The sequence below is a fragment of the Podarcis filfolensis genome (genome assembly GCF_964270895.1).
Source record: "Podarcis filfolensis genome assembly, chromosome: 13".
Taxonomy (NCBI): Eukaryota; Metazoa; Chordata; class Lepidosauria; order Squamata; family Lacertidae; genus Podarcis; species Podarcis filfolensis.
The window spans coordinates 46302412-46374500 of record NC_139615.1 but is presented as its reverse complement, the minus strand read 5'-3'; the positions used below and the strand labels follow the sequence as shown (position 1 = coordinate 46374500).

Genomic DNA, 72089 nt, shown 5'->3' with positions numbered 1-72089 from the left:
GTGATCCTGCAGTCGCCAGCCTCCAGATTCATGTACCAGTGAATCACCTGTGGAGAGTAATCAGACGGAGGAACAAGGAAACTATTATTTTTTGTTGCTGTTGTTTTTGGAAAATACGATTAAGAGAGAGGGGGGGAACCAGCTACACGCATTGTTTCATGAGCAGCAGTCTTTAAAATAAATACACAGCCCAAGGGGAAATGGAGTTCAAAGCACCATATGTAGGCAGCAGAAGAATCATCTTATGCCATTGAACAGCCGTAGTTTGTCTCTCTTGTGTTGCCTTCGCTGTCAGCCTTCCCTTTTAATTTTTCAGAAATGTAATCCCAACAGTTTGGCCTTAGTAGTTAAGTCAATGTCTCCCGCAGTGGGAGAAAAATCATTTTAAAAAATAACCCAAGCACATCTTGTTAAGAGGACAGATCAGTAGGGTATATGGCAGAGAGCCTGGAGAGCCTTGATGCATTGCAGCTCCACGGATGGCAAAAATAATAATGAAAAGCAAAATCCTGAGGGTTCATTGCCTCCAGCCAAATAGGATTAGACTGGGAGCACGCTTTTGGCGAGGTCATGGCCTTGACACCAGAAGAAAGCTCCTGCAGCTCACCATTATTGTAAAGGTCCTGGAACAGAGAAGCAAAATGAAGAGTGAATCCAGAAGCAGCAGGAGGTTTCATTTTAAGCCGCACGCGGCGATACTTTGAATGCCACAACTGCACAGAATCGTAGAGTTGGAAGGGAAACCAATGGTCATCCAGTCCAGCCCCCTCCAATGCAGGGATCTCAGCCAAAGCATCCATGGCAGGTGGCCATCCAACCTCTGCTTAAAAAATTTGAAAGGAAGGAGAGTCCACCACCTCCTGAGGGAGACCATTCCACCGTCAAACAGCTCTTACCTTCAGAACGTTCTTCCTGATGTTTAGTCAGAATCTTCTTTCGTATAACTTGAAGCCATATTTACCAGAAATAACTTCCAGGGGTTCCTGTTGCATGTGTAGATCTGGCCAAACACAAGGTATCCCAAGCTCAAAATCATCATAACGAATTTATTTATATGCCACTTCTCAAAATTATTCTCAACTATGTTCACAATAAGAGTAAATAATATATAGTAATTCAACACAATGCTAATGTATCCTACATGAATATATTTATATCTATGTCATACATAAATATATTTATATCTACATTTGCAAGCTAACAAAAAAGCAATTAAAATATCCCTGAACATGTGAAAAACCTTCCTTTTGTGTGTGTGTATAAAAAAATCCAAATTCAGCTATCAAAGCCTTCACTAAGATCTCAGTAGGGAAACCACAAACGTCCTTATCAAAATGAATGTTACCATTTAGATCAACGAGATTTAGCAGCATAATAATAAGGCAGGAGGAAACAGGTACATAGATCTCAATAAAAGCAATGGGGGTGGAGGGCTGTTCACAGTTTCAATCCCAACTACTCACAAAGGAAGTTCTCACAAACAACGGTTGGGCTCCCCATCTTTCCCATAGGTCACCACAACCGTTATGGTGGTTATAACCAACCCAGTGCCTGTGAAGGCCTTCCTTGGTGCCCATGGGATGCATTCCTCTCTCAGCTAATAGTAGATTGTCAGCCGATGGCATGACTGATTTATGAAGGCTCCCCGTTACCAGAACTATGTGTGCAGTTGCTCTGCTCTGGATTCAAAGAACCATGCATGTAGTTCCATGCATTCAGGTGGGCTTCAGACCACATGTTTCTGAAACAGGAGCTCCCCACCTCCATCCCCAATTAAGAGGTTCAGCAGTGGCCATGCATTGTTGTGGATCTTGTGCAAAATCCATTTGGTGGGAGCTTCCCAACTGGGTTTCACTTTGGAGAGCTTAAAGTAACAAGCCAAAGGTGCACACTGGAAGTAGGAGAACCTTTACATAACTGTTCCATTCTTAAATGTACACAGCAATGGGAGAAAGAGAAAGAGAGAGAGAGAGAGAGAGAGAGAGAGAGAGAGAGAGAGAGAGAGAGAGAGAGAGAAACAATCATCACTCACACACCAATTCCAATTTCAGGCATATCTGATTGCTTGTGGTAGTCTTGTCATAAATAAATAAATAAAAACAGAACAAAATTGTCACACAGTCCCTGTGTACAAAAAAGAAAAGAAAAAAAGATTTATGTGCATGAGAAGATTTATGGATTTAACAGGCCCTTTAAAGCCTATCTCCTGCCAACCTAGCAGTTCGAAAACATGCAGTGCAACTAGATAAATAGGTACTGCTCCAGCGGGAAGGTAAATGGCGTTTCTGTGCGCTGCTCTGGTTCGCCAGAAGCAGCTTAGTCATGCTGGCCACATGACCTGGAAGCTGTACGCTGGCTCCCTCGGCCAGTAAAGGAAGATGAGTGCTGCAACCCCAGAGTCGTCTGTGCCTGGACCTAAATGATCAGGGGTTCCTTTACCTTTACCTTTAAAGCCTATGGGTCATCATACACGTGACAGCTGGCAAACTCTATGTGGCCACCACTGCAAAGGGTGAGAGCACATACTGGGAGCCCTGCAAATCAGACACTTTCTACCTTGTGGTCCAGGTCATCTGGTTGAGGTCCAGTTGACTGCAGGCAGTTGTAGCTGCCAGGTTCTCCAGATTGCCAATAATCCTTACAGCATCTTGGGAAACACTCTCAATATCAGTGCTAAAAGCATGTATAAGGACCATTGGGCCTGCACATTTCCTCCATCTTCACAACTCGATGCTGGTCATATGGTTCTGTCTCTAGACTAGGGGCAACCCATCCTGTGTCATCGCCTGAGGCGAAACCATAAGGTGCTACTCCACTGCGGTACCCATGAAGTGGTGCTGCTGACAGCAGGTTCCGGCAAGAACTTGAACGATTTCGGCAAGATCTCACAATGCCAGGGACAGGGCAGATGAAGAGGAGTGGTGGAGACCACATTCCCGGGAGCCTTCCAGAGAGGAGGAAGGGGCAGATAGCATAGATCTACAGGACTGGTTCGACACAGGGCACACTCCAGAGGAAGGAGAAGAGGGAAGAAGTTGGGAGATAATGGGAGATGAGGAGCCAGGTAGGTAGCTTTGAGCAGGCAGAACCCGAGCAGCAGCTGACTGACAGGCTGTCGCTGGTGAGTCTTCCAGAACGCGTTCCCTTCACTGAGAAGAGAGGAGAGGGCTCGAAGGCAGGTGGCCCTTAACAGCAACCATAGGAGAGGCGACTGATGAACAGGGAAGTACAGAGCCATGTTAGATACTGAAAGGTGCTAGATTGCCTTGTCTTGGCATCCAGAATAATAATAACAAAAAGGACTAAGAAGCCTGCGTTTTCTCTGTCTCTCTGCTTCCCTGGGCAATCAGCCAGGAACCGTCAACAGCACCCTGACACACAAGAAGTATCAGAGCACACAAGATCTGGCAATATTTCAGTGAGCTCTTGCTGGAAGCTGCTGCTTCTTCTCCACCAATGGGAGAAGTGGCGGGGCACCCAGACGAATGCCACTTCTTGGGGTTCCACCACCCAGTGGCGTAGCGTGGGGGGTGCAGGGGGGGCCGGCCGCACCGGGCGCAACATCTGGGGTTAGGGCAAATCCATGGGTTAGGGGGCGCAAATCCACGGGTTAGGGGGCGCAAATTACTTGCCTTGCCCCGGGTGCTGACAACCCACGCTACGCCACTGCCACCGCCCAAGGCCTCTGCCTGTTTCTGAGCTTTCTAATGCCAAGAAGCTTGCCTGCCCAAGTACAGCTACGTATCTCCATGCTTTGTAGTAGTTTTTGAAGCGGAGATCTTTTGAAAACAAGTTTGTAGTGTGGCACGAGAGTGTTATTCTGTTCCAGGTCCACAATTCCACCAGGTGCACATAAACCCTTGAATAGGCCTAAAGTATCTCTTTGGATCCTGGTTTAAATAGGATACATTCTTTTCCTCAGCAGATTCCTTAATCACATCTCAAAATTCAACAGTGTAGCCTTCCTTTGACCTTTAGAAGTGATACCCAAAACTGAACTTTGGTGCCTAGCATTTAAAAATCAGCACTTAGAGATTTACCTCTGAAACTTTAATTTTATTAGAAGATGATTAGTTGTAGTTTTCCTACCAACTATAGGTTGGCATAGAAACACAACTCTTGTTGCATCAAGGGCAATATTAATGGTTCACCAGGTACCCAAATTCAACAAGGAGCTCAAGAAGAACATCTGCTAGTTTATTTATCTTTAGTTTCATTAAGATAACTCCACCAAAGCAGTTCAACAACTTATCGTTCAAAAGATATACGTGTGTGTGCATGTGTGTGTGTGAGAGAGAGAGTCTATATAATCTTTAATACATTTCAGAAGTATTTAAATGAAATTATAAAAATATAGTGACTGAATCTCAGAGAGAGAGAAACAAAGAATGTGCTCAAGGCAATGTCTTTTTCATTAGCCAAAATACTTTATCTGTTAGTTGTGGGTAAAATTCCCTTTGTTGTTAAGCTGCTATGGTAAGAAGCAGATGGCTGTCTAAATCTCAGAATTCCCAGCAGGAACTGTGAACAGATGTCTCTAACCAGGAATAGAATAACCCTTTTCTATAGGCTTCACTCTGGGAACCAAGCGACTTACGAGATTTTCTAAAAACCTGTTTGAATCCAGAAACCACTGAGTAAGCCACAATTCTGTCTCATGTTTTCTTCTGTTCTTTAAAATGAGAAGGACACATCTGCAAGAGAGGCAAAGCTTTACTAAAAATAGAATTAGTTCTAAGGGCAAAGACAGTATTGCTAGTCATTCACCTGATGGATTTGCATTAGCAAGAATCCTTGAAAATTGCCAGTGTGTCTTCCAGGTTTTATTATAATTATGAATTGATGTTCAGTATCTTGGAGAACCACATTGTGGCGGAATTAACAACAAAAACCATCTTCATGCATTCACATAGAAGGTTATGTAAACACATGGCTGGGGTGATGTACTGGCTCCTGTCTGTCATCACTCTCCAAAGTTTGGAGGGTGACCATATGAAGCAGGGAAGCCACTTGTATTCATGGAGACTCCTGGATGCAGCCAACAAAACCGTGACACCCATTCCACCAGCCTCTCCTCCCAGCCCCAAGGTCCCAGCTGCTTAGCTGATCAGAGGAAAAGAGAGAGTTCACAGGAAGAGGTGGTTAGCTCTTGTGTCCCAACGATCTCACTCCCCAGTGCTGCTCACCTGAACAGAGGGAAACAGAGCAACCATGGGGGAAAGACAGGGCATCGCCGGGTCTGCCCATGGAGTAAGAGATCATTTCTTCCTCCATCTGTCCAGATCAAGAAAAGTAATAATACCACTCTATTCTGCCTTGGTCAGTCCGCACCTGTAATACTGTGTCCAGTTCTGGGCAACACAATTTAAGAAGGATTTTGACAGCCTGGAATGTGTGCAGAGGAGGGTGACCAAGATGATCAAGGGTCTGGAAACCAAGCCTTGTGAGGAATGGTTGATGGAGTTAGAGATGTTTAGCCTGGAAAAGAGGAGACTGAGAGAGATGAAAGGGACCCCTGACCATTAGGTCCAGTCGTGGCCGACTCTGGGGTTGTGGCGCTCATCTCGCTTTACTGGCTGAGGGAGCTGACGTACAGCTTCCGGGTCATGTGGCCAGCATGATTAAGCCGCTTCTAGCAAAACCAGAGCAGTGTACGGAAATGCCATTTACCTTCCCGCTGGAGCGGTACCTGTTTATCTACTTGCACTTTGACGTGCTTTCGTACTGCTAGGTTGGCAGGAGCAGGGACCGAGCAACGGGAGCTCACCCCATCACAGGGATTCGAACCGCCGACCTTCTGACTGGCAAGTCCTAGGCTCTGTGGTTTAACCCACAGCGCCACCCGCGTCCCTTGTGGCTGACAAGGAGACCCACAAATTGTGTTATTTCCAGATCAGCCATGATGATGAAGGGTTTGGTTTTGTGAGCATAGCAGAGAAATCAGGGCCAACTGTGACTCCCTATTGTGTGCTACAATAAAATGTAAGAGACAACCCACAAATATGTGCCATTCCCAGGACATAGCCATGCTGAAACCATGTGGTATATTGCCATGAAGGTTTGTTACGACATCCTTAGCTTCTTGAGGGTGTTCTTCATTTCCAAAGCTTCCCTTCTTTTTTCCAGAACAGCAAGTGGAAGAGCATCAGCCCTTAATGACTTCAGTTCTCTTCAAACAATACATAAAATTTAATGTGTGAGCCTGCAGTAGAAGATCTACAACTGCCATAGGCATTGTTCAGTGTCATAGATCCATAATACAAGCTTGCCGTATTGGAAAGGGAAAAAATTCAGACATCTGGTCAGATAGCCCTTGGAGGCTACTGAATGTGCAAACAACTAAGTTCTGCTTCTCCTCTTCCTGTGACGTTGCAGCTCTGGTTTTCTCCTACATTTGACTTCCAGGCTGAATGAGCTATATAAAAAAAGAGTAATCACTGAGCTTCAGTGGCAAATGACATACGGTAGTTACAAGTGGGAAGATGTGGGAAAGTGCAACAGCCATCCTGAAAAGCACTTGCCAATTGTTTGGGTTGTAAATAACTTTATAGCCAGGTTGTCAGAGGATAGCTCCAATGTCTGCCAAAGTCCCAAGGCCACCAAAGGGCCCATTACCAAATTCTCACTTTGCAAAGATTCCTCCAGAAGGCCAGAGGCTGCAACAGGCAAATATCTTTCTCTTTTGGATTCCCCGCAAATCCTGAACCAAAGCACTGCAGTCTGCTTCTGCTGATGAGCCCCACTTGCACAGGTAAAGCTTACAGCTACAAACTACCATGTACCATGATGGATGAAACAGAGGGCTGGTTCACACAACCAGCTTATGCCAGGCATGTGGTGTGGTGAAAATAGCTTGCTTTTGGAAGGTGAGGCATAGAGTGCAGCAGGAAACAGGAAAACTGGCAATTGGTGACATGCCCTAAACTTTGGTCACCAAGTGATCCAATGCTTTAGCGTGTTGAGGTCCCCAAGCCACCCCAAATAACTCACACATCACACAGAAATTTTGTTTAAGGTTTTTTGGCATAATTTTGGCCACAGCTTTATTAAATACAAAAATGTGAGTGGTTGCTTAGGCATTGGTTGCGACTATCTGCCCCCCAGTGGGGGACAGACTGACATTTCGCAAGCCTGCGAAAGTCAGAAAAGGGGAATACATTTGAGGGTAGCGACGGAGCAGGGAACCTGCCCTCAGCCTTCCCCAAATGCAACCAGGGGCTCTTGCATGGCCCGGGCCCCTTGACAGGGTGGACAAAAGCAATAGTGAGCCCCTGTATTCCTTTAATGGAATCCCTTGCAGCAGCGGCATTAGAGGGGCAGGAACAGCCAATCCTTGCCCCTCAACCAACCAAACCATAAACCAATGCCTAACCGCAACCTTACAAGTTGTGACGATTTGCTACGCAGCAGGCAAAAACCAAATGGCACCAGCCAATCAGCCAGATGGACAAAATTCCTACCGGGCCCCTGCTCCAAGAGCAGACGACCCCATGACAGGCATAGCAAGGTCAAAGCGAACAACCCTAATTCTAGGGAGGGAGGGACGGGCAATCCGATGCACGGGGCGAAAAAAGGAAGCCCTAGCCTCGTGCAAGGAGTTTTAGCATTTCTGGCTGTCAGTCACAAAATGGCAACATTAACTTCTTCCCAACAACAAGGGAAGCCCAATCACAACAGTGGCCAATGATCAATTAGCCCGCCCCACAACTTTGGAGTGTCTTGTCAGCCCCCACCGCAACACATGCTCTCCATGAAGGAGAACACGCTTTGCAATCTGGGGATAGAAGGAGGAAAGAAATTGAAATAAAATGGATAGAAATTTGGTGCTCCTCAAAGCAGATATTTCATGTAAACAAGTTTTCCTCTGACATAGCTATCCCAGAAAATATTCTCTTCTCCTGTTTGATAAAAGAGACTGGTCACAAGCCAATAGTTACTTCATCATTCTTTGCCAGATACCCATCAAGATGCCACAGGGTTCTGTCTTGGGCCCGGTCTTATTCAACATCTTTATCAACGACTTGGATGATGGACTCAAGGGTATCCTGATCAAATTTGCAGATGACACCAAACTGGGAGGGGTGGCTAACACCCCAGAGGACAGGATCACACTTCAAAACGACCTTGACAGATTAGAGAACTGGGCCAAAACAAACAAGATGAATTTTAACAGGGAGAAATGTAAAGTATTGCACTTGGGCAAAAAAAATGAGAGGCACAAATACAAGATGGGTGACACCTGGCTTGAGAGCAGTACATGGGAAAAGGATCTAGGAGTCTTGGTGGACCACAAACTTGACATGAGCCAACAGTGTTACGCGGCAGCTGAAAAAAGCCAATGCAATTCTGCGCTGCATCAATAGGAGTATAGCATCTAGATCAAGGGAAGTAATAGTGCCACTGTATTCTGCTCTGGTCAGACCTCACCTGGAGTACTGTGTCCAGTTCTGGGCACCACAGTTCAAGAAGGACACTGACAAACTGGAACGTGTCCAGAGGAGGGCAACCAAAATGGTCAAAGGCCTGGAAACGATGCCTTATGAGGAACAGCTAAGGGAGCTGGGCATGTTTAGCCCGGAGAAGAGGAGATTAAGGGGTGATATGATAGCCATGTTCAAATATATAAAAGGATGTCACATAGAGGAGGGAGAAAGGTTGTTTTCTGCTGCTCCAGAGAAGCGGACACGGAGCAATGGATCCAAACTACAAGAAAGAAGATTCCACCTAAACATTAGGAAGAACTTCCTGACAGTAAGAGCTGTTCGACAGTGGAATTTGCTGCCAAGGAGTGTGGTGGAGTCTCCTTCTTTGGAGGTCTTTAAGCAGAGGCTTGACAACCATATGTCAGGAGTGCTCTGATGGTGTTTCCTGCTTGGCAGGGGGTTGGACTCGATGGCCCTTGTGGTCTCTTCCAACTCTATGATTCTATGATTCTATGATTCTAAGCCTTTGTGTATGGCATTTTCTATGAAGGAATCTTGCTGCCCACTTACCACAATGTAAGCCCCACTGTCTTTTGAGTAGGAGGGTATAGGAGTGGTATAATACCTAAAGGGTTGAAATTGGATCAGAGATATCTCTCTTCAAATTCCTACGCAGTTGTGAAGCTCACCAGCTGACTTTGGGGCAGTTGCTTTCTCTTGCCCTGTCCTACCTGACGAGACTGGTGTGAAATGAAGTAAAAAAACCAACACATTCTGCCCTGAGCTCCTGTGAGCAAAAGCAAGACAAAACGCCACAATTAAAAACATGGGTCAAACTGCCAAGACAGACCTTCTTCAGTGTGGGAGCTTTAAAACTTGAAGTTTTGTGTTTTGTTTAAAGAGTCCTCTTCAACAACAGGAAAGAAAAAGAGATGAGCCGTTTTCTGTCACTTTTACAGAAAAGGGCCACTGATATCAAGTATATAATTTATACTAGTATTGTACTTGCAATTCCCTAGCACCTGCCTTCCTGCGCTGCTTATTATTTTGCCATCTGCTTCTGTAAGTGGAAGTTTGAATATTGCAGATCATCTTACTCCAATCCTGTCAGCCATCCTTCAGCTCTTGGGACAACACCAGGATACAAAACTCCTTCCTTCTTTTTTACTTATTTATTTTATTTATAACCCATTTAAATATCCCCAGAAGATAGAGTGAGAAGCAGCAAGTAACTACTAAATTTTAATTATGGAAACATCCCGTGATAACAATAGCAATTATATATAAAATTATTAAACTCTCCATTAACACATCTAATAATGTAAAAATATAACTCTTTGGTTGTTATATTCAGTTTCCCCTCAGTAGAAGTATGGACTTGGCAAATAACTTTTAACTTCTGGCTCTGCCTAAACTCAAATCCCCCCGGTTTACTATCCCTAGTACTTCAAGACTACCACAAAAGTGCCTGGCTTAAAACCATCTACCAAAAACTCCACTCTTTTGGCCTATCCCCACAACACCTACTCACTATGGGCCTAACCAAAGCAAACAGTCTAATTTGTCAACCTCTAAAAGATATCGAGCATCAGAACCACCTGGCCACTATAAGGAAATTCTGCCCATGGTATGATCAATTTCCACCTCCTCATTTTGATTCTCTGGCTCCATACCTGCACAAACTAGCTATCCCCAAACACAGAAATGCTTTCACACTTGCAAGACTGAACGTTTTGCCATCTGCGGTACTTGAGGGCCGATCCCAAAAGATCCCGCATGAGAAACGCCTTTGCTCCCATGGAGACAGGTGCACCAAAACAGTGGCTCACATCCTCCTCTCTTACACTCTCTACAAAGACCTGAGGAACACGATCATCAGCCCACTAGTACTGACCATCCCAGGGCGCACAACCACTGCCACAGTGTCCTTTCTCCTGTCAGACCAAACGGAGCAGGTAACAGCAAAGGTTGCTAGGTTCTTAGCAGGGCAATCAGAATAAGGGCCACTATCTGACTGTTGATTCAGGACCCTAAACTGTGCTTTTATACTAAATATGAACGGTATATTGCAATGTTTTATTGTTGCTATGGTCATCAGCCAACGCAAATAGAGTTTCTATCTATATTCAGCGCCAGGGAGGAAATTCCCTTCAGACCAATTGGGCCTGTCTGTGGGGTTTGTCTACCTCATAGCAATTGTCACAACTTGATGATGGATAAGGCACTGGGCTGCATCCCTAGTCTAAGTGTATTGGCGGGGGAGGGGGGGAGGGCTTCCTTGCTCCAAAAGATCAAGGTATCTCCTTAAAGGGACTCAGGACTTGCATGTGCCTGGCTGCCCCCAGATGGGGTCAAGGGGTGGGCAGAGCCATGGCACCTCTAAAATGGTGATCTTGGAAGGTCGCCCTGATTTGATGGAAATCATAGAGAGCTCCTTAACCTTGGCTAATGCTGCCAAATAATCAATTCATTGTTCTACATGGGACAATGACAATAAAGATATCTATCTAATAGGCAGACAGGTTGGTTGATTCAGGATACGTGCTCAGTGACTACATCAAAGCTGGCTGACATCTGGAATCAATAAAGTTGTGGCTTGTTTTAATGCTATTTGGTTGTCCTGTGGTTATTGCAACTTTAACCTACCTTGGCACCACTGCACCCGGACCCACAACGTGACCCAGAACCCTCTGCAAAGCGTTCAGGCTCTGCTGCAGGCACACATGCAAAATACAGTGGTACCTCGGGTTAAGAAATTCGTTCTGGAGGTCCGTTCTTAACCTGAAACTGTTCTTAACCTGAGACACCACTTTAGCTAATGGGGCCTCCTGCTGCCGCTGCGCCCAGTGGCGTAGCGTGGGTTGTCAGAACCCGGGGCAAGGCAAGTAATTTGCACCCCTAACCCGTGGATTTGCGCCCCCTAACCCTAACCCCCAGATGTTGCGCCCGGTGCGGCCGGCCCCCCCTGCACCCCCCACGCTACGCCACTGGCTGCGCCGCCAGAGCACAATTTCTGTTCTCACCCTGAAGCAAAGTTCTTAACCTGAGGTACTATTTCTGGGTTAGCGGAGTCTGTAACCTGAAGCATCTGTAACCCGAGGTACCACTGTATATGTTTAATGTGCATACGCTGCTATGTTTGTGTGCATTGTGTATAAAATGTTATGTGGAGGTTTGCGCCTGCAGAATGTTTGCTTTGCAGAGAAGTGTAAGCAAGTGCAAAGGGTGCTTTTGCAGCAAAAGCTGCAACAAGGGGGTGGAGTTTCTGTTTCAGTGTTTATGTTAATTGATGATTCATCCCTGGAAGTCCTGGTCTCTCTCAGAAGTTGCCAGCACATTGAACAAGCCAGTTGCTTATCTGAATCTCTCTCTGGGACCAGAAAGATTATCATCATCGTTATCATTATTAGTAATATTTACATACCGCCCTATACCCACAGGTCTCAGGGTGGTTCACAGGATAAAATCACAATACAAAAACACAAAATACATAATCAAAACAAAAACAACCCAGTTAACACCCCACTCAAATAATCAGAGAGGGATAATAGAATTTAAAACACACATACACAATATTTGTAATGAAACATAAAAATAAGCACCCATCAGGTATCGTCAAGGAGTAGATTAAAAGATCAATTTAACTGTCTTTCAAACCAAAACATTTTAGTAGCCATTGGTTTTTTCCCCAGTTGCACCCATTCATATGGACTATATTATATTCATATTGGGCTATATTATCAAGTAAGGCTCTAAAGAAAATTGGACTGCATTGCTAGTTGTTTAAGAGCAATGTGTTGATTTTTATTTACAACTTTTTTCGTAACAGGACAGTTTGCCGTAAAACTTTGGAACTCTTTTCTTGCTGTGAGAGTTTATTGATTTACATTCTGCTGCACAAGGTCCAGATCAGGGAATTCTGCTCACATAACTAACAATACAGTGGTTCCTTATGAAAAGAATGATGTGAAAGGGGTTCCAAGAAGGCTAAAAGTTTGAAAACCACTACCTTGGACTCTTCAGTGAGCTTCATTGTGGGGCAAGGATTAATAGGCTCATATCGCAAACCAGTATCTGATAACCCTGAAACAAGAGAATGGTAACCCTTGCACCATTCAGTAAAGGTAAAGGGACCCCTAACCATTAGGTCCAGTCGTGGCCGACACTGGGGTTGCGACGCTCATCTCGCTTTATTGGCCGAGGGAGCCGGCGTACAGCTTCCGGGTCATGTAGCCAGCATGACTAAGCTGCTTCTGGTGAACCAGAGCAGCGCATGGAAACGCCGTTTACCTTCCTGCTGCAGCGATACCTATTTATCTACTTGCACTTTGACGTGCTTTCGAACTGCTAGGTTGGCAGGAGCTGGGACCAAGCAACAAGAGCTCACCCCATCACAGGGATTCGAACTGCCGACCTTCTGATTGGCAAGTCCTAGGCTCTGTGGTTTAACCCATACCTGACTGTAAATAAAAGTTTCAGCCCTGCTTAAAATTCACATGGTGGTATTTTTATTTTTTTTTGCTTTTGCTTAAATGATGCAGCTGACACACTTGGCCACAGAACAGACAAGTATAGATCGACAATAAGGCTGTGACCCGGAGATGTTTGTTCTGACCCAGATTTAGCTTCTGTGCCCCAACAGCAGATTTCAACAGAGCTGACCTGCTACATATGACAGCAGAGACCCGGGCCAGGCTGGCTGGACCTTCACATTCAATTTCACAGCAGCTGTCATCCTTAGGGAAGAAATCAAAGGACAGCCTCCCTGACCTCAGCTGTCATTTCTCAATATTTCTTTTAATCCCTGAATACATTTCAGTGGCACTTCCTGCATCACAAGGGCAGTACCCTGCACAGTCAAACTTGTTTTCAAACTATGGGATTTATGTGCACTGATAATTAAGACTGACATCATCTATATGGAGGCTATAACATCATATCCCCAACACAGCCTTTCTTAATGGCTTTGCAGCGCTTCTGCATCTGGCTTAATGTTTCCGCAAAAATAGGTTGACCTTTAGAATAAAGGGAGGGAGGGAGAGATGTTCAGAGCTTTAAACGATTCCCATTTGTAGCTCCACAAACGGCATATTTGGTGCAATTTCCAATCTCCATCATTTCTTAACTGTCATGCCACAAATAGTCAATAAGCTATAAACGTCTCTCCCTCGAGGGGGAAGAATGCAATCAAATCCACGCCCCAGCCTGCAGGTCTACTGTACCCTTTTAAAACAAAGATCAGTGCCGATAGAAGACAACAGCCAATGCAACTGTAACAAATAGAAAACACATTATTATTGTTCTGTTTATGAATTTGTATACTGTCCTTCATCTGAAGATTGCAGGGTGGTTTGCAACGCAAAAATACAAACAGAAACCGAGTGATAACTCCCCCCCCCCCAACAAACACATTTCAAAGGACATTACCTATTGTAATTAGATAGTTTATAACTTTGCAAACTTTTGCAAAATTTGCAAAGACTACACAGAGGACGCGGGTTGCACTGTGGGTTAAACCACAGAGTCTAGGGCTTGCCGATCAGAAGGCCGGCGGTTCGAATCCCCGCGACAGGGTGAGCTGCTGTTGCTTGGTCTCTGCTCCTGCCCACCTAGCAGTTCGAAAGCACGAAGTGCAAGTAGATAAATAGGTACCACTCCAGCAGGAAGGTAAACAGCGTTTCCGTGCGCTGTTCTGGTTCACCAGAAGTGGCTTAGTCATGCTGCCACATGACTCGGAAGCTGTATGCTGGCTCCCTCGGCCAATAAAGCGAGATGCGCGCCGCAACCCCAGAGTCGTCCGCGACTGGACCTAATGGTCAGGGGTCCCTTTACACAGTAAAGACACAGAGCCAAAGTGGTATGGTGGAATCTGCGTGTGTGGGATTTGGACTACAGAGAGCTGGTTTCAAATGAGATTGATAGGCACCAGAGCTTGTCTTGTCTTGCCTCATTATAAATCCAGCTGCTTCTGAATAAAGGGAGAGCCCAAACCACTGGGACCAGAACAGTGAATTTCTGCTTCCCTGGTCACAACCCAGGTTACAGGAAACCAGAGGACTCATCAGACTCCTTTAGTGGTTTGAGCCCTGCTGGTCCATTGGGAGGATTAAGTTATGCCTATATTTCACATGTTCTGAATGTTGATTTGTATGTGTTTCTGCTCTATGGGATTTGTTCAATGGAATTCACTGGCTTGATTCAGATGTAATACGAAAACATGCAATGCATTGATTTGGCATTACAAGCCGAAAATTCCCTTCCTCCTCTCCCATACTCTGATTCCCTCTGGCTGAAAGAAGAAGTCAAGGAAGCCAAGTGAGAAGTGAGAAGGGGGCAGTAGGGGGAAATGTGCAAATCCAAAGTTCATTCACATTACACCAGATCATACATTGGCACTAGGATCTTGGCGACCCTGGACAAGAGATAATTTTGGGGGCCCTTGAAGATATGAAAGCAAATCAGATTATAATCTAGATTACGACAGGTGGGTGAAACTTTGGAATAAGGATATGAAATTCACAGCATGTGTGGGACTCCGAGAAAATATGGAAAATATGGAAAAAATGATGTACAGATGGTACATCACCCCCGTGAAATTGGGAAAAATGTATAAGACCGGGGACAAATCATGCTGGAAATGCAAAACAAAAGAGGATGACTTTTACCACATGTGGTGGGCCTGTGAAGAAGTGAAGAGGTTTTGGGGATTTATCTACGACGAACTAAAAAAAATTCTGAAATATACCTTTCCCAAAAAACCCGAAGCCTTTCTTCTGGGAATGGTTGGAGAGGAGATCAGGAAAGAAGACCAAACAATGTTACAATACGCAACGGTAGCCGCCAGGATATTGCTAGCGCAAAATTGGAAAACCCCTAATATCCCAACTGTTAGAGAATGGCAAATCATTCAAATCATTCATCCCAACTGTTAGAGAATGGCAAATCATAGCAAAGATGACACAAAAAATCAGGCAGCAAAAAAACGTAAAATTTATTAATGATTGGAATAAATTTATAACATACATAGAAACAAATTTAGGAAACAATAAAATCACAGTAGGTGTAATATAAAACCGGCGATGTATAGATAGAGGTTGCAAAAAGATACCGCAGAAAGATATTGTGGTGATATAGCTCAAAACTGAAATGGAGGGAAGTCAATCAATGTTATGTTGTAATTTGATATGTGGTTTGTTTTGTGTTGATTTTTTTTCATGGGATGTAATGTCTTTTTCTTTTCGTTTATAAGCTTTTGTTTTTTTACTTTGTATGTTTTTGGTTATGTTGTTTTTTTTGTCTTAAAAAAAAGAACTCAATAAAAAGAAATTAAAAAAAAAATATGAAAGCAAATCAGGCATAAAATGTCACTTAATTCTATAAGCTGCAAGGAAAGTATGGATAAAATGTATCATAATACATTCATTGTGCTCAATTCTTTATACCAACACTATAGTGTAAATTGGTTGCCCAGTTTGCTCCCTCATGAAGTCGCCACTGGTTGGCATTATGAGGTACATAAGTACTGTGATTTTTAAACAAATCAAAAGTGTACAAATATTTTAGGGTTTTTCTGTAAAATAGCCACATGTAAGTAGGACAGGACAGACCAATGAAGAAGAAGAGGAGTTTGGATTTGATATCCCGCCTTTTACTCCCTTTAAGGAGTCTCAAAGCGGCTAACATTCTCCTTTCCCTTTCTCCCCCCCCCCCAACAAACACTCTGTGAGGTGAGTGGGGCTGAGAGACTTCAGAGAAGTGTGACTAGCCCCAGGTCACCCAGCAGCTGCAGGTGGAGGAGCGGGGAAGTGAACCCGGTTCACCAGATTACAAGTCCACCACTCTTAACCACTACACCACACTTGGTTCTTCTGCACATATGAAATTGTCCCTGATAACCATCCAAAAAAAGACCAAATAGAATATTAGTGAGTTGGTTTTACTTTGGGCTTTATAATCCTCTTTCAAAGCACCAGGTAGGAATTCATATAAAAAATGTTCCACTCTCCCTTTGGAATGGAAGGGCTACACAGGTTAAAAACCAACAGAGAGATGAAAGAATACGAGGTTTGGAGATCTTCTCCCACTCCAATTCTGCCTGGTCTCCCTATTAGATGAGGTCCTTAAGAAAACAGAAGGTGATTTTAGCCTGGTTCACCATTTATCTTACCTGAGATGCAAGTCACTTAATGACTTAATTCCAGCACACCTAAATGTCTTCAGTATGTCCCACTTCATTTGACAGTGTCGTGCACATGGTACAATGCTGCAGATGTAGTGTAAGGTAAAAAGGTAAAGGGCCCCTGGATGGTTAAGTCCAGTCAAAGGGGACTATGGGGTTGCAGCACTCATCTCGCTTCAGGCCAAGGGAGCTGGCGTTTGTCCACAGACAGCTTTCCATGTCATGTGGCCAACAGGACTAAACCACTTCTGGCGAAACGGAACACCTTGATGGAAGCCAGAGCACATGGAAACGCCATTGACCTTCCCGCCACAGCGGTATCTATTTATCTACTTGCGCTGGTGTGCTTTCGAACTGCTAGGTTGGCAGGAGCTGGGACAGAGCAACGGGAGCTCACCCTGTCATAGGGATTTGAACTGCCAACTTTCTGATCGGCAAGCCCAAGAGGCTCAATGGTTTAGACCATCTTTTACCTTAGATGTAGTGTACTCCATGATGAAATACTGTATTACAGTACTTCAAATATGCTGCACCTTTGTTTGGAAAAGCATTATTGCAAGGAGAAGGCCTGAGTATAGGCTGAGTAGCATTATCCATTACTGAGATCCTGAGTACCGAACCAATAAGTACCTTCTATTGATTTCAGGGAAATTTGTCTCCTTATTATGGGTCCAGCATTGCAAGGTCAGACACTGTGCTAAGCGATACAAACACAATTCAGCTGCCTCGCCTCTGTCTTTCCATAAAAATCCTTCCAGCTAAGAAGTGCAGCACCCACTGAAGGGTACTTGAGTTCACTGAAAAGGAATCAGAGCTGAAAGATTTAACTACTTGTCTGCTAGCTACGAAGGTTCCTAACAACAACTGTGTACGATATATTTATGCTTAGGTATTGTAACAGAGGGACGCGGGTGGCGCTGTGGGTAAAACCTCAGCGCCTAGGACTTGCCGATCGTCAGGTCGGCGGTTCGAATCCCTGCGGCGGGGTGCGCTCCCGTTGCTCGGTCCCAGCGCCTGCCAACCTAGCAGTTCGAAAGCACCCCCAGGTGCAAGTAGATAAATAGATACTGCTTACTAGCGGGAAGGTAAACGGCGTTTCTGTGTGCAGCGCTGGCTCGCCAGATGCAGCTTGTCACGCTGGCCACGTGACCCGGAAGTGTCTTCGGACAGCGCTGGCCCCTGGCCTCTTAAGTGAGATGGGCGCACAACCCCAGAGTCGGACACGACTGGCCCATACGGGCAGGGGTACCTTTACCTTTACCTTTATTGTAACAGAACCAAGCCCATCTCTCACTCTGTAAAAACCTCTTGTCTGCTGCGGATGTTTTCCTTCTATCCAGCATTAGAGGCTAGCCCTTTTGTCTCTGCCCTACACCTATCCTAGAACTGATTTTAAAATAACTCGTTTGGGGTAGGTTTTTGTCTCCATTTGCCTTCAGAATTTGGGTGCAAGTTCTTCCCTCATCTATAGATCTATAAGTCTGTAGACCTATAGTCTGTGATATTATCAGTCTTAGGGGGGAAACCACTGGTGGTGGTTGTTTTTACGTAACTGGTCTCTCTTTTATACAATAGATTATGCAAATACACTGCAAAGTCCAGTCCCAGAAGTGGGGGCCCCTGCCCTGCACCCCAAAGTACTGCTTCTCATGATATCACTGGATGTTCTTCCCCCAGAAGTTCCACTCTGGAAGGTAGAATCCCAGATGCAGAGGTTATCTATGAGCACATGATGCGCAAAAGACCAATAATTTTAGTCTTCTAAGGTTGCCAGAATGACCTGAGAGGGACATATGACCCCTCTATGGGCACAGGATCCCACAGTGGACCAATCAGAAGAGGTTTTGAAGCCCCTAAGTATAAATGTGGTGGATAGAAATAGACCCAAAGCAGTCCATTTCCAGTCCCCTCTCTGGATTGGCCCAAGAGAGACATTTGACCCATCTACAGTTTAGTCATCCAACCATGGACCAATCAGAAGATGTCCTGAAGCCCTAGCCAATCAGCAAAGTGAACAAGAAGATTTGGTGCTGGAGTCCAGTTTGCATCCCCAGACATGTTCTGAGGAATAAACATGGGGCATCAAGAGCACCCAGTGCCGGATTTACGTATAAGCTAAACAAGCTATAGCTCTTGGGGCCCCCCAAAAAAATTAAAGGAAAAAAAATTGGCTGCACATTTCCAAAATATAAGATAAAAAACAATTACTTTGATAAAATACATATTTTGTTACGTGCAAATGGCTTTAGATAACTATTAGGTCCATAATTTACTATATAGCATATATTCAACACAAAAAACAGTGACTGTTGTGGACAAAGGACAGCTGGACATATAAAGGGCCCCATTACCTTCAGTAGCTTAGGGCCTCATCAAACCTAAATCCGGCCCTGAGCATCCCTGAGGCCTGTCTGAATCCTGAGAGCTGACTTTTTCATACCAGTAAACGTTTTTGCTTGTTTTAACACTTGGCGAAGAATGTGGTGTAATGCAGCCTTGCAGAGCGATTTATGAATAAGAAGATAAGAATCTGCCCAGATCATTTACATGTTAGTAAAATGTTAATTAAAGTTAAGTACATTTTATACACACATTTGCATTTCATGATCTTGCCTGAAATACCAGGAGAAAGACGGCTGTCTTGAGACACTTTAGAGTTGATATATGAGGAATCAATAGTAAAAAGCACTGCTGAGGACAGTTAAACTACTGATCCATCTACAGTTGCGCCCCTCAAGCGTGAAAAGGGAATAAGGAGGAAAATAAGAAAACCTAATCTTTTCCAGGACTGCCTTCTTTTAGGAGTAGATAATAACAATGTGGTCACCTTCTTGTCCTTCGTTGCGCATCTGCCCATCTGTACATGTCGTGGTTCAGTGCAAGGTCAGTTGAGAATCTGCATAATCTCCAGTAATAGTGCCCACAGGTGTGGAGAATGTGGACCAGCTGACAGCATGAACCAGCAATTTTGTACTTTGCCCAGTCAGCATTCACAGTCATTAAATGATGCTAGAAAATGTGCACAATGGGCAATATAAATCACGTACCGCTGCGTCACTGTGCTTGTTGATGCTTTGGGGTTGTGCAAAATGTAGTAATGGTGTCAGAATGTATTTAATTCCCAGCATATTTTCAATGCCGGTCTCTTGCTAATCTTAAAAAAAATGCGCACAAAACCCCATCAGAACACAGATCTTTGCAACTTTGCACAATGCTCACAAACAGCAACATTTCCATTTATATGCATATTACTGTCATAAATTGGCAGGACTTCGGGGAGGAGAAGGATCCTGGTAAGGGGTGCAGCTGGGAGCGGGTCACACAGGAGAAAGCTGGGGATAGGGAAGGAGAGGTTGGTGTAGACCAGGCATCCCCAAACTCGGCCCTCCAGATGTTTTGGGACTACAACTCCCATCATCCCTAGCTAACAGGACCAGTGGTCAGGGATGGTGGGAACTGTAGTCCCAAAACATCTGGAGGACCGAGTTTGGGGATGCCTGGTGTAGGCAAAACTCACAGGGTGACAGAGGAAGATGACGGAACAGAGGCTGGTGTACAGGAAGCCAAGCAGCAAGACCCCTTGCCAGAACCAGAGAGACTCTAGTCCTCACAATGGGTCCTAAGATATAAGGAACAGCAGGCAGGGCACTCCAGGAAACAGAGGCGGGCCAGGGCCTGCAGCCTAGTTTGCTAGCTGGCCAGGTGGGGGTGGAGGCATGGGATTCCTCATCTGGGGGAAGGTGAGGGCAGGTGAGGTCACCTGCCTCATCAAGCCCAGATGCTGCAGCCAGCAGATACAGTATCAGAAGGCAGCAGAGCTGAGGTGCTGTGCCTGCTCAACTGCCTATGTTGAGGGACCTCGCCTGGGATTCTCCATGGACCTTCTGGGGTTTCTACTTTGAGACTGATTGCTGAACGCCTATCTTGGCTTACTTGGACTGACCCCAGACTGCATTTCCTGATCTTTGGTCTGGATTTATGTGGATTGGCTTTTGGACTTGGAACATTGCTTTGGCACACTGTCTGCCAGGTAGGCCAGGGAATCAGGACAATTGCCCAGAAAACCTATGAAACGTTGATTTCTAATTTTATAGGATACTGAAATGCACGGGGAACCTCCACAAGTACAGAACACTCTCCATTCAGAAGATGACCATCCAGGAGTTAAGAGAGGGTGACTAGAACATATCTCCTCCTCACACATCTACCTAACTTCTAATGGTAACGTCTGAAGACATCTCCTCCTCACATATCTACCTACCCGTCTGAAGACAGTGGTGGTGACAGTTGCGTGTCATTTCAGTTAGGAAAACAGAAATGGCTGTGTACATGATTAAGGGTCTAAAGCAGTAGCATGTTGAGCCTCTTTAAGCCTCTAAGCTCAGAGACTCCTTTCTCTAGCTGTAAATATTTTCCTCAGAGTGGATGTTTCACACAAATCAGAACCAACTCTCCTTCTCTCCCTCCTGCTGTGGTGTAGTGGTTAAGAGTGGTAGACTTGTAATCTGGGGAACCAGATTCGCCTCCCCACTCCTCCCCATGCAGCTGCTGGGTGACCTTGGGCCAGTCACACTTCTTTGAAGTCTCCCAGCCCCACTCACCTCACAGAGTGTTTGTTGTGGGGGAAGAAGGGAAAGGAGAATGTTAGCCGCTTTGAGACTCCTTCGGGTAGTGATAAAGCGGGATATCAAATCCAAACTCTTCTTCTTCTTCTTGAACCATCTCTCCATGTCTCTCAAACCCAAAGTGCTGGCTGCACCCCAGGGGCTCCAAGGAAACTGGAGGCCCGTAGGACAGGACGAAGGGGCAGGGCCAGTAAATGTAGAGGTGACCCCCGGGTTGAGCAATCACAGGACCCAGAGTTGCGACTGAGCAAGCTGGCTGTGAGCAAGTCTGCGGTGTCAGACCAAATGGCCCCGACACAGCCAGCAGCCCCAGAAGTAGAACCAGAATCCCCAACCGAGGGACAACCCAGGCCGCAACGCATAAGTAGGCGGCTGGCATATCTCAAGAACTACAAATGCTAACCTCCTGGGAGTGAGTGGAACTTAGAGGGGTGGGGTGTTGTCTGGAGTTGGGATCCTAGAATAATAGACAGGGAAGATTCTAAAAGGTAGCATCTGATTGGCAGTGGAGCCATCCAATCCGGCTCCAGAAGGGAAGTTTGAACTAGCCTATCAGGTGTGACCTAGGGTGTGGTTGTAGGATATATAGCCTGGGTCTGGGACGGACTACATGTTAAGTTGTGGGTGAACATATCAGACGACACAGCAATTCTTCAAACAGCTCTTGTTTATTCACAGGCCAGAACAGAACTGAACTGAAGGGTTCAGCCAGCCTGCTTATATAGAGCTCCACTACAACGCAGCAGTAACCACTTTCTGTAACTATCCAATCACTGAACGTCACTTTCAATCCCTTATTTGCATATGTGGACCTGAGTGAAAACTATCTACAGTATCTCCCTGCTGGTCCAGGGTGAGAACTTCAGTACATAACACTACAAGCCAGGACACACCTGATGACTGATTGTTTTTATCAGGCTACTCTGAAATAAACAGGAAAATTACATTTACCAAGGGGCACCAGGGCCGGTTAGCCTTTAGCAGTTAAGTGTTGTTTAAAAAGAAAGGGGTGTTGGGGAAAGCTGGTGGTGAACTCATTTTGGCTTTAAAAAAGCTCATTTTGGGGTGGGGTCAAGCATGATTTGTGAAACATTGTCAATCTCTGCTTTTTAAAGCTTGCTTTCGTATAATCTATTGATTCACAATTTTAAGTTGTGCTTTGTTGTTGTGCAACAGTAAAGGAGGTCAGCTCCAAGGCAGAAAGTTCCAGGATCAAATCTTGCCTCAGCCTCTTGCTAAGGACTCTCTCTCCCCACTGCTGAAATCTGCAATAGCATTGCTGATTGTGCTTTGGTTCCTTCTGTGATAATTGTCAGCAACTTCAAAACAAAATCATTTCCACAAAAATAGGATGTCTTGCCTCTGTGGAAAAGGTACACAGCTAATTTTGCTAAAGACAAGTTTTTATTTTTTTACCAAAGGACCACATAGAGTGAGAGGCAATGAAAAGAGAATTTGCTAACACCTGGTTCCTTTGTACAGCTACAGAGGTTACTTTGTACAAAGCACTCTGATGGAGCCACCAAATTTTGAAGGTTACTTGCAAATGTAATGAGAATCATTTCCAGCAAAATGAAGTATTAAAATTTACAAGTCAGCTGTGAATCAAAGCCAATATTTTAAAACAAAAAAATGAACATTTCAAAGTTGGATCTTTCCATATGCAGCTGTTGCAGAGCTTTCAATATCGTTAATAGATTTTTCCTTGTTTACCGCTCAGATTCTAATGTATTGCCCATTAAATGGAGACAACTAAGGTCAACTTCAAATGCAAAACCATAAATGTTGCAGACAAGTTCACGGAATGATAAGAAGAAGAAAATTAACCTCAAGTAAAAAGCTTGTAACAGCCTTGACCTCTGACTTCTGCTGCATACAAACTCGAGGATTTTCTTCATTTCACTTCTGTTAATGGATTTCCCAGGGACAAACTACAAGTGAGTTTTTTCTGGAGCAGCAGCACCATCTAGAGTTTAAGTGGAGGCCAAGAACTAGACTACAGATGAAAATATATTTCATTCACTGGTGCAATGTAAAAAACCGCTTCAAAGCATTCCTTCGGAATACAGGAGACACAGCCTTTAGACTCTAGGACAAGTGGAACATAATAGCGTTTCCACCCAAGTGTGCAGAATAGCATTAGTAAAGGTAAAGGGACCCCTGACCATTAGGTCCAGTCGCAGCCGACTCTGGGGTTGCGGCGCTCATCTTGCTTTATTGGCCAAGGGAGCCGGCGTACAGCTTCTGGGTCATGTGGCCAGCATGACTAAGCCACTTCTGGCGAACCAGAGCAGCGCACGGAAATGCCGTTTACCTTCCCGCTGGAATGGTACCTATTTATCTACTTGCACTTTGACGTGCTTTCGAACTGCTAGTTTGGCAGGAGCAGGGGCCGAGCAACGGGAGCTCACCCCGCTGCGGGGATTCGAACTGCCGATCTTCTGATCAGCAAGTCCTAGGCTCTGCAGTTTAACCCACCCGCGTCCCTAGAATAGCATTAGAGTGGTAGAAATTACACGGAAAAGAATGCTACAAATATATTCAGCCTAATGTGCCCTGCCAAACTCACAGGACACTTAAACCAGAACTTACCAAATCTGCAGTTTCCAAAACAATATGCAAACCTAAGAAAACCATCCTTCAAAATTCACCTCTCCAAATGTGGCAGTGTAGTTCTTCATCCAAGAAACATGTAAAAAATGCATACACTGACTAGGGTAAAAGGTTCATCAAAAGGCGTATAATTAGTGAAAACATACAAAACTGCATTATATTAGGAGAAATTGCTTTGCATAAAAAAGATTCTATTAGGCAGATGAAATACAAAATGTGCTTATTAGGTAAATTTTGCACTAAGATGCTGACAAATTTACATGAGTATTTTTTAAAAATAAAAACCCCCAAATAAATTGCAGATTGCTGCAGAAATGTGAAGAACTGAATTTAAGACCTCGCTTCATTTAAAGATTTTCAGAGACTTTGAGACTTAGATTCAATTTGAACTTTTTATTGTTTGAAGGAATTCTATAAAGATTGTCTATTACGTATGTATATGGTCATCGTGTTGCCTAAACATTGTTGACGTTCCCTTTTTCAGCACAGGTGTTTGTTTGGATACTTGTTGGAGTGCTAGCAGGGTCAAGCTAGGACGTTTTGCTGTTGTAGGCAAAACGCCCCGACCCCAGCCTCGCCCCGACATCACTTCCCTCCACAAATCTGGGCCCCATTCCTACTCTTCCCCTGCCATTGCACACACGTTGCCAACAGCCCCACCACCACAACGGCATCCTTGCCCCTAGCTGCACCTGAACTGCCACCATGATTCAGCAGCAACAACAAGGGTGCAGGATTGAGGGCAATGGCACTTTGGTGGCAGGGGCACAGTTAATGCCTCAAGGGGGGGTGGCACAACAGTGGGGACAAGAGAGGGTGTCAGATTGCTGCTGCCGCGAGTGCTGGAGGGAAGACCGCTCTCACCTTGCCGAGGGGGTGAGACCCAGCCTCACCTTGTACAGCTGAAAAAGGCTCTTGGGAGGCTGGAGGGACATTGCTGGAACAACTCTTGGGAAATGTTTTAAACTGTTTTAATTTTGGTTCCTCTGTTTTGTTTTTGTCAGGTTGTTGTTGTTTGTTGTTTTTGTCGTTTAGTCGTGTCCGACTCTTCGTGACCCCATGGACCAGAGCACGCCAGGCACTCCTGTCTTCCACTGCCTCCCGCAGTTTGGTCAAACTCATGTTCGTAGCTTCAAGAACACTGTCCAACCATCCCATCCTCTGTCGTCCCCTTTTCCTTGTGACCTCAATCTTTTCCAACATCAGGATCTTTTCCAGGGAGTTGATGAGGTTCCTCTGTTTCGTTTTTGTCGGGTTGCGGTTGGTTAAATGTCTGGTTGGGGTTGGTGGTTATTTTTATTTGGGTATAGCTGTAAATTGTTTGTTATTGTTGCTATTGTTGTTATGGTTATTATTGGTTTCTGATGATTTATTGATTTGTTTGTTGCCTGTTTAGGATAATCTGTTCTGTAATGTTTGATGTTTTGTAGTTGAAATATACTCAGAGTCGCAAAGTGATTTCATGCTCTTTATTCAGCTCATAGTGGTGAGGAGGAATGAATGAAAGTCCCCTCAAAGTATCTGCTTTATATACATTATTTACACAATGGGCTGCACATGATTGGCTAATTCTGGAATTCTACTGTAAGCCAATCAGGTTGTGGATTCACTTCTATCTGGAGCATGATTGGGTGGTTCCTGCCAACCAATCATACTGCTGCATTGTTCTAGGACCAATCAGACTGCTGCATTCTGAATCCTATTGTTCTAGGACCAATCAGACTGCTGCCTTTTGGATCCTATTGTTCTAGGACCAATCAGACTGCTGCAGTTTGGATCCTATTCAACTCAGTACATAACAGTAGTGTTTTTATATATGCTGTAAGCTGCCTAGAATGGCTGGGGAAACCCAGCCAGATGGGTGGGATATAAACAATAAAATTATCACTGTTGTTAATTATCTGGCACCCAAGGCAAATGGCTTCACCTCACCTCATTGATGGGCTGGACTTCAGGTGGGAAAACCTTTGTTCCAAGCTTTTGCACGGTCATGAAGATCATAAGCACTTGCTTAGTTCTCTGTAAAGCAAATATTCTGCAGGAACAAACCTCCACATAACATTTTATACACAGTGCACATGTTATGTACTAAGCTTGGATCCTAGAACAATAGGCAAGTAGGATCCTAGAATGCAACAACTGATTGGCTTGCAGGAAAAGACCAATCAGGCTCCAGGAGGGAAGCAGAATCAGCCAATCAGATGGGACTCATTGTGTAAATAATGCATACAAAAGCCTGAGGTTTGGGGGGGAAATCAATCACTGCTTTACAAGCTGCAATAAAGAGCATGAAATCACTACAGGACTCCGAGTATATTTCAGCACAGCATTTGTATGCACATTAACTATATGTTTCTCAGGCTTCTCTGTTCTCCATCCAGGCAAGCAAGAAGCATTATCAGAATTTAAGTTTACTAGTGGCACAGCAGTAAAACTGCTAGCACATTTGCAAAGCTAAGCAGGGTCTGGTCAGGGTGGGGAGCCACATGTTGAGACTCCTGCATTGTAGGGGGTTGAGCGACATGACTCTCAGGATCCCCTCCAACTCTATAATTCTATTAGGATGCATTCTGGACAGGCAAAAGCATGTGACAAAGCAGATCCAGTAAGGAGTGTGGGCTTGGCCTGGGAAGAATCCCGACTGCCTAAGGAGATCTTTGTACAATGTTTGGATCAGATACAAGGATTTACTGGAAAATAAGACCCCAAGGTGGTTGTCACCAATGGAAGCGAAAGCCCAGAAAAAGCTCAATATGGAGGCCAAATGGCCGAAATATTGGGAAATTTTGGAACAAGAAGGAGACAGACTGAAATTGCAGAGCTTTGAGAAACTAAAAAACAAAGTGCGAGATTGGCTTCATTATTTTCAGATAATGGAGGCTTACAATTTGGACAAGAAAATTGGCTTCCAGGTGGAAAAATCTAAATTAGAAACAGAAGTGCTAGAACCCAAAACTAAGATCATGTCAAAAATGTATAACTTGCTGCTGAAATGGAATACACAGGATGAAACGGTTAAGTCAGCTATGATTAAATGGGCACAAGATGTTGGACATAACATTATGTTTGCTGACTGGGAACAGTTATGGACCACTGGTATGAAATTTACGGCATGTAATGCCCTAAGAGAGAATATTATGAAAATGATATACAGGTGGTACATGACACCAGTCAAGCTTGCAAAAATATATCATTTGCCTGATAATAAATGTTGGAAATGTAAGGAGGTTGAAGGTACATTCTTTCACCTTTGGTGGACGTGCCCAAAGATTAAGGCTTTCTGGGAAATGATTTATAATGAAATGAAAAAGGTATTTAAGTATACCTTCTTGAAGAAACCAGAGGCTTTTCTCTTGGGCATAGTCGGCCATTTGGTGCCAAAGAAGGACAGAACTTTTTTTATGTATGCTACAACGGCAGCAAGAATACTTATAGCAAAGCACTGGAAGACGCAAGATCTACCCACTCTGGAAGAATGGCAGATGAAGTTGGTTGACTGTATGGGAGTGGCAGAAATGACCGGCAGAATCCGCGACCAGGGAGAAGAGTCGGCAGAAGAAGATTGGAAGAAATTTAAGGACTATTTACAGAAATATTGCAAAATTAATGAACTTTGAAAGATGCTGGATTGAATTTACGTGGTCTCTAGCTGTTATGACAAAAAGAACTGGGATAAATATTGTTTAAGTTATAAAATTTAAAAAGTTGATTGGAAAATAAGGTGTTAGTTAAAAGGAATGTTAAGAGATTAGGATTTGCTGGATAAACAATTTGAACTAGAAAACAAGAAGGGGAGGTATGAGGAAGTCAAAGAAACATGTTATTGAAAATTGATATTGAAATTGATTTGTTTTTAATATTTTTTTTCTTTTTCTTTTTTGTTTGTATAAAATTGAAAACTCGAATAAATATTTATAAAAAAAAAATAAAAAAGAATCCCGACTGCCAAATAGAAAGATTTGTAAGGCTGCATGAGGGTCCTGGGCCCAAGGTCCCCCATCCCTGATGTACGGCAACCCACAAGGGTTGGACCCTCTGGTTTTGCTGGCTCCTTGGGACTGCATAAACAGGAGGAGGAACAACCATCTGACGGACAGCAGTCATGTCACACATCACAAACCGTATAGGTCCAGAGAGGCTCAGGCATGCATTTCGGAGCTTCCTGGAAGGCAGAATATAAGCAGACCGATATGTACCTCTAATTATCATGCCTGCATATAATTTAGTTAAAAGCTTGACAACGTTCCTGAGATAATCTGTTTGTAACCCTGCGGGAGAGAATTCTCTTAGCATGGAAATGTTACCCTATGACATTCTGTAGCTCAGCGCCAGCAGGTGACCATTGCAAGAAACGGAGGAATGACTGTGGTCACACTGGGGCCATTCTCATAAGCTCCACGGTTTCCTTATCTACTAAATGCAGAAGGTAACTTTCTACATGTTTTCTGTCCCTGCTTTTCAACCCTGTTCAAACAAAAGCTCCGGAGAAAGAAAACCACCAGCACAACAGAATGGGAACTGGAGGAGCATAATGAACACTGCTTAGAGAAAGACAAGTGGAAATAGTTGAGAGCTCAAAACTTTGAGAGAGAGAAAGAGGATGCATATTCTGTGCATGGATATATCTACTATGTTCAAAGCGGCTTTAGTTCCAGGTAGCAAGCCTTACGTGTTGATAGGTTTGCCTTTGGAGAATGTAAACAATCATTGACACATGTGAAGTACAGTTTTAGGACCCACCTGCCTTTTTGCGATTGTATTCTTTGTGACTTTAAAAAGTTCTTTTTAGAAGAAGAAGAAGAAGAGTTTGGATTTGATATCCCGCTTTATCACTACCCTAAGGAGTCTCAAAGCGGCTAACATTCTCCTTTCCCTTCCTCCCCCACAACAAACACTCTGTGAGGTGAGTGGGGCTGAGAGACTTCAGAGAAGTGTGACTCCAATTAATATCTTACTTTTTCTCTTTGCTGACAATCTGCCTCTAAAAAAATTAGAAAATATCAGTCTCGTACTATACCTTACCCAGTCATACAAAACGGTTTGCTCAGGATAAAGAAAGTATTCAGTAGCACAGCTAGTGTTCAGACTCATAACAAGCAGTTAAATGCAATACAGGTGTATAGAATCAATCATCACATGATTACATGGTTAAAGGTGCAGCATCACTTTTCTGTGACAACCAAACAATAGTATACATGTTAACTCATACATAGCATCCCAGATCAAATTCAGTTTTCAAACCCTTTGGATATAAGGTTACTAACTGAAATATTAACTTATACTCCTTTTGTAGCAAGGCTCTTCATATATCTAGAGTTCTAAAAGGTTGTTTTTTAAAGGTCCACAAGATAAAAAAACTCAGATCATTCTCTGTATGGGCTGGTGTGTCCAACCTTGGCCAGCATCTTGGCATTCCATGATTTGACCTTCCTTGAGTCCCCGCCCCGCCCCGCCCCATTCTAGTGGCACTGCACATATGGCGCCATCTCCTCAAGAATACCAGGGTGTGCTTCTGGTCAGACAATCAAGCGGTAGTAAGAATCATCGTCGAGCAATCGGCGAAATCAGAAAAGGGTATCATTGTGCTCCAGCTCTTTGTATTAGAATGCCTCAAAGGTAACATTTCCTTCTTGGAGAGGTTCATCCCAGGCCTCAATAACGTGTCCAGAGGAGGGCAACCAAAATGGTCAAAGGCCTGGAAACGATGCCTTATGAGGAACGGCTAAGGGAGCTGGGCATGTTTAGCCTGGAGAAGAGGAGGTTAAGGGGTGATATGATAGCCATGTTCAAATATATAAAAGGATGTCACATAGAGGAGGGAGAAAGGTTGTTTTCTGCTGCTCCAGAGAAGCGGACACGGAGCAATGGATCCAAACTACAAGAAAGAAGATTCCACCTAAACATTAGGAAGAACTTCCTGACAGTAAGAGCTGTTCGACAGTGGAATTTGCTGCCAAGGAGTGTGGTGGAGTCTCCTTCTTTGGAGGTCTTTAAGCAGAGGCTTGACAACCATATGTCAGGAGTGCTCTGATGGTGTTTCCTGCTTGGCAGGGGGTTGGACTCGATGGCCCTTGTGGTCTCTTCCAACTCTATGATTCTATGATTCTATGATTCTATAACGACATCGCAGATGCCTTGTCTCATTTTCAGATGGAGCATTTTCACGACTTGGCTCCAGAGGCCACCCAGCTGACAGAGACTCTCCCAGTGGAACTGTGGGAAATGGGACAAGATGCAGGGAGTATTGAGAGCACTTGCACCCTCTACAGTGTGGGCTTACATGAGAGCTTGGTCATCATATGATGGGTTCAGGGCCAGATTTGGCTCATGCCATAGGCTAGGGTCAGCTAGGGAATCCGATGTGCTAAAATACCTGGTTTATTTCAAACAAAAAGGCATGGCCCTTAAGACCATGAGCCTTCACAAGGCAGCTATCTCTTACTTTAGCTACTGCTAAAGTATACAGATGTCCCAATGGGAGAATTTGTGGAAGGTAAATTGGAGGTTTACTGCCTGTTACTCTATAAAGGAAAATATGCAAAAAATGTTATACCGGTGGTACCTGACGCCGCATAAACTCTCTAAGATGTATAAAACCACACCAGATGTTTGTTGGAGATGCGGGAAAACAGGAGGCCCCATGCTTCACATATGGTGGACCTGCCAGAAGGTCAAAGAGTTCTGGAATGACATCTACTCAGAACTAAAAATAATGCTAAAGGTAAATTTCGCTTAAAAAACCAGAAACATTTCTTTTGAGTATTACGGGTACAGATATCCCCTAGGGTTTAAGAATTTTTTTTTTCTGTACGCAACCGCAGCAGCAAGGGTGCTTATTGCGACATATTGGAAAAATGACAAACTTCCTACTAGAGATGAAAACTTACAGAATATGCAGAATTAGCCTCTCTTTCTGAAAGAATCAGAAACAATCCCAGACAGGAGTTCATTCTAGAATGGGATACCGTATTTTTCGCTCTATAAGACGCACTTTTTCCCTCCTAAAAAGTAAGGGGAAATGTGTGTGCTTCTTATAGAGCGAATGCAGACTGCGCAGCTATCCCAGAAGCCAGAACAGCAAGAGGGATCACTGTGCAGCGCTCCCTCTTGCTGTTCTAGCTTCTGGCTTAGCCCCTCTGTCCCTTCCCCCACCTCCCGGAAAAGCCCCCAAGAACCAAACACACGCTCTGCCCTTCTCCCTCCTCGGGGAAAAGCCTGCAAGCGCTGCACACACGCTCCTCGCAGCTCGTGGGATGCATACAGGCTCTGCTCAGCGCTCCCTTTAAAGAAAATTTTTTTTACTTGCATCCCCCCTCTAAAAACTAGGTGCGTCTTATGGTCAGGTGCGTCTTGACTCAACTGTTTAACTGACTCCTCTTAACAGATTCTCTCACTCTTTCGCATCAAACTAGCCCAACCCTCTCCCTTCTCTAACTCCAGACTGACTTCTTAACAACTCTAACTCCTCCCCTTGGGTTCCTATTGGTTAATCATTTTACACTTAGTTAACCCTTTCCTTACGACCCAGTATGATGTCACACACCTGGGAGGGCAAACGCCACACCCCGTGACTTCAAGGTGAGATGTTTCCGTAGCCTTAGAGTTCAGAGAACAGAGGCATGGAAAGGCCATATGGTTCAATCTTGTACCCAACCAGATATTCACAGCAGTAAATATAATCTAGGGATCACAGCTGAGGACCTGCCAAGCTGTCAACAGCTGTGGACAAGTCAAGCCAGTGAGCCAAGCCACATGTACCAGTGACGGGTACGCTAATAATAATAATAATAATAATAATAATAATAATAATAATAATAATTCGATGCCACTCATCTCCCCTCTGGGCCTCGGAGTGCCTCCTAGCTTCAGAGTTCCTTTTCATGATAACTGATGGGCACACTTGTCTTGGCAAGTCTCTCACCATCATCTGACAGGCATCCCTCTTGCAGGCCACTGTAAGGCTTGCTTGCAAAGCAGCACTTTGTGACATCAGTTGGGAAACAGGGGCCAGGCTGCTGGGTTGTCAGGCAGCTGAATTAATACAAATAAAATGGGGGGCGGGTGTCAAAGTGTGCTGGGATGAGGCCCCCGTGGGTCAGGCCACAGGGTGCTGTTGGGGTGTGTGGTTGTCTCTCCCCTGGTTCTGCATCTTGCTCCCCCGCCCCTTCCTTTAGCTGCTTGTTGGAATCATAGCATAGCAGAGTTGGAAGGGATCCCAAGGGTCATATAGTCCAACCACCGACAGTGCCAGGATCCTGCCCACAGCCAGCCCTGGCTGGGCTCCAAACTTCGACCATCTTCTTACCAACCAGTTGCACAGACCCCTTGCAATTCTGCCTGGGCTGGAGAAAGGGGAGAGAGAGATGATTTGCTCTCTGTCCCTCAGGACATGGATTTGAGAGCCACACCATGCAGCCCTCTCAATATCTCAAGGGCCGTCACAGGGAGGAAGGAGAAAGCTTGTTTTCTCCTGCTCCAGAGGTCCTCAGGACCTGAAGCCGTGGCTTCAAGTTACAACAAAAGAGATTCCGACTCAACTTTAGGAGGAACTTTCTGACAGCAAGAGCTGCTTGACAGTGTGAAGGACTTCCTAAGGAGGCGGTAGACTCTCCTTCCTTGGATGTTTTTCAGCAGAGGTGGGATGACCATCTGCCATGGATGCTTGAGCTGAGATTCCAGCATTGCAGGGGGTTGGTCTAGATGACCCTCAGGGTCCCTCCCAGTTCTACAATTCTATGATCCTATGATTAAAATATCCAGTGAGCATTGAAAGCACATGACGTCCCCCAAATGATCCTGTGCATTGCGGCTTTCCTCTCACAGAACTACAATTCCCAGAACCCCTGACAAACTAAAATTCCCAGGATCATTTAGGGGAAGACACCTGCTTTTTAGAACAGGGAGGAGAACCTGCAGCACACTTCCCCCAATTTCCTAGGAACCAGGAATGGGAAGCTCAAGTGCTTCTAACAGGATGGCTTGACAGAGCAGGCTCATAAAATTTTGCTCCAAAAGGTGCCTCCCGTCTCTCTACTGAGCGATGGCAAGAGTCCATGGGGTTCCAGGCTCTCACCTTTGGAGAACTAAGACATGGTGGAGACTGTCATACCTTTAAGAAATACAGCTTATTCACCTATTTACACCTTCAGTTTGCATGGAGGGAGACCAGATCTTACAGCAAAGTCCTTCAAAGAGGGACTTGTCCCCCACAACAGGGCAACCAGTCTTCCCAAGTTGGATTCCAGACTCTGCTCCTCCTCCTCCTCCTCCTCCCCTTGCTCAAAGCCTCAGTTTTCCTCACCACACACCATTATCCTGGACCCCTTTCACATCCCCAGTCTCTGCTCACACCACAGGGCAAGGGAGAAGGACTTCTTTTGCATTTCCAGTTAGGCTCTCCTTGTCCTTGAATTGTTTCTTAAAGGCCCTCACTTGGCCAGGTCGTTTAGCATAGGCTAGCCCAGGAATTCCCCTGCAGCTTGTATTTCTCCCTTCACATCCCAAATAATCCCAAATCCAACCATTTATTAATTTCTAGGGTTTAGTGGGATCCCCCCATAATCTATAACAATATTGTAACTAAGGTAATTCTATTCGGATTCCCAAGGGAATGTCAAGCAGGGAGGGAGGGGGGAGAGAGAGAGTGGAATTCTGGGGGAGAGTGACGATTGGAGGAGGCTTGGAAAGGGAGTTTGAATGTTGGTGGGGAGGCAGTTGAGAGTCAGTTGAGAGCGGTGGGTTCTGGAGGGAGGAGGTCAGCTGGCTGGGCAGCTCTTCAGCTTAGGATCAGTATGAGAGTCACCATCGCCCTCATTTGACAGTGGCCAAAAAGGAACAGAGACGCAGAGAGGGACTGTGAGTCTCCTGTGGAGGCCATGGGATGTGGCAGTCCCATGCCCAGCGAAGAGGGGCTCTGCCAGCTGCCCAGAAACAGATTAACCTCAATTTAGGAGGGCCACAGAGCCAGGCTTGACTTGTTTTCCTAATGCCCAGATGCCTCACACCACCCTCTCCAAGAACCTGGAGAGCAGCTTAACAGACCTGGGCTATGCCTGATTATCATCTTCCCAAGCAAGTTAGAAATGTAATGCTGATGGTCAACGAAAGAAGTTTAAAGACCCTCTCAAGGCAGATCTAAAAGAAATGTTGTGTAAGCAATCGGTAAATGCTGGCCTGCGAACACTCCAGTTGGAGAACAGCCTTTACCAACGGTGTCATGGACTTTGAAGATACTCGAACTCCGGATGAAAGGGAGAAACAAGCTAAGAGGAAAACATGTTTGGGACTCCCTCACCGTGATCAACTCCCAACCGGCAAACCGATGTCCCCACTGTGGAAGGATGTGTGGATCCAGAATTGGCCTCCACGTCCATTATGGACTCACTGTTAAGACCGTGTTCATGGAAGACAATCTTACTTGGCTACGTGTGATTGCCAAAGAAGATGATAGAAATTGGGGGGCTACGGCCTTTTTTATGGACATGGACTTAATGGAAATTCCTCATGGGAAGATGCCTTGCCTGTCCATGCTCCCCCAATGTCCGGTTGATCCAACACTTCCACCATTGTGCTCCCCAAAGGGCAGCACCCATCTGGCAGGTGGAGGGCACCTTGGGGAGGGGGATAGTGTCATGGGGCAGGAATCAGCTTCACCTGCTGAACAGCAGCCTGAAGGGGGAGAAGGGGAGTGACTTCCCCTGCAGCTTCAAGGACTCAAGGACTTCCCCTGCAGCTTCATTCTCTTGAAGCGTGGCCCTGTGGAGGAAGAAGGACTTGGTATCCTCCTGGCAGACGTGGGGAATGGATGCCCAATGCCCCTGCCCTGACCTTGCTCCCAAAGAAAGCTTGGCCCACCCACTTCAAGATGAGACCATCTCCTTTCTGCTCTCATGCAGGAAGGTTCTTCTCCCATTCTCTGTTGACACCCAACTTGGAGGGTGTTCTCCCAGCCCTTCCTCTTTCCTGTTCTTTTTATGGGAGGCTTTGGCAGCAGACACAGTGGTGCAGACAGGAGATCCTGGAAGAAAGAAGGTATATTTGAAGCAGGAGAGAACTCAACACTAAGGGCTGCTTTGAGGGAAGAATCACTGGACGTGTGAATGGGCTGTCACAGGCCATGACAGTTTTATTGATTTATTATGCTGTAAACCGCTTTGAGATTTTTATTACAAATATAAAGCGGTATAGAAATTAAAATAAATAAATAAATAAATAAATATGTGGGAAATGGATTCCCCGAGGAATTAACAGACCACAATTTCCAGGGATATTTGTTTCTTATGGCACCATGGCTGTGCCCTTCCTGCCTGAGAACCTGTGAGACAGAAAGGAAAATAAAAACAGAGGAAGTAATCAACCAGTAATTCACAACAGAAAATATCATCTGGGGACCACAGCTGAGGACCTGCCAAGCTATCAACATCTGTGGACAAGGCAAGCCAGGGAGCCAAACCAGGCTGGGATGCAGCCATGCCCGTACAGAGAAGGGGCAGTGGGGACGCGCCACAAGGGACGTCAGCCGGGAACCACCGGGATGTCGTCCGGTTCTTCGTCCCAGGAGCCGGAGCTGGAGCCTCATCCCTGGAGGTGTGGCCCTGTGGAGGAAGAGGGACATCACATGAGAATGGGCTGTGAGGGGCCAAAAACTACTGACAGAACGTCAACTCAGACACACTTTCACCCACCCCAGCCCTATTTGGCACATGTGGGGAATGGATTACCCATGGAATTAACATACCACATCTTCCATGGCCCTCACCCCTTTGTCCATTTGGGCCCTGCGGTACAGTAGCCTCTTAGGACCTGGGAGACAGAAAGGAAAATACACGTCCCCACTGGCTGCCAATGATTGCTGCTCCTGCCTGGGCGCCTGACCCCTGGCTTGGAAGGAGGGGGGTGAGGGGGTGGTGCAAGACCGGCCTGCAACACCCCAACCCAGCCCTGTTTCACGCAGGTTGGGGCCACAACCTTCCTGCACATGTTGGGAATGGATTCCCCATGGAATTAACGTACCACAATTTCCAGTGTTTGGTTCATTCTTTGTGCCACAGCAGCCTCCTTCTCGCCCCGGCCCCATAGCAGCCTCTTAGGACCTAGGAAAGGAAAATAAAAACAGAGGAAGACGTTACAGGTGGGAAATGTCCGGGAATCCCAAAGTCTAAACTCCGAAACCCTGGCTTATGTCTCACAGGAGGACTCAGGATCCAGCCTGGACCTCAACCTTTCTCTGTTCCCTCCCTGTGTCATATTAAAGATTGTAAGCCTCTCGGGGCAGGAACTTTTTTTTACCTGCAGTTGGTGAGATGACAGGGAATCACTTCCCCTGCCACACAAGGTCACAGCATGCCTCCGGATTTTGGTGGGTTTCCCTGCACCTCTGGGCTGCTGCTGGGCTTCTTTGGGTTTCCCCAAACCACGGCCCTGCGAAGGAAGGACATTGTACTCTCTAGGGGACAGGGGTCCCGTGGGCCGTCCCCAATGATTTCCTTCAGGGGCAAATCGCTCTCAATATTTCCCCCCCCCTCGTCTGCCTTCCCAGCTCCCTCTCTTCCTCACTCTTCCACATCTCTCCTTCTCCTGTTTGGCACAGAGCAGACTGGCAGCAGCCCATGGGCAGGCAAGCCAGTGGAGGCAGGGCCTTCCTGCGGTGGAGACATAGGGCCCCAGGGGGGAGCAGCCCCCAAACTTCTGTAGGGAGAGCCTGAGCGTTGGCGAGGGTGTCTGGCCAGCTGACACAGGGAAGGAGGGAAGCAGAACAAGCACCCCTGCCAGGCTGCCCATGACCACGTCACCAATGGCTGCCAACAATCGCTGCTCCTGCCTGGGCACATAATGACCAGACCCCTGGCTTGGAAGGAGGGGGTGAGGGGCTGGGGCGAGACAGGCCTGCTCCCCCCCCACTACAGCACTCAATTGGCATTTCCCCCTACCTGAACTCTGAGCCTTTCCACACTTTGCCTCCCTATGGGGGTCTTGGTCCTTCCCCCTGTCCCAGTACCTCTGGGGTGAGAGGCCTTTGTCTGGGCTCCAGTCCCTCCCGGGATGCAGTGGCTCCCAGCCTAAACCTTCTCCTCGCTGCAAAACAAACGGAGACATCAGCAGGCGCCTGGCTCCCAGCCACGCTAGCCCCAGTATGGGGCAGGAGGGTAGGGACCTGGGAAGGGGGCATTTCCTCCTACCTGATCTTATTAGCTGCCCCACCCTGAACTCCTCCGTATGGGCATCTGGGATCCGTCCCGGCCGGCCTGGCACAGAGGCAGCAGCGAAAGTCTCCCCTGGCTCCAGAATAACTCTTGAGATGTTCTTGATGGGGGGAAACCTTGGCTGCTACTTTTGCGCCAAGTAGGACCGGGAAGGAGCCATGCCCACACGTAGAACGGACGGAGGGTGAGGCAGGCGAGGGTCAGGGGCCGGGAACCGCCGTGATGGTCTGTTGTTCTTCATCCTGGGAGCAGGCGCTGGAGCCTCATCCCTGGAGGTGTGGCCCTGTGGAGGAAGCAGGACATCATATGAGAATGGGCCTCTGGTGGGCCAAAAACTATGGAAGGACCCCTTTGTTCCCTCTGCCCCAGTACCTGAGGGTCATCACATCTCTCCAGGGATTTGACCAGTACAAAGTATATGTTGGGGAAAGGCTCCCTCCCTGCAAAGAAAATGGAGAGATCAGCAGGCTCCTAGCTCCCAGCCACGCTAGCCCCAGTCTGGGGCAGGAGGGCGGGGGACCTGGGAAGGGGCATTTCCTCCTACCTGATCTTATCAGGGCTCCCCACTTCTCCACCGTATGGGCGTCCAACGGGCCTAGCACAGAAACAGTAGCCAAAGTCTCCTCCCTCTCAGAAATCACCTGAGAAGCTGTTTTAATGGGAGGAAACTTTGGCTGCTGCTTCTGCGCCAAACAGGGTCGGGAAGGAGCCATGCCCCACGGAGAAGGGGCAGTGGGGAAGAGGTGCGAGGGTTGGCAGCCAGGAACCACTGGGATGTTCTCTTGCCCTTCATCCCGAGAGCTGGAGCCTCATCCCTGGAGGCCTGGCCCTGTGGAGGAAGCAGGATACAGTATGTGAGCAAAAGCGCACTAGAGACCTTTCCCTTGAAACCATAGGCTGTGTACCCACCATACCTTTGGGGCTCATCCCCACTTCCCCTTGGGTCATGTGCCCAGCAAGCTCAGGTGTGTTAACAGATTTGCTCTTTGCTAGACGGGCCAGCCTGGTTTGCAAAAGTCAGCCCAGGAATTCCTTGTCTGGCACAGTTCTGCAGCCTGTACTTTCATTGATATCCCAATTTATCAAAATTCTACCTTTTGTGTATTTCTGGGGTTTGGGGGGGGTGTCTCCGGCAAATTATAACACTATTTTGCCTGCACAGTTTTTAATGCCACTGTTGATGTGAAGCGATGCATGATTTATAAAGTAAATAAAGCTTATTTTTAAAGTTCCCCTGTTGATGCCTGATTCTTTCTTAAGTGGGGCAAAGGGAGGGAAGGCAGCTAGCTTCATGGCTGGACTTGCTCAAAAGAAGGTTTTGCAGCCTTATTCCTATCCTTTTAAGTTTGCTGTCAAGGATGGAATTTTAAAACTCTGTTTTTAAAGAACCAGGAGGCAACCCTTCTTCAGGTATACAGGACCCACACTGTGAATTGTACTCACAAACGTACTGGGAGCCATCGTAGATCCTTTAGGACCGGTGTTCTGTGGTCCTGCCAGCTGCTCCCAGTCCGCAATCTAGCTGTTGCTACATCTGCTGGCTCCTCTCAGATATGCCTGAGCCAATCTGATCTGAGGGGAATCCCTTCCTGTCCTGCAATATGTGGGATAACCTGTTGGGTCTTCTGTTAGAGCTTCATCAGGACCAAACCCCATCTCCCAGGCGTCCCCCTTGAAGGCAAGGCACAATCCTGGCACACTCAACACCCAACGGTTCTCCATTTCCAAGGCACGGGGTCCCTCCCCAACTCAAGAACCTGGCATCTGAGCTCCTCCGACCTTCCTGGTTCCTCCTCATGACTGAGTTCCTAGGACTCCACGGATCTCTGCTAATGGGAGCTATTCCCAGAGCCCCTAACAAACTACAGTTCCCAGGATCATGGAGGGGGGGGAGACATCTGCTTTTTAGAACAGGCACTTCAGGTTACAGACTCACTAACCCAGAAAAAGTACCTCGGGTTAAGAGGTGAATATGCAGGAAATATGCGCCTGGCCCTTTGCCTGGCAGAAGACCTCACCCACTGGGCTGCATAGACAGCTGCCTCAGGAGCCAGATCCCTGGTCCCGGGAGCTCCAGACTGTCTTCCTCTGGCCTGGCTGGCAGCAGCTCACCTGGGAATCAGAGTTTCCCAAGCCTCACCTGGAGATGCTGAGGACTGACCCTGTGGCCTTCCATGTGTGCTGAGCTATGGCCTAAAAAGGCCCCTGGGTGGCTCAATCCTTGGTATATCTAAGCCAGGCTGGGAGCAACTGCTACCTGCCACCCTTTGGAGAACCTGACGCCCAGCGTAAATTAACAATGCAGAGTCTTCTTCAGTAAAAGAATCAAAACTTTACTGAGTTAAAAATAAACTTGTTTGCAAATAACAGCATAGTGAACAGATGATTAAACTAGCTTCAGAGCATACACAGAGTTACTGAGTCACTGTTACGGAAAAATCTAGGTGTGAGGCTGCTCAGTCACCCAGCTCGTTGGGCAGAGCCTGCGGGTCCCTGCAGAATAAAGGAAGGATTCCAGCCAACCGGAGCAAATAGCTGTAAACCAAAGTTTATTGCGCAATAGGTTCAAAGAGCAAATTTGAACCCTGAGGATGGGGTGACAAAGACTTTTAAACCTTTCCCACCATATCCCAGAATACAGTTCGTACAGCATCATTGCTACATCACTGACATGTCACAAAAGGGGAGAGGTAGACAGGGGTTCCACTAGTTTAACCTTGGCAAACCTGTCCAGAGAAAGTGCTTGGTACAAGATTAGCATAAGCAGACATGGCAGGGCAAGACTCAGGTATAAGATTAGCATAGACAAATATATCTTAAGTACCCACCACCCAAAAGTACAACAGAAGTTCCTTTGCGTGTCTGAAGCCTGAGGCGAGTCAGGTGATGAGATTTGGCTTCCCTTGGCTAACAATGAGCCCAGCAATTGTCACTTCCTGGAGTCCTTTTTCAAGGGGGAAATAGCTTTGGAATGGAGGAAACTGGGAAAGGAGATGATTTTATATTATTTTTAAAGCTAGGTAACTTCCCTGAGCTGTCAAGTTGAAAGGATACATTCAGGCATAATATTTGTAATATTTAACTTTAAAGATGTGCCCCCCCCCCAGTAATTTCCGTAACAGTCACACAGGGGCATTACGCACCAACAGTCTCCATTGAGCACAGGCTTCCCAGAGCTCAGGCTCCATCACACACTCTGAGTCTATCTGCAAGCAGATTGTTATGTACTGAGTTGAATAGGATCCAAACTGCAGCAGTCTGATTGGTGCTAGAACAATAGGATCCAAAAGGCAGCAGTCTGATTGGTCCTAGAACAATAGGATTCAGAATGCAGCAGTCTGATTGGTCCTAGAACAATGCAGCAGTATGATTGGTTGGCAGAAACCACCCAATCATGCTCCAGATAGAAGTGAATCCACAACCTGATTGGCTTACAGTAGAATTCCGGAATTAGCCAATCATGTGCAGCCCATTGCGTAAATAATGTATATAAAGCAGATACTTTGAGGGGACTTTCATTCATTCCTCCTCACCACTATGAGCTGAATAAAGAGCATGAAATCACTTTGCGACTCTGAGTATATTTCACAGATACAATACTTATACAGAGAAGGAGTCGTCCTCAAGATGAGTCACAGTGATTCAGCATGCTAAATGATTCTGCAGCTTTTCAGCACTTCACAACATTTCTAGGCTCCTTTACTGCTTCTGCTCTCAAATACCTTTGTCACATGACAGAACCATTGCCAGGCAGTTGACAGCTTGGGTGAGCAGCCCAAGGCCCACAACCTAATTCTCTGCATCGGGAATCTGCAAAAAGATTTCATAGGGTTGATCCCAAATGCATAAGACTTTATGAATCATCAACTCCATACGTTGATCTCAGAAGAGCAACACGGTGAGCTTGGTTCTGCTCAGGGCCGTCTTAAGTATATCCAGCGCCATGGTTATGATGGAAGATTGGGAAAAATTATGGAAAACTGACTTAAAATTTACAGATTGTTCCCTATTGAAGGAGAATTACATGAAGATGATGTACAGATGGTACACAACACCAGTGCAGTTAGGGAAAATGTACAAAACTAGTTCAAATATATGTTGGAAGTGTAAGGAAAAGGAGGAGACGTTTTATCATATATGGTGGGATTGTAAGGTAATTAAAAAATTTTGGGAAATGATATACAACGAATTGAAAAAAAATGTTCCATTTAACATTTGTTAAAAAACCCGAGGCATTTTTGTTAGGGATTGTAGGGAAAGACCTGCCAAAAAAGTTGAAAAACATCTTCATGTATGTGACAACGGCCGCGAGAGTTCTAATAGCACAAGGATGGAAGACTGAAGAAACCCCAACTAAAGAATCATGGCAAGAAAAATTGATGGACTATGCAGAACTGGCAAAACTGACATATAAGCTATGGGACAAGGATAACTGTGACTTTAAGGATGAATGGGAACCCTTTACAAAATATCTGAAGACGCAACAAAGCAAACTGGACTCCTTGGCAGGTTTTGAATAAACATTCACAATCTTTTTATTGATAATAATCAGCTAAATAGTTTGAGGATCTATACAACTTTGTAACATGCAGAAAACAGCATTCTTAGAGGAACCAAAGACTGGAACTGAGGGAAGTCGGGGGGTGGGTGAGTTTTGTGCGGGAGGGGGGAGGGAGGAAAAATGGGGGGGAACAAGGATGATATGTTTTTGGATAATAGGTTTTGTTATAATTTTGAATAAAAAAAATAAATACAAATGAAACAAAACAACAAACAAACAAACAAATATCCGGCACCATGGCGCAAAGATCCCTCCGGCGCCCCCCCTCCCCGTTTCCCAGAGTTGCCGGCCTTTTTAGGGCGCTGCTTCAGCAAGGCGGGCGAGGGCAGCTGATGGCAGGAGGCGCCACGTCCAGCCCCCGCCTCTTCCCTGGTGCCCTCCAGAACTTGGCGCCCTGGTGCCCCGCGCCCCGCGCCTCTATGGGCAAGATGCCCCTGGTTTTGCTTATTCTTAATTGGGAGAGTTCTTGGTGTTTAGCACAACTGTGGGGCTGTGAAAAATTCACTCTGCGTGTTTCGTTCCCTTTTTGTTAGTTATTCCCCTTCCAGAAGAAGAAGAGGGTGGGACTCATCGTCTCCCTGCCCATCCCTTTCCCCACAGAAGCAGCCTGAAGGTAGCAATTGTGAGTCACAATAATAGGTAAAGGTACAAGCTGGCTTCAGTGGGGCAGAACTAACCACCTAGAATGTATTTGGAAAACATATGTGCAGAAGATGCCCTCCTGTTGCTGATTGCTAGTGTGTCTTGGTGCCCATGCAGAGCAATAAGAAGGAAATAGATCCTGGGACAGATTTTCTTCCTGCTCCTGGTTGTCCAACCCTTAAATGAGTGATGGGAAGCAGTCTCTCTTCAGGGTGAGGCATTTATCCCTGCAGGATGCAACTTAGTATATTTGTATGAGTTTGTATGGGGAAAATACAAATTTGCTTAAAATGTATATAGGAAGTGCAATGTAAGCGATGGAAGTCAATCAATGAAATTTTATTATTGAGATATTTGTAGAATAAAGTTGGAAGAAATTCTTCCCATTTTTCTTCTTATTTTTTCCTTTTCTTTTTCCTTCTCTTCCTTTTCTCTTTTTTGTTCTTTTTTATATGTGTGCTTATCTGAAAAATGTATGTATGTATTTTGCTTGTATTTTGTAAAAATTATGATAAATAAAAAATTTTAAAAAGAAGAAGAAGGAAACAGATCCTGGGACAGATTTTTCTTTACTTTCTTCCTGCTCCTGGTGGTCCAACCCTTAAATGAATGATGGGAAGCAGTCTCTCTTCAGGGTGAGGCATTTATCCCTGCAGGATGCAACTTAGGGGGTCATCGCAGCCCCTCAGATGCAGGCCATTCACAGCATTTGTATGAAAATCAAAGAACTGTACAGTTGGAGGGGACACTGGGGGTCATCTAGTCCAACCCCCTGCATCGCAGGAATCCTTTACCCAACGTGGGGCTCGTGCATTGCAGGGGTTGGACTAGATGATCCTTGGGGTCTCTTCCAGCTCTACAATTCTTGGATCCCTTCTATGCCCATATACTCTGAGACTAAAGGTTTAGTTGTACCCGGTTCTTTCCAGTCCGATTTTCCCCACGCGGTTCTGACCAGCTCGAGAGTGGACTCCCTTCTTTCACTGCCACTTTTCAAAAGTTGTTCCACTAATTCTTTGAATTCGCTCTCCTTATTGGGATTAAATTTGGGAAGTTTTCTCACTCTGGGGACAGTCTTAGAGGTTGTGTGCTGATGAGCTGATCTCTCCCCCTGCTGCCACGGCCCGTTTCCCAAATTGAGACAGTCTAAACTCTTCAGAGCTTGGGTTGCCCCAGTGGGGAGCTCAGTTTTTGTTTTGTTTTGTTTTGTTTGTTGCATTTATAGAAAATTTTACTCATTGTTTTTAAAAGATGACATGTCATCCAGCACAAGGAAAGAAAGATTAAACAGCAAATACCTGGGTTATATATGTTACGAAAAAGGAGCAATGCTGAGTTCTCCAGATGGCTGGAAAGCCAAACAGGATGTTGATGTTTTGGGACTGTACCGTGGGAACAAGGGACAGTCTATTCTGTGCACTGAGCACCGGATGTTAGCTCAGAGTGTCACATGACCCTGTACTGGAAGTACATGGGAGGAGTTATTCTCTCTCTGCTGTTGGTGTTAAGAGAGTGCAGACACGTTTTCTCTGTACTGCTGGAAAGACAGAAATAAAGGCATGTAAATACATTTCTGTCTGTCTCTCTCCCCTCCCTGGGAATGAGGGGGGGAGGAATGGTGTGTTCTTCTCACGTTTGAGGAGGATCGCCGGGATCTCGCCTTGTCTTGCCGGGAGTCGCTGACGGGGGAGATCAACAAGGAATCCAAGCCGGGCACCTGGAGAGTGGCCAATTCCTCTGACTAAGGCTTGAATTCCGACAATATATGGCAAAGAACAAGAACATTCAATCTAAAATGCCCCTTGTCTATAGACTTCTTAATGTCTACAGTTCCACAGTTGCAGACATGAAACAGTAATTGCCCTGAATAGAGATGTTTCCCGATTTTTTAAAAAAATACCCAGTTGCAAGACATTTGTAATGACAGTAAACACAGAACAAAAGTAATATATTGAAGCATTTAATGTGCCTTGTTTTCATCAAGGTAGGTGAGACATTGTGTGTATCAAAACAAGTGCTGTACAACTACTGTTTATATGGTTTACTTGAACCCACAGGGACACAGGTAAGAAATATTTTCATGAACAGAAGGATGGAGGATGTGCGCATTATAAGAAACCAAGTTTGTGTTCAACCAAAAGGTGAGGATCTCCCATTCCTTCACTCTGTGCCGGGTCATTCAGAATATCCACAAAACCAATGCAGTCACAGTTGCCTTTCCAGATATCCAGGGGCAAGTTCGCACTAGGAAGGAAAAGAAGACGCTGGAGCAGCTTCACTGCTTGGAATTCCATCTGCAGCTTCAGCGGTGCATGCAGCCCCGGAATATTTCTCAGAGTAGAAAAATTCATCTTATCTTGATTTAGCAACAACAACAAAATTATCTGGTGTGTCCAAGGGATGAACAGGGAAAAGTTTGCTCTTCACATTTGTAAAGCCTCTATTTATCACATCACAGCTTTCAAATGCTTCAGCAGCTGACAAATCAGAAACCGGAATACAGTCCTTCAGCTGAGATCCAAACGCTCTGGAATTCGCCTCAAGCTGTGTTTGGGGGAAGGGGGGGCCTTAGGAAATTTAATTTTATTACTAAATTAACTTGATTTTTTTTAATAAAAAAAATAAAGCCTCTATGACAGACCATTGATAAGTTACAGCTGTTTCAATGCCTCAAAGTGAAAATGACATGGCGGCGATACTGATGATGTCATATTTCATACACCCACCACTGATATTTATGAAGACTGCCATATTTTGCTTGTACAGTGCTACCTCGGGTTACATATGCTTCAGGTTACAGACGCTTCAGGTTACATACGCTTCAGGTTACAGACTCCGCTAACCCAGAAATAGTACCTCGGGTTAAGAACTTTGCTTCAGGATGAGAACAGAAATTGCGGGGTGGCAGCACAGCGGCAGTGGGAGGCCCCATTAGCTAAACTGATGCTTCAGGTTAAGAACAGTTTCAGGTTAAGAACGGCCCTCCGGAACGAATTAAGTACTTAACCCGAGGTACCACTATATACCGTATTTTTTGCTCCATAACACTCACTTTTTTCCTCCTAGAAAGTAAGGGGAAATGTCAGTGTGTGTTATGGAGCGAATGCCTACGGATGGCGGGGGGATCTGCTGCAGTCGTGAGCAGAGGATCCATGGTTCCCCTTCCTTCCCTCCTCCATGGCTCGCTTTGAAACAGCAAAGCAGGAGAAGAGCCGCTGAGTGGGGAGGAGAGAGGGACAGAGAGCCTGCTTGCTTTAAAGGAGAGAGAAGAGGAGCCGCTTACACGAGTGTAAGCGGCTCCTGTCCGGTTGGCTTTTTTAAAGCAAGCAGGTTCTCTGTCCCTCTCTCCTCCCCACTCAGCTGGATAAATAGCAGCAAAGTTTTTCAGCTTGCTAAGCCGGGGAGGTTGGAGAGAAGCAGAGCCTGCTTGCTTTAAATGAGCAAAGCGGGAGAGGAGAGGAGCCTTCTCCCCTTAAACCCCTCTTCTGCATTATTAGCAGCATCCTTCTCCACACACCCCACGCGTGTTCCTTCTCCCCTTAAACCCCTCTTCTGCATTATTAGCAGCATCCTTCTCCAACCACCCCACGCGTGCTCCTTGTCCCTTGAGTGCTTTTCCTTCCCTCCCCACTTAAAACGTGGTTACAAAGCACGGATCCACATGGATCCTCAGGATTTTTGCACTGGGTCACCCCAAATTCACCATCAGATCACATAGCATGTCCATGGCTACAGCTTGCACCAAAAAAATCACGCACCCACTGTTGCCTGGGGCCGCAGTGGTGCAAAAACGTGGTTACAAAGCATGGATCCACATGGATCCTCAGGATTTTTGCATTGGGCTACCCCCAACTCACCGTCAGATCACATGTCTGTGGCCACAGCATGAACCACAAAAATCATACATCCACTGTTTCATTTAGAATATTTTTTTTCTTGTTTTCCTCCTCTAAAAACTATGTGCGTGTTATGGTCGGGTGCGTGTTATAGAGCGAAAAATACAGTAGGTAGTAGGCTATCAAAATACTCACCAGGGCGCTTTTGGTATTCAAGGGTAAATAAAATCTGGTCTAGCTCTTGGACTAGAAAGATTCCTGAAGGCACTTCTGGCTGGTATTGTTTGTGCTCTTGCTGAAGGCTTTTTTGTTCTGTGCAAAAGATTACACAAGTTGTAGCCAGTTACCCCAAAATGTCCTGTCCCTCACACCAGCCTGGTAGCTAGGCAGCTATTCCCAGGTCTGTGCTGTATGGAGCTGACCCAGCCCCCTCCACCAGTTTATGTACCTTCTCCCAATGGGCTGCATGCATGCAGCCAGAGACTACGCCTGCATGGAGGCTGCCTCTGCTTTTCTCTCTTCCATCCCCTCCTGGTTCTGGGAAGGAGTGGTGAGGGAGTGGGAAGACACTTGGCCCTTCACTTGCCTGACCTGCTTCTTCCTCCAGCTCTGAAGCTTCCCCTGCCTTTGATTCTTGCTGCAGGGCTGGTACAGGTCACCACAAATTAGTGCCCTGCTCTCCTGAGTCAGCCTCCAGCCCCCTTGCACATGAGTCAGCGCCCTTCTGGGGTAGCATTCACAGCCCAGTGTGAATTTGATCTTTAATGTTTGTTTTGCAAGTTTGCTTTTCTCTATACAGTGGTACCTCGGGTTACATACACTTCAGGCTACAGACACTTCAAGTTACAGACTCTGATAACCCAGAAATAGTACCTCGGGTTAAGAACTTTGCTTCAGGATGAGAACAGAAATCGTGCTCTGGCAGCAGGAGGCCCCATTAGCTAAAGTGGTGCTTCAGGTTAAGAACAGTTTCAGGTTAAGAATACACCTCCGGAACGAATTAAGTACTTAACCCGAGGTACCACTGTGTTTCAGTTTTTCATCATGTCCTGTTAAGCACCCTCGTAAAACATTTTTGAAGAGTAGGATATAAATTTATAAAAGGCAAAATACCTTCCCTACAACAGAGCTTTTCTGGACGGCGTGGGGCTTACTTCATGCCCAATATTCCTTATTGGTGGGGCAAAGGATGGGCCATGTTGAAATAACACCAACCTGGACATTGAAGGGAACACATCTACAGCGGCAGCTGTGGGAGACCAGACACAAGGACTTCCCATGATTTTTTTAAAAAAATAAACATAACATGTCTAGCATTTAATAAACTTCCACATTTTTCGCTCTATAACGCTCTATAAGACGCACCTAGTTTTTGGAGGAGGAAAACAAGAAAAAAAATATTCTGAATCTCAGAAGCCAGAACAGCAAGAGGGATCGCTGCACAGCGAAAGCAGTGATCCCTCTTGCTGTTCTGGCTTCTGGGATAGCTGTGCAGCCTGCATTCGCTCCATAAGACGCACACACATTTCCCCTTACTTTTTAGGAGGGAAAAAGTGAGTCTTATAGAGCATAAAATACAGTATTCCATTGAATCAGGGATGCACAAAACAAAACAACAACAAAAATCTTTCATATATCCAAGGGGCATGAGACAAACACGCATGGGGGCTCCAGTCTGAAACAATATTCAGCACCCACATTTGTGCTCTGGGCGGGGGGGATCACCATGCACACTGTATTCTGGGGGGACTAAAAAAACTACTCCTTCAGACCGAGAGCAGTGACATGTAGGCTGCATGATATGCTAAAACAAACATTTTCAAAAATATTGATATAGAATTTGCATGGAAAGGCAGGACTTTGGAGGAAAGGGGTGGGACTTCCAGTGAAAAGACGGTGGGGCACAGGTTCCTGCCTTCTCTTCTTCTCATCTGCAAGTCAGAAAGAAGTTCACACTGTGAAAAAGAAAGTCCAGGCATGGCCAGTTAATCCATTTCAAAGCTGGAAGCTTTCAATGTGGACTGTGCTAGATATAAGGTGCAGAGAACAGGTTTCTGATGAGCTGGAATAATAACGAGAGTCACTTGGCTTTTGGAATTAGGCCAAATGTTAGACTCAACTTTTCAAAATCCTTATTTTCTATCCAGTTTTTTTTAAAAAAAATTGACTTATCCCTACAAGCAAGTTAACAGGAAACTTGGGACAGTAGAATTTAACGTTAGGAAACCTAGACAAAACATTATATAGTTGGTGGAATAGCATAGCCCAAGCCAGATGTGATAGCCAGACGTTTCCGAGCACAATTCAAAGTGTTGGTGCTGACCTTTTAAGCCCTAAACGGCCTCGGTCCAGTATACCTGAAGGAGTGTCTCCACCCCCATCGTTCAGCCCGGACACTGAAGTCCAGCACCGAGGGCCTTCTGGCGGTTCCCTCGCTGCGAGAAGCCAAGTTACAGGGAACCAGGCAGAGGGCCTTCTCGGTGGTGGCACCCGCCCTGTGGAACGCCCTCCCACCAGATGTCAAAGAGAACAACAACTACCAGACTTTTAGACGACATCTGAAGGCAGCCCTGTTTAGGGAAGCTTTTAATGTTTGATGCATTACTGTATTTTAATATTGTGTTGGAAGCCGCCCAGAGTGGCTGGGGAAACCCAGCCAGATGGGCGGGGTAGAAATAATAAATTATTATTATTATTATTATTATTATTATTATTATTATTATTATTACAGTGATACCTTGGGTTACATACGCTTCAGGTTACAGACTCCGCTAACCCAGAAATAGTGCTTCAGGTTAAGAACTTTGCTTCAGGATGAGAACAGAAATTATGCTCTGGTGGCACGGCGGCGGCAGGAGGCCCCATTGGCTAAAGTAGTGCTTCATGTTAAGAACAGACTTCCGGAACGAATTAAGTACTTAACCCGAGGTACCACTGTATTATTATTATTATTATTAGACTTTACCTGCGAAACCAACAACAGGGAAGGCAAAGGCATTTTATGCTTCTCAAGAACGTTAAGTTTCGAAATATCAAACAACACCTGGGTGATTAGTTTTATTAATGCGCGCGATTTATGTAACAAAGATACAAACTGTACAAAAGAAAAGGAGGCGCATCGATTGGTGCTGAACGGAGCAGGGTAAGGAGAGAACACGGGACCCAACACCTGCATTGCTATACAGACCCATTGCCAGTCCTTCCCACCCCCACTCTGGGCACAAATGGCCCCTTTTACGGATGTTTTGCAGTCTTTAGAGTAGCTCTGCCTTCGTGCCTGGTACTGCCCGCAGCATCACACCAGCAAGGCAGCAGCAAAGGCTATTTAGCACACCAAATAACAAGATGGCTCTGTGCCACTTGCTCAGTGCAGGATGGCATCTTAAGTTGCAGCAACGTTTAGTTAAGCCACCGAAGGAGCCTGTCAAGCTATCAGTTCAGCCAAAGAAATGACAAGATCAGAAGGGAACTTGTGCAATATAAATAATTAGAAAAACATACAACTCAAACTACCAAAATATCTTTAATTTTGTTGTCCTGCAAGCCTGGAATGCTGCAAGCTAGGGCGGTTGCACCTTCCCCACATGAGACGATCTTTAAGTTGCTCCAAGAAATGTTGATACAAGGGGAGGCTTCATGAATTTTCGGACCTGAAATGAAACAAAATTACAAATCTTCCACAAAGCTTTATTTTCCAACTATGCCACAACCCCCCAAAATCACTTGGCTACGGGGCGATTTATAACATTATGTCAAGTTACTAACTAAAAGAACATCTGTAGTCAATATAGCCACGCAATGATTACTATTTTGGTGGAAATGTTTTGTTGACATGCAACAGGCGGTAAGAAATCCTCTTAAATTTAAACCAGGGGAAGATGCACAAACTAGTAATTCACTAATGTTTCACTTTCTTGTATTAAAAAAATGGAAAAATTTTTTTTCCTTCCAGTAGCACCTTAAAGACCAACTAAGTTAGTTCTTGGTATGAGCTTTCGTGTGCATGCACACTTCTTCAGATACCCATGCATGCACACGAAAGCTCATACCAAGAACTAACTTAGTTGGTCTTTAAGGTGCTACTGGAAGGAAAAAAAAAAAATTGTTTTGACTATGGCAGACCAACACGGCTACCTATCTGTAACTAAAAAAATGGAGACATTCTCTTTCATTTTCTCAGTGCGTTCACATGTAGTTTATTATTATTAATTATTATTATTTTAATTGCAATTTACAAGCTGCTTTCCAGTAAGACCATATAGGTCACAAAACATCTGGAAAAAAAGCTGTATTATCAGCTTCGCTGGCCCTTGCCCTCCTCTCTGCTCATTGCTAAAGGAAAACTTAATTAACAGAAGGAATTGTTGTTGTTGTTCTTTTAAAAAAACTCTAAACTCTCTCTTATTTGCCCATGCTGATTTGCCAAAACTCTCTTCCCCATGGTTTTTTTTTTCTTTTTAAAATAATCTTTATTTAAATTAACACACATATACAAAGAATCTACAATCTCATACTACAAAAAGAAAATTAAAGAAAAAAGAATTAAGGAAAAAGAAAAGAAAATACAGAAAAAAGAAAGAAGAAAAAGCAGATTTACGTGCAGAAAAAAAACTTAATCTTCCTAATTAATACTTAAATAAACACTTAAATAAAAAAAGACTTCTGGCAAATTTCTAATGGTCTTCCCCACGGTTTTCATGCATGTTGTATTGAAATATAACTCTCAGCAAAAAAAACAGCAGCAAGTGTTTCCCTCTTCCTTTTTACAGTGGTGCCCCGCAAGACGAATGCCTCGCAAGACGGAAAACTCGCTAGACAAAAGGGTTTTCCGTTTTTTGAGCTGCTTCGCAAGACGAATTTCCCTATGGGCTTGCTTCGCAAGACGAAAACGTCTTGCAAGTTTGTTTCCTTTTTCTTAACACCGTTAATACAGTTGCGACTTGACTTCGAGGAGCAACTCATAGAACGCAGTGTACATAGTAGCCTTTTTCGAGGTTTTTTAAGACTTTGGTGATTTTTGAAGCTTTCCCAAAACTTCTTTTGCAGCCATTTGGTAAGTTAAGCTTTTAAAACTTTTTTGGGGGGGTTGGATTTTGGGTTGGGGTGTTTGGAATTCAAGGACTTGGTGTTGGGGAGGGGTCTGCAAGAATCTGGAAGCTTGTGTGGTTTTTTTCTGCATTTTTATGATTTTTTGTGACCATTGGGGCACTCTGCTGTTTTTTAAAAAAAATTCTGGATTTGAATTTCTGTCTGCTGGGTGGCTGGGGGAACAGTTGGGGAGGGGTTTGCAAGAATCTGGAAGCTTGTGTGTTTTTTTCTGCATTTTTATGATTTTCTGTGACCATTGCGCCACTCTGCTGTTTTTTAAAAAAATTTCTGGGTTTGAATTTTGAAATGCTCTTTACAGTATGTGTGACTTTAAAGAGCACTTAATAAACTCTTGTTGTACCAAATTTGGCTTTGTTTGGACTTTTTTTGACCATAGGAACGCATTAATTGATTTTCAATGCATTCCTATGGGATTTCGTGCTTCGCAAGACGAAAAATTCGCTAGACGAAAAAATTCGTGGAACGAATTAATTTCGTCTTGCGAGGCACCACTGTAGTTCAGTGAACCTCAGCTATTCCAGTCTGCTTGGTGCCAACTGATGAACAGGATTCAGTGCGGTTCCAACTTTTGCGAGGGCTAAATTCCCAGTAATGGCACATCAAGGGAAAATCATGCAAAGTCAGAACAGCCCCTGGAGCCACCCCCGTCTTGAGCCCTTGCAAGATCGGGGCTGTCCGAGATCTCTTGCAACCCTCCCAGAGCCCAGTAAGCAAGCCAGAGTGCTTTAAAGCACTTTCCCCAGTGGGAAAATCCTTCACAGAAAGAGCTTTAAAGTCCTTTGCCTTGCTTGGCAAGCTCTGGGACAGTTATAATAATAATAATAATTTTTTATTTATACCCTGCCCTCCCCAGCCAAGGCCGGGCTCAGAGCGGCTTACAAGCAATAATAAAAACAAGATGAATGATTACAACTTAAAAACAAAAATAAAAAACAACATTAAAATAATGGAACATTAAAATATTAAAATGTAGCCTCATTGCAGGAGGAGAAGGAAAAGAAAAAAGAAAGAGAGGGAGGGAGGGAGGGAATCAAATTGGCTCCAAGCCAAAGGCCAGGCGGAACAACTCTGTCTTACAGGCCCTGCGGAAAGAAATCAGATCCTGCAGGGCCCTGGTCTCATGAGGCAGAGCATTCCACCAGACCGGAGCCAGAGTTGAAAAGGCCCTGGCTCTGGTTGAAGCCAATCTAACTTCCTTAGGGCCTGGGACCACAAGGGTGTTGTTATTTATGGACCTTGAGGCTCTCCGTGGGGCATACCAGGAGAGGCGGTCCCGTAGGTACGAGGGTCCTAGGCCGTGAAGGGCTTTAAAGGCCAAAAGCAGCACCTTAAATCTGACCCTGTACTCCACCAGTAGCCAGTGCAGCTTGAAAAGCACTGGGTGAATATGCTCCCATGGCAGAGACCCCGTGAGGAGCCTCGCTGCAGCATTCTGTACCCGCTGGAGTTTCTGGGACAGCTTCAAGGGCAGCCCCGCGTACAGCGAATTACAGTAGTCAAGCCTGGAGATGACCGTTGCATGGATCACTGTCGCCAGGTCGGGGCGGGAAAGGTAAGGGACCAACTGCTTGATGCGGCGAAGGTGGAAAAATGTCGCCTTGGCTGTTGCTGTAACTTGCGCCTCCATGGAAAGGGAGGCGTCAAGGATTACACCCAAACTCTTAACGGAAGGCAATGGCACTAATTGGGCCCCCGCAAGAGAAGGGAGTTGGTCCCTCATCCCCATGCCATCCCGACCCAGCCATAGGACCTCTGTCTTCGAAGGATTTAGTTTCAATTGGCTCCCACGAAACCATGCAGCCACAGCTTCCAAGCATCTGGTCAGTGTGTCCGGGGCCGAGTCAGTGTGGCCATCCATCAGCAGATAGAGCTGAGTGTCATCAGCATATTGGTGACAGCCCAGCCCAAAGCTCCGGATAATCTGGGCAAGGGGGCGCATAAAGATGTTAAAAAGCATCGGGGAGAGAATTGCGCCCTGCGGCACTCCACACACCAAGGAGTGGAGCGACGACATTTCCCTCCCTAGTGTCACCCTCTGTCTCCGACCAGAGATAAAAGAGCACAACCAGTTACGGGCTATGCCCTGTATCCCCACATCTGCGAGGCGGTGGTCCAGAAGATCATGATCGACCATGTCAAAGGCTGCTGACAAATCTAAAAGGATCAGCAGTCCTGACCCGCCTCGATCCAGTTGTCTACGGAGATCATCTGTTAGGGCAACCAGAGCCGTCTCCGTCCCAAAACCAGGACGGAAACCGGACTGAAATGGATCTAATGCCGATGTTTCCTCCAGAAACCTACCAAGCTGTTCAGCAACCGCTCTCTCAATTACCTTACCCAGGTATGGAAGATTTGAAACTGGGCGGTAATTGGATAGGTCTAAGGGATCTGATGAAGTTTTCTTTAAGAGTGGACACACCACTGCTTCCTTCAGTTCCCCTGGGAATGTCCCCGTGTCAAGGGACAAATTGATAATTTCAACCAGGGGGGTCCGCGCAACATCTGGACACTACCTAATCAGCCAAGACGGGCACGGATCAAGGAGGCAGGTGGTGGGCCTACCAACTTGGAGGAATCTATCCACATCAGTAGGGAGTATCCGATCGAAATGGTCCAACACTGGACCTGAAGTCAGTCGAGGGGCCTCCAGTTCAGTCACTGTATCTAAATTGGCAGGGAGGTCACGGCGGAGCAACAGGACTTTCTCTGCAAAAAAGCTCGCGAATGCCTCACAGCTGTGGGTCGAATTTGTGCTTAAATTTGGTTGTCCTCCTAAGGACGTTATTGACCTAATTATTCTAAAAAGTTGTGCCGGGCGAGAGCTAGCGGATGCAATGGAAGCTGCAAAGTAAGATTTCTTAGCAGCTTTCATAGCCATCTCATAGGCTTTCATAAGCGTCCTATAAGATGTTCTTGAGGCTCCGTCACGAGTCCGTCGCCATACTCGCTCTAGCCGTCTGAGAGTCCCGCTTCATTTTCCAGAGCTCCTCAGTAAACCAAGGTGCCCGGTTTCGACGGGGTCGCAGAGGGCGCTTAGGCGCGATCTCATCAATGGCTGCCAAGAGCCGGTTATTCCAGTCCTCAACAAGGTCATCTAACAAGTCGCCAGGAGGAGCAGGGTTCCGCAAGGCTTGTCGGAATCTATCAGGATCCATCAGTTTTCGCGGACGAGCCCAAATAGGTTCGCCACCCGAGCCAGGGAGGAGCGGGAAGTCAATCTTGGCTTTCAGAGCGTAGTGATCAGACCATGGCACTTCCACAGCGGGGAGCATGATCACATCTATGTTGCACAAGAGTTTTGGGGGCTTCCCCAAGGGTAGGCAAGGACTTCCTTTCTGTCTGTCTGTTTGTTTGTTTATTAGGGGGCTATCCTCATAATGCTACGATTGAGCAAGTAAAACCTGTGTAAATTGCAATCCTGCTTTATCAGGATTGCTTATCTAGAAGGCTTAACTGTAAGCCACTCTTTGCACCTGTCAAAGCATGGAAAGAGCACAGAAAAATAAAATAAATGAATAGTTTACCACCATCCAGTCATTCCACTCATTAACCCAGCCCCAATTAATATTCACGCAAGCAGGATGCGTCTAAAGGCCCTACAAGCAGCTTTTGTTAATCTGATCCTGCCACTAAATGGAAGGAGCTTTAAGTTTTTCGGCTTATTGGCTCCACCTGCTGGTGCATCTTTGAAGAGTTTCTAGCAATACTGATTTATTTCTCAAATTTCCTCCAAGGACCTCAAGGTGACATATGTGTCTGTGACGGAAAGCTCGGGCAGACCAGAGTCTGGTGGTGCAGCACAGTGGATTTCTGCCAGAGCAGTATAGCTGGCAGAGTGTTGAGCTGCAACCTCACTAGCTGCGGGGACAGCTAGCCAGAAGGGGGTGAAAGACAGCACTCAGTGAGAGAGAAAGAAAAGCAGTTGAGAACCAGGCTCCTGGCATTCAGCTGGACAAAAGTTTAGCCCCTGAGCTGTGTGTGTAACATTCACCCCAGGGGAAAGGTCTACAGCTAGAGAAAGAGATTAGTGTCTTTTGACATCTTTCCGCAGGGCCTGCAAGACAGAGCTGTTCCGCCTGGCCTTTGGTTTGGACTCAGTCTGACCCTTATGTTTCCCTCCCCTTATGGTCTTGATTTATCAGCTATTTTAAAATGAGGCTGCATTTTAAATTGCATTTTAACCTGTATTTTAAATTGTTTTGTTTTTTTCCCTCCCTCTCCCCCCCCCCCCCATTATGTTTTTATTGTGATTTTATTTTATTGGTGTTAGCCACCCTGAGCCCGGCTCTGGTCAGGGAGGGCAGGGTATAAATAAAATTATGTATTATTATTATTATTATTACTTTGAGAGTATGCAGACAAGTGAGAAACAGGTAGCTGAATTTGTGACAGGAGAAGTGGAGCTGTGAGGGAAGACTCTACTTGGGTCTCAGTTCGGTAAACAGGGAACAGAACTTCAGATATAAACCCAAAATAATTTAAGAGGGGTGTGGTGATCCCCTGGTCTCGGCAGTGAGATTTATAGAAGGTTGGGAAACTGACAAAAAGAACAGCCTTACCTCAGAACCCAAGTATTAAGACTTAAGTCAGAGCTTTCCAAACTTTTCAAGTTGGTGACAAACTTTTTGGACATGCATCATTTCGCGACACGGTAATTCAGTTTTACTAGCAAATTGGAGGTTAAACTAACTCCTTTCCAGCCCCGGGAGGAGCACAGGGAGCGTTCATGTGACACACCTACACACTGCAGCCAACACAGTAATGTGTCGCGACAGTTTTGAAAGCTCTGGCTTAAGCTTTAATACCTCAATGTTTACTTTAAAGAACTGAAGGAAATATAAGCTGCGTGTTTACCCTCTAGTTTAGAAGCCTGCAACATCCACTGAATGCCATATATTCGCGTAAGTGTGTTTACTGTTTCTTGAAATAATTCTATCTCCTGACACTTCTTTTGTTTCACCAATTTTGTTCTTAAAATAAAACCTTTAATCTGTTTAACTTTTCGTAAGTCTCCCAGTGCCAGGGTTTTCTTTAAAGAAGCAAAATAGTAAGCGAGGGCATGCCTCATTTTATCCTCAGTGGAGACTCAGAGTGGGTGTGAAAAGATTAAAGAACCCAAGGAAACTCTACATTTTTCTTACCTGCTTCCTTTCATTTGAGTGAAGAGGACAACACATTCTTTATTCAAGAGATTACGTAGGTTGTACACGTTCCCTACAATTAAACAGAGTGATTCCATTATAGGACAAGTCTACCATTTTATAAATGCAAAAATCAGATGGTTTTCATTTCACTTATAGTTGGATATCGGTGGGGCATGCATTGTAAGGGACCTGCTTCCTAAATATCACCACTTTAACAGTGTGCTGTCCAAAGCTTAAAGAACACTGGAGAAGTCTTTGGGTCAAATTAAAAAAGATCTAGTACAAATACAAAGGCTCTTGATCCCCCCCACCTGCACCCCCATTTTTGCCAAACACTTCCCTGTGCCTTACCAAATTACATTTCATTCTGTTTGGCACATTAGGGGCTACAGTGGGAATGGAGTGAGTTGTGTGTGGGAGGGTCCTATTATGTGACTAGAGCTCCACACACAGTTCTTTGGATACAAGTGTTTTTACTCAATTTATTATTACTATTATTTATTAAATCTGTATACTGCCCTTCAGGGATGCGGGTGGCACTGTGGGTTAAACCACAGAGCCTAGGGCTTGCCGATCAGAAGGTCGGCAGTTCGAATCCCCACGACGGGGTGAGCTCTCGTTGCTCGGTCCTGGCTCCTGCCAACCTAGCAGTTCGAAAGCACGTCAAAGTGCAAGTAGATAAATAGGTACTGCTCCGGTGGGAAGGTAAACGGTGCTTCCGTGCACTGCTGTGGTTCGCCAGAAGCGGCTTAGTCATGCTGGCCACATGACCCAGAAGCTGTACGCCGGCTCCCTTGGCCAATAAAGCGAGATAAGTGCCGCAATCACAGAGTCGGCCACGACTGGACCTAATGGTCTGGGGTCCCTTTACCTATACTACCCTTCATCCAAAGATCACAAGGTGGTTCCCAACATAAAAATACAAAACTATGTTTCCTAAGTACCACTTCCTCCATTGTATCCAAGTGCAGAACATTTTATACTGAATTCAAATAATCAATTGCAAAAGTGTCAGCATTAACTGTAAAAATAGCTAACCCCACACCTGCTGCTCTCACAGCCTCCCAAAAGGGCTACATCAGTTTAAACAACAGCTTGGGATATGAGGGGCAAGGTCTTCTCATCTGGTTAGATGCTTCACAGCTGACTGCCTTACTTCTCCTCCAAAAGGCAGAGAGGCAGCAGAATGGGAATGATGGGGAGGCTTCTCAAAAGTAGCAGGAGACGAAACACGGCTGATTCTTCCTCTGGTCTCCTTCCAGGTGTTGTGCAAAGAGGTAAAGGAAAGGTGCATTCTTCCAGTGCAGGGACACCCAATGTTGCTCTATGCTTTGCAGAAGACCCAGAAGGAATAGCAGGAAGAAATGCCGAACTACTCTCGATTCCTCTCTTGCTTCTTCAAAGGAGCACGTGAAGTGCCCCTTAGTCATACAGTCAGACCAGGGGCGTACGAAATGGGGGGAGGGCTGCCCCGGGTGCCACTCTGGTGTGTGTGTGAGAGAGAGAGAGACAAGATGGCCCCTGCCTCCCCCCAGCTATAGAGCGGCCGAGGGCACACGCAGTCAGTATGGGCGCCGCTTGCATGACATCCATATGGGCGGCCACTCACATGGCGACCATACAGGCTGCTGTGCATGCGCACTCTGTACAGGATGCTGCACATGCGCACTCCGTATAGACGTTGCACATGCACCACCGGGCGGTTCGCCCCGCCCCTCGGCATCCCGTCCCGGGTGCCAGAGAGTCAGACACAACGTAGGCCCCAACTTTGCTCAAGAAAACAGGATCATCTCCTTCCATAGACACTTATTCTCCCCCTTCTGCATTCATCTTCACCTTAGCCCTTCCCCCTCTCGAAAACGCTCATCATTTGGCAGATGATGGTGCACTTACCCGGCGGGATAAAAAAATAGTCTCCGGCAGTCAGACGGTAATACTGGTCATACAGCATCAAAAGGAGCTTTCCGCAAGAAATGTGAAAAACCTTCAGAAATGAAAGCCATAAAACGTTACTTCACTTTTCATCTTAAAACTTGTAAAATAAAGTATCATCAGGCTGTTAAAAGCAAGAAGATGCAGCTTTTAAAAGCACAACAGTTTATCCACCCAAACAATGGTTTTTGATACTTTTGGTGCTGTGAATGCCTGGGCTCTCCTGAAGGGGTGGATGGGTGGTTGAAGGGAACCAATATTCTGAGCAATTTCCTACGACAGACCTTTCCACCGCCACTACTCGGCACAGAATCAATACACTGGGGAGGTAATCCAATCTCTGTACAGCTTTACCTGCTGGCATTGCATTATGAGAGAAAATACGTTTTCTTTTAACGAAAAAAGCAAGCTGCCCTTGCTTCAAAGGGGAAATCCATAAAGTAATGAATTATTAACTCAGCAGCAGAAGCTTATGGCGATGGGAAAGCGAAGAGTAAATACACCATGCATTGCAAAGAGTGTGATGGATTCATTAACATGTACAGTCATTTTTGCCTTGTTAATGAAAGAGGTGAGGGGGCAGAGTTATCTCTGCCACAACCCCATCCGGAGACTGCTCCAATAATTTTCCTTGTTGCATTAAAAAAGGGGGGGTCTGACTTGGCAGTGTTCTTATGCACTTCTTAACAGAACATCTTGAACTAGCAATCTTAGAACTAAAATGTATTATTTTTGTGTTTCTTAAGATTGTGATGGTTTTGGCACATATACACTGACAAAGTTCTGTTGGTGTACTCTGAAGTGACTCTGATCGTTTGCAGTTGTTGTTTTCCTCTGTAATTGTGTAACTGTTACATGTGATACAACAACAACAAACTAAAATGCAGAGTTCTAGTTTTCACAAATTAAAAAATATATTTTCCATCTTTTATCATATGTAAGGCATAGTGCAAGATTCAATGTAGCATGAGCAAGAACCCACTCAAAAATGGGACTTTTAATTTTTCTGCTTCCCGCCCCCAGAGCCCTGCACAACCAAATACCTGTTTCAGAGGATTGAGGGACCCGCTGGAGATTTGGGGGGCAGATGCGGGGCAGGAAGGGCAAAAAAAGAGAAACCAGAAATCCCATTGCACAGGGGGATTTCTGCTGCACAAGCAGTCAGACGTCACTAGATGTCAGCCATAGAATTTTTGCAAATGCATTTCAGATTTCAACTGTAAAACGTTGACTGTGACTAGCCTGTAAATTCCAGTGACAATCTGTTTTCTGTTTAAAAGTGATGGGCACTCGGACTAGATAAAAATTAAAAGAAAAAGATTCCACCGTTCTGCATTCAGCTGAATGGATGGTGGATCAACACAGGAAATCGATACGCTTTGTCAGGGTATCTCAAACTTCTGAGGCACATTATTTCCCGATTTCATTAAAAGCCCAATTCTTTTTTCCATGAAACTCGCTGTTTAGATCAAACGTGCCTCCTGACTGGAAGCCCAAAGCAATGACTCATGCAGAGATGCGGCAAGCAGCCTCCTCCAAGGTATGTAATTCTGTTGTGTCTGCAGTAGGATCAGCAAAAATATAATGGGCAGCCTCCTCAGTAAGCAGGTGTTTTGGGCTTATAGGATTGTTTAATCATTTAAGATTTCATAATACATACAAGTGTCCCAGCACACACTTTGCCCTGCAGAGCCTTGAGATACTTTACCACAGAAATGCACAAGTCATGTAGATCAGTGATGTCCAAAGAGGGCCAGATTTGATGAAGTGAAGGGCCATGAGGGCCGACCAAAGTTGTTAACCTTTTTTTAGGACTGAAGTTGTTGAGGGTGTTTTTATTTTGCTCCAGGAAATAAACTGCCACAGGGGCCGGACTGAACTGACCAGCGGGCCAAATTAGGCCCCCGAAAGAGACTTTGGACATGCCTGATGTAGATTTACAACTGAGAAAAAACAGTTGCTCCATCTCACAAGTGGGAATATTAACAAAACTGGTAAAATACCAATATGATAGCATACATAGGAAAAACATGAGAACATAACAATTCCATGATGCGAAAACATATACAATTTCTGGTATACTCACCAGTGTATCTGTGTGGGAATACTGAAATCCCTTTTCTTTTAATGGCTTTAGTATCAGTTTGCCGGCAGAAAAGAAAGGGGTATTCAGTTGTTTGTATATGGACACCGTCTCATCATTGATGAAAAGCAAATGTGAATTACTCCTGCTCACACAGTCTGTTACAAAACCAGAAAATAAATACATGACTTAATATTCATAGGAGATGACAAGGTCAGATAATGTACACTGCAATATAACATGTGCTATCTTAGTCGTATGCAAAAACCTGCTTACTTCATCAAAAGGTAATCATGCAAAATTCTGCGGCGCACTGAAAGTTTGCATTGCAGTCAATGGCAAAATCAGAGAGTTGTAATATTTAAGGTAAGTATACTGTATTCAAAAAGTGAAATATGAAAAGCAAAGGAATGATACAAGCAGCTCTGCATGGGGGGGGGAGAGTATATGCAGGATCATCATGGTTCTTGAAACTGCCACAGAGCAAGTTTTCAATATACTTGCTATTCGTACCTTTAAACCTGTGTCACATTACTCACCTAGAAGAACCTCTTTATTGGTTTCTTTATCAAAGACAACAGCTGGCTGAGAAAGACTTTTTAAGGAACCACTTGAGTCGTCGGGTACGTCTGCAAAACAGAAGTACAAACAGAATTGGATCCCAGGTCATATAGCAGTTACCCTGTTAAATAACAAGAGGCAGGGCTGGAAGATTCAGTCAACCTGACTACACTTCTAGATGTGAGCTTTTGGAATAAATAGGCTTCAGGATTAAGTCCACACAGGTTGTAAGTGTTCTTTGCGAGTCTCATGAAATCCTCCTCTAACTACAGTTTGTCTAAGTCACTGATCCTTTTCTGATCAGGAGTTCATACCTGTACTTGTGCAGAGCTTAGGAGCTACCGTATTTTTCGCTCCATAAGATGCACCTTTTTCCTCCTAAAAAGGGGAAATGTCTGTGCGTCTTATGGAGCGAATGTGTGGTTGATTGCTGGCTCCCTTTCTGGCCCCGCCCCCTTGCCCAGGCCTCCATTGTTGAATGTTCTGCATGTGACTAGCTGATTAGATTATCTGTCTAGAAACTGTAGAAACGGCTCCCTTTCCTTTCCTAAAGAAGCTGCAGAACTGTGAGTTGAACCCCATAAAAACGGGATTTTTTCCCTTTGCAAAGTAAGTTCAACAACTTTGAGCTGATCCTCAAAAAACCGGGGCTTTTCCCCTTTGCAAAAGAAGCTGCACAACTATGAGCTGATCCTCAAAAAAGGGGCTTTTCCCCTTTCCTCCTCTAAAAACTAGGTGCGTCTTAGGGTCAGGTGTATCTTATGGAGCGAAAAATACGGTAATTGAAAGCAGTGAGGCTGTTTACTTCTGCCAAAGCCCAGCAAAAAGTTAAGAGATATGCCCCCACCAACCTCGTATTTTGGACTGAGGCAGATCCTATGATTAAGAAATATGCTTGGCACTGGCAAACTTATTTGTGGGCCACTGAAAGCGGATCTTAGACAGTGAAGGGCTGTGAATTTACCGCAGGTTGACTCACGTAAGTTCATAATATTGTTAAGGCCTTTGCTCTGGTCATCTCAAAAAAGCTCAGGGCCTACAGAGTGACTCCTTTGATTAATCTTTACTATTAGTAGAGAAGGTTTCATAGCTATCTTTATCTGCCAAAGTAAAAATTACATCCATATTCTAATTAAGCACACCAGTTAGCATATGATGTGCAATATTTATCCTTTGGAAGTTTTCTTTAGAAAAAGGAAAGTGTTGCAAGGTCAGGACCAACATCCGTTCATCTGAGCACATAGTATACTAAATGTTAATACTAAAAGTAGCATTTGAACCTTTGCTATCTAATGAAGTATACTTGGGAATGTTTTTCCAGTGCCCCCTATATACATATATAAAGGATTATCATACCAAACTCCAGAAGAGGTATTGTCCGTTTAGGTTTTCGTTTCCTGGGTTCTCTCTGTTCAGGTGATATTACCCCATCGACTACAAAGCCACCTGAAATAACAATTAATTTTAGGAATCATTTCTCATAACCAGCTTAGATTATTTTTGTGTGAATCAAGGGATGATGGAATAACTGGTGAACCACTAGCAGATTAGTTCTTATCAAGTCCAGTGAGGAAAACGGTCTCCCATTAGGATGTCTTACAAGAAACACAGTTCACTACTAAGTGCCTCTTGCCAGGATTCTATTTCACAATTCCTTGATCATACCTCTCAAACTGATATTGGGCAAGAGAAGTTTATGGGGTGGTTTTCTGGATTTAAAATGACTCCTACTTGCAGCAAACTGAGCCCTGTCTGAGAATTCCACATTTGACACTCCTGTGGTCAGACTCTATTTTACTTTAATGTGTTAGTTTCCCATTCTAGCACCCTTCTACAAATAAGAATTTTCTTCTTCAAGCAGGAGGCGTACAGATTTTTTAATCATTACCGCCTCTCTTTTATGTTAGCTTTTTTAGCTACTGCATTCATTTTTGATTACATTCACAATAATTTTGATTAAACACACTATCATCAAAGTAAAAATAATATTGACAAGCGATAATGGAAATAAGATCAAATATAAACTATTACTCTTTGTAGGAACTACGCAGACATGTTACCAAAACCTAAATTCCTAATTAAGCTGTATACTTTCTGATGTCTTTGGAATAAAATGAGATCTTGAAATTATGCTTGTGGGTTAAAAATATGTTCATAAATTCTGGCTTATCTAAAGAGTGAGAGTTGCATGCCTGCTGTTAACTCTCTCTTTACCAAGCTGAGAAGAAACAGCTTGAGACTTTATTCTTGTGCAGAAATGAAAGCTGTAGCGGCATTTTGTGTATATGCCTGCTCAAGAGATATCTCCCAATATATTGGGAAGGTCAGGGCAATAGAGCAAGTGTAAAAGTGGCCAGAGTTCAACATATTTAAAGAGCACTGGTATACATGTTGAAGAATGCTATAAAGCACTCAAAGTCCACGTGGTTTTCAAATGCAAGCAACATGAGAGGGACACTCAATAAAGGGGAAATAAAATAAGTGGTGCTCTTGCCACCTTCCAAATGTTGGAGGGCAAGTGTCTGCAGCAGGGAGCCTGATGTGGTCCTGCAGCTAAAAGGTAAAGGACCTCTGGGCAGTTATTTTCGGTCAAATTTGACTATGGGGTGCGGCGCTCATCTCGCTTTCAGGCTGAGGGGGTCATGTGGCAAGCATGACTAAACCGCTTCTGGTGCAACAGGAAACCATGACGAGTGCTACAGCACACAGACACAGCATTTACCTTCCCACCACAGCGGTACCTATTTATCTACTTGCACTGGTATGCTTTCAAATTGCTAGGTTGGCAGGAGCTGGAATCCCGTTGTGTGGATTCGAACTGCCGACCTTCTGATCGGCAAGTCCAAAAGGCTCAGTGGTTTAGATCACAGTGCCACCTGCAGGCTACCACACCATTTAAAAAGCCTCTATCACCAGGGTCCTAAATAACACAGAGAAACTACATGAGCCCTGCAGGCTCCCTGCTGCAGATAAGTCTGCCTTCCAATATGTGCATGGCAACAAGAATGGGCATGGTGAGGTAACAGAGGGGGCAGAGCTAAAACATTCTCCACCACCCTTCCTGACACAAGGGAAACCACTAACATATAGAGCTATAGAAATGAGACAAAAAGAGGAAATTACAATGCCATGCATGGCAAAGTAAATATTTATTTTTTACACCGAGTTGACTTTTACTTTTAAAGCATTCCCACAACAACATAGGGCTACACTGCATTTGCTACAACCAGATAACATATATGAGCTTTGTATAGAACCTCACACCTGAAGGTCTCATCTTGTATTTCACACGTTCTCCTCGCCAGTACTCCAATGGTTTAAGACGCATTCTTTTGGTCCGGCGAATATTGGGCGTGTTGGAAGGCAATACTAATGAACAAGACAGGTAATGAGAAGCAGATTTAGGTTGGGTAAAAACCCAGAAGCGGAACAAGAACACACATACAAGGATAAAAATAATGTTTGGACCTGCCACACACTTTATAATCCTGCAGCTTAAAATAATAGATGCAGTTTAATGCAGTGTTAGAAAATTATTATTTGTTTTTCTTCCTCCCTCCCCCCCACCCATGGAATTTGGATCAGTATATCTGCCTCCAGTCCCACTTTAAACTTTGCAATAGGTTAGAGAGGCTGTGAGAGTAAAGGTCAGCTAGCAAACTTTATGAACCAGCAGTTTAAACGATATCTGCACACTCAAAGGTCCAAAACTACAGCCACTACACAACTGTGGGGAGAGTTCTTCCCACCCCATATTGTATTAACCAATTTTTACAGAGTTCAATCAGTATTTGCACTGTCCTCTCATGTATTCCTTAACGGTGATGATGTGGGCCTAACTTTAAAAGAGCAGAGCCATCTAGAAGTAGGTGGCAGGTGGAAACATTTTCTCTGGCCCTTTGCCTGCAGAGAAGTGACACCTCTCACCAATTTCTGTCTCCTGACCACCTTTAGTCAGCATGCAATGAGCTGCTGGTACTGACATTGGCCCAACCAAGGAAAGTGAGGCGGCGTGAGGCAAGCTGTGGCACTGAAGCCAACCTGAAAGCTGTCTAAGGCCCACTGGTGGGTCCCAGCCCTCTGTGTGAGAAATAGGACACTAGGACAGTGTCCTCATGCTGTTTGACTAAGTGAACTGCCACAGCAGCCATCACTGGCACCAATTCAGAATAAATGCATGCATGCATGCTCTCTCTCTCTCTCTCTCTCTCTATATATATATATCTCCCAAGTTCTAAGACTGGCAATAGGCCTTCTTAACATGCCATCTTGCAGACAGAGAGATCAGAGTTCATTTGATGCAGTCTTCATTTAAAAAAGAAAGAAAGAAATCTTACTCATTTTGCGCTTCAGTGCATTTAAATAAGTTACACCTTCCTCCTCTTCCAAGTCTTCAGATTCATCTAAATAGCAAAATACAAATTAATTCGTATTTTTAATATCCCACCCTCCCTCCAATCAGCAGAGGGCTAACACAAATTAACTGAAAGAACCACAGAACAATAAAATCATAATCAAAACCACAACAGTACACAGTAAAATCAGTCAGTTTTACCTCCCAGCTTTGAGCCATCCACTGGAGTAGAATTTCTACCCTTTTATTACTGATGAAAATATTAAAGAGTACCAGGCTCAGAACAGAGCCCTGTAGGAACCATTGGTGAGCGCAGTTTGACTCATTTTCCAACCAACTGTGGATCTACCTGATCTTCTGGTCCATCTTTAACCAGTGTGCTAACCACATGTTGGCAGTTTTGTATAACATTTGAAGAGGACCTGATCAGCTCCACTTGCTCTACGTGATGCTCTGGGTTTCAATGACCGACTCATTCATAGGGGCACCAAAATGATGTGAGTACTTTTCAGTGTGTTATAGCCTTGATATTTGGCACATGTTTAACCCAAGAGGTCCAGATTATTGGAAAATAGATTGTTTTAAAGAGGGTGTCATAGTTAAAAGTTCTTCCACAACCTCCCCAAAAGCTGGGAGTTGGCATACATTTAGCCCAAGTCACAGTGACTGCAAGAAAACACTGGAAGTTGGAAAACTTTGTGCTGAATGCTCAAAGGAGAGGCTAACGTTTACCTCACAATGAAGGCCAGCACAAAGCAAACAAAGCCAAGCATGAGACACAATGTTAGGGCTGTGGTAGTTCAATTGCCTCTTCAGGATTAGGCCTGTGACTGCTTCATCAAGGAACAAGCAGTTATTGCTTGAAGGACGCAGGCGCCATTTACTGGCACAGAATACATACATGTATGTGTCTGTTTACAATTACGTACACAGATATACAGCAAAAGGAACTCAAAGAGCATACCAGACTAATCAATAAGCCATACCTGATGTTGAATCCTCCCTGTTAACAGCAATATGATGTTTTGAAGAAGTTTTAATTTTAGAAACAGGGCCACTTAAAAGAAAAGAACAATGGTAAAATCCTTAGAGAGCAAAAAAATCAAAACAATTTATTCATGCAAATTAAAAGTACCATACTAAAAGAGACTATGTAGAAACAAGAAGCGTTTCATAGAAAAAAGGCGACAGGCAACGAGAAATGGTTAACTTATCAAGAGCTATTAGAGTGGACTCAAGGGTTTCTTGTATTTAACTTTTCCCTAGGTTCAATTCTATTGCTTTTCATAACCTTAAACATGGCCTAAGGCATCAAGGGTGAACTGCAGGACTGAAACAATGATTTGGATATGGTTATAAAATTCTAGTTTAGGAGCAAAGGAAGAAACACAACCCCTGTGCTCCACGCCATCAACTGCAGCAAGAACATATAGTGGGCTCTATGAGCAAAGGCAAGGGACGCGGGTGGCGCTGTGGGTTAAACCACAGAACCGAGGACTTGCCGATCAGAAGGTCGGCGGTTCAAATCCCCGCGACGGGGTGAGCTCCCATTGCTCAGTCCCAGCTCCTGCCAACCTAGCAGTTTGAAAGCACGTCAAAGTACAAGTAGATAAATAGGTACCGCTCCGGCGGGAAGGTAAATGGAGTTTCCGTGCGCTGCTCTGGTTCACCAGAAGCGGCTTAGTCATGCTGGCCACATGACCCGGAAGCTGTATGCAGGCTCCCACGGCCAATAAAGCGAGATGCGCGCCGCAACCCCAGAGTCGGCCACGACTGGACCTAATGGTCAGGGGTCCCTTTACCTTTACTATGAGCAAAGGCAAAATTGAATAAAGCCAGGACTGTCCCCCCTCCAAAAAAAAAACCCCTACGTGACCACCCTCACTTGTCTGAAGCTGGCCTTGCCCTCCACCTTGCTTACCAGATTCACTTCCAGAGCCCTTGCACCACCTTCCCAAAGCCAGGTAAGAAAGGGAACACTTTTTTTCTTGGCCTCTAGGAAGGAGGCATGAAGGCTCTGCAAGCATCCCAGAACCCAGGTAAGTGAGGCAAAGGACTTAAAAGCTCTTTCTGTGGCAGGTTCCACCACCCTCACCCCCCCCCCAATTTACTTTTTTTATTCATTTTTGGGCCATGCACCTAAGGTCACGATTGATTAGTAAATTACGCCTAAGTGAAGGGCCCATTGTATTGATTTAATATTTATACACCCCCGGAGTCAAAGTAACATGCAACATAAATGGATTAAAGCACTTACTGCAAGGAATGCGTATTGCTGTTTTTTCGTTCCATAGAAGTATTTAATATTTTTTCTGCCACATACTGTTCAGAATAATCCTCTTGGTAGAAGGCAATTCCACTTTCTTGAGCACTTGCTAAGGAAGTCGGTCGTAATTCCCGTGGCAAAGTCTTCCTTGGTTCGCTTATTGGTTCACAGGGGCTTCCACCCCCTTCAGAACTCTCGTTTTCTGATATCTGCTCTGAAACCGGCACCCTCTTACTTCCTCCAGTGGCTTCACCCTCTTCACCACACTGTTCTTCTCCTCCATGCTCGCTTTCAGAGCTATCACTCGAAACCAGCACCTTTTTTTTCCTTCTAGGTCTTTTAACAATACTCATTGGGGTTTCCAAATCTTTTTGAGACAGCGTTCTTTTAGGCTTTCGCCTCTTAGTTGATTTGCTGCGTGACAACCTTTGGGCTGTATGTGTAATGGACTGCTTGCGCTTTGATAATTTCCCCTTCCGAACAGGAGCAGGATCCTCAGCGTCTATAGACTTTTGACGACCCCGTAGGGACACAGCTACAGGTGTGCATTCTTGCCTAAAATCTTCGTGAATTTCTACCGATGGCTTCCTTTTTGAATGTATTTGTTTCATAGGTTTTTTACTGGAAGGTAATTGCTCACCTGCACGTATCGCAGACGATGGCGCTTTCAAAACATCGTGGCCTGAAGAGTGAATCCGTTCTGAGTGCACCTCTACAGGACTTGCAGAATCCTGGCAGCCTTCATCACGCGATACCACCAAAGGCTTAACTTTTGAGCAGCTCTGCTTCACAGATCGCTTACACTGGGATGACTTCTGGGTTGTACTTACGATGGCCTGTGGCTGCAATGAAAAATCGTGGTCCTGCTCCTGTAAAAACAGAAGGTCCCCTGCGTGGCTTCCACTTGCAGACACTTGGCAATCCTCACTGCATATACCGACAGATGTCTCACCTTTGGAAAGTGTTTGCTTTCTTACTTGTTGGATGGTATTTACAGTTAGTGGCGAGCGGCCGCCTTCCACAGTGATTCTTTCATTAGTCCTTGAAACATTCTGCATTCCGTTAACAGTTCTTTCAGCAGCGTTAATTAACTTCGGTTTGCTTTGCTTTATTGGCGCTGGTGTAACAAGATTCTCTGATGCCCTTTTATTTTGTCTTCTGACACTCTGCTGCTTAGCTCTTTTTTTCCCTTCAGACGATGCAGATATTAAGTTGACTTTCTGTTGCTTTTTGTTCCTTGGGGATGTTGAAATCCAGGATGTAGAACTCAATCCAAATGATTCCTCTATAACAAACTCGCACTCGTCTTCTGCCTCTATACTGGCTGTATTTCTGGGAAGGAAATGTAGGTGCTTGATTGCTTACATATCACCAACAGCAAGAAAGAAAGCAAAACAACCCCACATACCCCAAATGTTATTCTCAGAGATGCTTCTGTTTTGAGAATACACCCAGATATTTTCCAAATCAGCAACCATTTCATATTGTATTATTGTAAGTAAACTTCAAAAGGTTTAGGTCCACAAATCAGGTACCCTGGCTTCTGATCTGCTTCAAGTTTTAAAAAGTTTCTGCATATATATATATATATATATATATATATCCAAATAATTAATATTAAAAACAACGTTGAGGGCCTGATAGTAACAGGAAAACTCAGCAGCTTCCACTGCTAAAGAATACCAAAGGACTTCTCCTACTATTGATCAGAAAAATACAATCCCTCAGGCAATTTGGAAATGTTTAACATTATGAGATTCCTTAAGTTAAGGAAAGAAAAACATAGGTTCTTTATCAGAAAGTGTTGGTCTTTGAGTGGTCCTCTGTGCAGCTGCATAGTGGGATCATGTGCCAGCATAGGGTTTCATCTCTTAACTTCCTAGAGCTAAAACTGGGATGAGGTGTTCAGTTCAGCTATATAGATAAGCAACTTGTCATCTTTTGGGTCTCTGTGTGTATGATTATGTGGAAATGGATACAGGAATTAAAAGGAGAATAAGCTGCAAAGGTTAGCTCTACAAAATACAAATTTGGTTGCTCTACAGAGTTTGAGGTGGGAGTGCGAGAGTACAGTACTGGATACAACCCTGATAGAATTACTTCAAATTGTTTCAGGTGGTATTTAGTTGGCTATTAAGTAGCACAGTGTGATCTGAACAGCTTCCGAGATGAAACTCTGGGGCATAATCTGAGGTCCATAATCGCATATCCCTCTCCCAAAGAACTTACACATTGCCAGACCTCTCCCCTAGAGAAAGGGAAGCTAGAGGAGATCTTTGCACCATATAGGGGCCAGACCACTGTTGTATTAATACCATATGTTGTTACTCATTCTTCTAACGTCAGAAAGCCTCTACTTTTGCAGTATACTTTCTTTCTTAATCAGACCTTTTTATTGTCCCAGGCGCTGCTGATGCCAATAAGAGCCTGCAGACAGGAGATCCAATATACTTTTGTTTATTCAATTGAACAAAGCGCACAAACATCTCCAAAAAAGGGAAGGAACATGCCAGCCACGAGGATTTATTATTATTATTTTGTTTATAAACTCAATAAAGATATTTTTTTTAAAAAATGGACTTGACACAAAGACAGTGGATTTTTTAAAAAAAGATAATATTAAATAATACAAAGTTATTATCAAAACCACACAGATTATTACTGGACTGGAACCTTAAGGGCTAGGAGGTGAAGGTGAAATGGGCACACAATTGTGGCTATCCAATCAAGATGAAAAATGAAAAATTAAGGGAAAAGACTTAAATTTCACCACATGTTATCTGATTTTTAGATGGTACCTGACCCCATCCAAATCAGCGAAAATAAATAAATAAATAAATAAATAAATAAATAAATAAATATCAGCAATATGCATTGGAGATGCAGACAAAATGAGGGAACCTTATTCCACATGTGGTGGACATGTCCCCTAAGCAAAGATAAAATAAATAATTAAATAAATAAATAAATGCCAAGCTAGCGCCAAATGTCTTGCTCTGCTTTCCTTTGGATCACATTAATGAGGCCGGGGGGAGGGGGGGTCTTGTTTTTTGGGCAGCATACACAATGTCCAGGCTTGTGCCCCAGGGACATCACTTCACTCCTGTTAACTCAGTGATTTAACTTCACCCCCACAGGCACACTCCATTGTTTCCCGAGACAGATGGATGCCAACATAATTCGGTGGCTATGGTTCAAATTACAAATGCTCAAACACCTTACACAAAACTAAAATACAGTGATATTAGGCTTCCAGTACAAAACTTATCTCACCGTTCTTTAGAAGATCTTGTCATGGCGTCTAATGATGCTACAGACTCTGGTATTTTCTTTTGACAGGAAGAGATAGCAAAACATGCTGAAAGCTCCTCTGTTTCTTTCCTTGCATGATGCTCCTCAGATTCTCTAGCATCTGTGCTGCTCTGTAAATCTTTATCAGGTGCCTCTTCATGCCACCTTGGGCTCCTTTGGGAGGAAAGGTAGGAAAAAAATCCAATAAATAAAAATAAAGATGCAACCAAATTTGGGGGGGTGAATTAAGCCACACTGATATTTTAGTTTTCCAGGTTTATCTCAATACTCTGAAACAACCTCTGAAACCCAGTGCACCATTTCAGACAAAACCAAGTCCTTCTTCCAAGCCAGTCCAAACATGTATGCCTTCAATTATACTATAGAAGTTGGCCATTTGTTTACTCGTCAGTGTGATATTAAGTGGGAACATAAATATTGCTGCACAATATTTCACTTTCATCAGAACTTACATTTCCGTATGAGATTTCTCTTTGTCCTCATTCAGGAAAGCAGGTATTCCAAACATCACTGGGACATCCTCATCTATGGAATCCACATGCTCACTGCTTGGTGTTTCAGCACCTTTTAACGTTGCCGCATCTGTTTTAATGGTGGAACAAACCAAATAAACAGAATAATGATAACTGTTACTATTTCTGACCTAAGAACTATTTTTATTCCACACTATTATCAGCCAAACATTGCCTGCCCAGACATTTTTCATTATTGATTTTTAAAGGATGTTCATTGAGACTACATTTTTTAAAAAAATGGATTTGTATTCTTCTGCTCTCCTCCAAGAGAATAGTGTATATTGAAACATATTTAAAAGCTAAAGCTGCAATGATAAGTAAAACTGTCTCACTTAACCGAAAGTATACCACTGATTATTCACACCTTCCCACCGCCTTTTGAGGGGGGGTGTTTCAGAAGGACAGAAGGTTCATCTTATTTCAAAACATCACTGAGGCTTCTGCATGCCCTGAAGTGACAAGGTGATGCTGTTGACATGTGAGCTCTGTCATCTTTTGAGTGGTGGGTGGTATACAGTCTCTGACTATGAGAAAGAGGAAGGAGGATGCCAGAGTTGGCGGGAACTTTGAATAGCCAAATAGGCAATGGGGGAGCAACTAGGGGGTTACTGTTTAGATCAAGTGAAGTTACACTGGGGTGAAAGGGGCTGCACCTAGCTGCCCACATCTGAGAATAGGTTACATTTTTTTCCTTTTCAGGAAAATATGCCTCAAGTAATCAGAAGTAGCTAC

At 44.8% G+C, this 72089-nt stretch overlaps 1 protein-coding gene and 1 long non-coding RNA gene across 6 annotated transcripts in view; both read right to left on the bottom strand.

Annotated features, from left to right (window-relative positions):
- Positions 1–34213: 34213 nt before the first annotated feature.
- On the bottom strand, positions 34214–37753 carry LOC310748152. Of its 4 annotated transcripts, none has more exons than XR_014541116.1 (3): positions 36770–37753; positions 35093–36260; positions 34214–34857 (listed from the first exon to the last, which is right to left on the bottom strand). It is a non-coding gene; the product is annotated as an uncharacterized lncRNA (long non-coding RNA). The 4 variants fall into 4 exon arrangements; XR_014541117.1 differs by having other exon boundaries at positions 34214–36260; positions 36770–36914; positions 37019–37753; XR_014541118.1 differs by having other exon boundaries at positions 34214–36260; positions 36770–37325; positions 37415–37753.
- An 11832-nt stretch (positions 37754–49585) lies between these two features.
- CENPC (centromere protein C) overlaps positions 49586–72089 on the bottom strand; it is a gene marked incomplete at its 3' end in the record, with an annotated part of 28419 nt that continues 5915 nt past the window's right edge. The window contains exons 6-17 of one of the 2 annotated variants that reach the window (XM_083582671.1): positions 71295–71424; positions 70804–70995; positions 67522–68862; positions 66251–66321; positions 65248–65313; positions 64175–64279; positions 62267–62356; positions 60889–60978; positions 60353–60507; positions 58228–58318; positions 56332–56404; positions 49586–49731 (exon numbers count right to left, since the gene is read on the bottom strand). In XM_083582671.1, the coding sequence (XP_083438797.1) occupies positions 49716–49731; positions 56332–56404; positions 58228–58318; positions 60353–60507; positions 60889–60978; positions 62267–62356; positions 64175–64279; positions 65248–65313; positions 66251–66321; positions 67522–68862; positions 70804–70995; positions 71295–71424 (2420 nt within the window). Of the gene's footprint in view, positions 49732–56327; positions 56405–58227; positions 58319–60352; positions 60508–60888; positions 60979–62266; positions 62357–64174; positions 64280–65247; positions 65314–66250; positions 66322–67521; positions 68863–70803; positions 70996–71294; positions 71425–72089 lie in introns of those variants that run through there. The other variant, XM_083582672.1, reaches the window with a different exon arrangement.